Source organism: Aplidium turbinatum, chromosome 4, assembly GCF_918807975.1.
Source record: "Aplidium turbinatum chromosome 4, kaAplTurb1.1, whole genome shotgun sequence".
NCBI lineage: Eukaryota > Metazoa > Chordata > Ascidiacea > Aplousobranchia > Polyclinidae > Aplidium > Aplidium turbinatum.
In genome coordinates this window covers 5558842-5615566 of record NC_137475.1, presented here as the reverse complement: position 1 = coordinate 5615566, position 56725 = coordinate 5558842, and the positions used below count along the sequence as shown (strand labels likewise).

Sequence of the window (56725 nt, the reverse complement as noted above, 5' to 3'; positions counted from 1 at the left end):
CATTCTGAGAGCACTTTCAACCTAAATTAATAGTAAAAGTTTGTCAAATGATGCTGTAACAGGGTGTGAAAATTTCATTTAAAATATTGGAAAAGGGGGGCAATTGCCCCTCCCTAACTACGCCCCTGGGCACAGCCGTATGGACGCGCAGTCGTGTAGAGAAACAGCCGTTTTTATTTTACAACAATTTTTCTGCATAAAGAAATTCTACAGCCAGCATTTTTATAAAAATCTGGGCAATTGCGTACCTCAGGGTGGTCCAAACCCTGGCACGCGGGCCGCATGCGGCCGCAAACACTTTGTGCATGCCGGAATTATCAGTGCTAAATCCAAGATTTAAAAATACACCTACGTTTTATAAATACATTACATTCGCCACAACCCTAAATAAGTCGCGCATAATCGGGTCAATAGGTAGATAACTATGAGGGAACAATGTCGGTTTGTGACGACACAAACGTGCGTTGATATTTTGCTTTTGTTGCTAGTACTTTCTCCGTTATGAAGGCACTTTCTCCGCTATGAAGCGATTAAACAGCGACACACTGAATAGAATGGCTGATGAAACCCTGGATGCCTGCTTACGTCTGTCGACCACTGAATTTAAACCAGAGATCGACACTATATGCAAAAGCAAAAAATAATAAATTGTTTTGGTTTGCTAATTTGTTGACGTGTTATGTATCGTATCTTTATTAGAGCTTCGGTAGAGAGTTTGTCTTGTTGAACCATAGGCATACGAAGCCGAGCAACGTGATCAAGTTTAGCATCTTCAAGTTTATTACATTTACATAAACATAAAACTACGCAACAAATTAAGTATCGAACGTTTTCGACATCACAAGATGTCCTCTGCAGGAATAACATACATACAAATTAACTACATCTGAAAAAAATACAATGGTTAACTAAATCTATAAACAGAAAAAGACAAAAAACTGCACAGTACTTCTGACTAGCTCAAACTAAACGATATAGGCTCCACGAGAATCAAAGGTAACTGCATCAAAAGGTGTTAAACAGGTCACATGATATGGTAAAAAGGCAAGGTGCGAAAAAACTAATTTTAAAATACAGAGAGCAAGAAAGACGAGCCGCAAGCATACAATTGTCTGTTTAAAAGTGGATTGTGACGTTTTATGTACAGGGCTTCCAAGATCTTAGTTTGATACTCAGACCTGCCTCTAGACATGATCTCAAACTGCTTGATAGAAACGTTATTTTGGCATTCTGTACATGAAAAAATGTGATCTTTAATTGCGCTTTTCTGTATAGAATTCAAATTCAGGTGTTCCCCAGCTCTAGTCGATAAATGTCTTGTTGACATACCGATGTATGTCAACAAGACATTTATCGACTAGAGCTGGGGAACACCTGAATTTGAATTCTATACAGAAAAGCGCAATTAAAGATCACATTTTTTCATGTACAGAATGCCAAAATAACGTTTCTATCAAGCAGTTTGAGATCATGTCTAGAGGCAGGTCTGAGTATCAAACTAAGATCTTGGAAGCCCTGTACATAAAACGTCACAATCCACTTTTAAACAGACAATTGTATGCTTGCGGCTCGTCTTTCTTGCTCTCTGTATTTTAAAATTAGTTTTTTCGCACCTTGCCTTTTTACCATATCATGTGACCTGTTTAACACCTTTTGATGCAGTTACCTTTGATTCTCGTGGAGCCTATATCGTTTAGTTTGAGCTAGTCAGAAGTACTGTGCAGTTTTTTGTCTTTTTCTGTTTATAGATTTAGTTAACCATTGTATTTTTTTCAGATGTAGTTAATTTGTATGTATGTTATTCCTGAAGAGGACATCTTGTGATGTCGAAAACGTTCGATACTTAATTTGTTGCGTAGTTTTATGTTTATGTAAATGTAATAAACTTGAAGATGCTAAACTTGATCACGTTGCTCGGCTTCGTATCTTTTTTACTAGCTGAAAATCACTTTTTGAGTCGCAAGCAGAGATTAAAAAGTGAGTTGGGCGTGTAGCAAAACATTAGATCGATCAGAACAGCAAACTCAGTCCTTTCATTGCAACTGTATTTTGTCAGCGACAAGATTTGTTAATGTTCATAGCCTGCAAACAGTAAGAATGTAGTTAAAACAGATCGAAATCTATAGAAAAGAAGTTCAAAATCGCAACCTATAGTTAAGTTTTTATTTAACAACGTTTCTACTTTCAGCAACGCGTTATCATTTCTCACTATGCGGCCGGTGAAGTTTTTCTCAGACAATAATGTGGCTCTTCATGGTCGCAGTCTTGGACCACCTGGCGTAACTTATTGCGCAAAAATGTGTCTATGCCTCCAAATGAAAATTTGAGCGTCAATTTTAAAATAACACACACCAATAAGTAAGAGATTTGTAACTGATCAAACCAACGAAATTATTTTGCGACGGCATAGCAAGACATTTCAAAACTTAATTTGTAAAAAAAAATGACAAAAAAATATATAAAAACTTGGTAAACACAGACCACAGTTACCATGTTCAATTGTTCATGCTGGATAATCATGAATGTTAAAATGGTCAATGCAGGCTGGGAACATTGCTTATGGTGCGTTCGGCTTACTGTTTTTATGAAAAGATAAAACCAGACCCAATACTTCCAAGTCATCCGTGCATAGCTGGGGTCAAATTGTTAATTCGTGTTCGAGCTTAGTCACTTTTGTTTCGATAGCGCTATATGACAAACACACAGAGTAAATCATTTTGAAAAACACTACAATGTGATAGAATAGTCTAGTAGCCAAGGTTAGATTATGGCATAATCGGGATGGCAGTGAAAGCTGACCGTTAAGCGATTATCTAGTCAGCCACCATCTCATAACAATAAGTCTAATTATGCGTTCACACGCACAGATGTGCAAAAACAGGCACACTAACTTCAATAAAAGAAACAGGATTACCCTGTGAAATTGAGAATGATGTCTATATTCCTCGTCTTCGGGGATGTAGGCCTAGTCTTCTTATAAATGGTAACGATAAGTTCTATTGTTATTATTGTGATGGCCGAAGATGTCACGGCCATCACAATAATGCAACAACCCATACAGCACAATCTATCATTTTTACATTGATACAACGTCTGCAGACGTTGAACTACAATCAGTGTAAAAGTGACAAATTTTGCTGTCTGGAAATATTGTCAAACAGACGCAAACATTACAAGTCACAGGACGATTTGCTAACAGTAAAGCAGATTCATTAGACCTATAGTAGCCGAGTGATGAGATCCCTGGTTCGACGTTCCATAGATCGACCGTTCAAATGTGGTTGTATTTTTGGCAAGACAGTTGAGGACATGCCCGATTGTGGAGTGGCGCCTTTTTGACTATATAGCTTTTAACCGCCTAGCGCCCAAGAAAATAACTTAAAATTTCTGAATTTCTTTGTCAAATAGGCGTGGCACAACCAACACAGAATGCTTAGTGGTAAAATTTGTTGCAAATATGCAACATTGAGCTATAGAGGGTCAATTGAAGGTATTATTTGTTTCATTTTTTCTCACAAATATTCAATATAGGCTACTCTTCCAAAATCATAAAGTTTCTAAAACTTTTTGTTGCATTTATGCAACGTAGGGCGCTACGGGGTTTTAATTTCTCTCATAATTCTGAACAGTAGCCTACACTGCTCATGAGCGCAATGCCTCCGGCCCTTATGAGGGCTATAGCCTGCTGAACTGAACTAAACTAGGCAAAAAATATTATTATTATTCCGTTAATATTTTGGTTCTAGTTATTGTTTTTTTTTTTCATTTCATACAGCAGGCCTACTTTTGTTTTTTCCAAAAAAAATCAGTTGGTCTGTTTATAGCCTACCTTTCACCCTGATATTATTATTTTTTTTTGTGATAGTGTGGTGGTATAGATTAGTTAATTTTTGCATTAGCTCGCCATCAGCCCGCCCCGATAGCTCAGTTGGTTAAAGCGTGGACTTCTGGAACGAAGAAGCTTCAAGATCAAGCGGCGCTGGTTCGACTCTCGGGGTGTGCGCTTGAGCAACACACGTTAAGAACAGCTCTCCATTCAGCGGCATCTAATGGATGGAATAATTCCCCCGCAACATGACTTCAACAATCGGAAACTTCACTCTGTCACTCTCGATGACCGGGCCGCAACTTTCCAAATGGTACCATTAAAAAATCCCCTTCGAAGTTTGTTTGGTACTGATAGAAGACAAAAGAGCAAAAAGCAGTGGTGGGAATCAAACCCACGTCCAGGGATATCTAAAGAAGGGGATACGAAGGCTTTTATTACGTCTGACAATAGAAGAGCTTTTGTTTATCGTAAATAATCTGTGTTTATTGTAAAATAACAATTGGCACCAATAGTAGTTTAATAAATCTTGTTATGAAAACTTGCATTGCGCTATTAGCATCAGGCCTGGATATTCACAGAATGCTCATGGTTGCTTGTTAATTCAACTACTGGTACCCATATACTTGCTTTACATCTAGCCTTCTGCAAAGGCTTTGTTAAGAAAAACAGCTTTACTGGTAACTTTTCAACTGTCTTTGTAAACAAGTATTCTTTAAATATGCTCTACGTAACATTTTCCTAACTGTTTACTGTAGCTCATTGTAGTCTACCAGCTGCACTACAGAACTTTCTACGATTTAAAAAAGAACCACATGTTTAAAGCACTACAAACTACCGCCCTGGTAGTGTCACGAGAATAAGGCAATCGCTGCGAGCCTTCATATCCCCTTCTCTAGATATCCCTGCCCACGTCGATGATATGACCACCACCGTCCTAACCCTCTGCGCCAAGTCAGCCGATGGCAAACCGACGACTGAATTTAACTACTATTTTCGTTTTTCTTTTGTTGCTCAAAAGGAATTTTTAATGGTACCTTTTGGAAAGTTACAACCGGGCCTGCGTCAATGATTCAAAGCCTCTACAAGTATGCGAAACTGCCAGGATTAAGCTCTTCAAGAAGCTTCCCAGTCCGAGGATAAAGATTCAATCAAACAATCAATCAGCTGATCACTCTGCTCTTGAAACATAGATTAATAATTGACACTTGATGGTGCTGTTTCACTTTTTGTTAGGTTTCATGAAAAAAATAAAGTGATTCACGCGAAACGTCGAAATACGTGTTGGCTTGGATAAGCACGCAGCAGTGTTCTCACTTTTAGGGAATTTGTCTTTGGATTGGGAATTTCATGTCTACTTAGGGACAGACAGAGTTAGGGAAATTTCTTGCCTTGGTTCACTTACTGCACTTATTGAGTGAGTACTGTGTACTGTAGTTTGTGCCAAAATGCACTTGATTTTGTAAATCTTTTTGAACCGATCATTTACTTCAACCCAACCTCTCACCAGTGGCGTATCCTGGTTGGTTGAGCAAGGGAAGCAATAAAACTCGTGGGGGAATAGAGCGTGCCGAAGGCACGTGTTTTCTAGGGGGGTCCGGGGGCATGCTCCCCCGGAAAATTTTTGCAAAATTACACTCAAATAATGAATTATACTGCTTTCTGGAAACACTTTTAGGGTAATTTTTGTATGAAATTTATTAGCAAATAAACAGCTATTAACTTATTAAAGGTAGCTCTTACACACGAACGGGCAAAAATGCGACTATAATTAGAGAACACCAAAAACTCAGCTACAAAGTCAAGTCTAGCTTAGACCTCACATATCCTGTCTTATTCCAAAGTCTATCCAGCCAGGATAACAGTGTAAAGCCAACATTTGGCTCAAACTTTTGCTTACAAGGCCGATATTATAACCATAACAGTGCCCTAGATTTTCTCATTACATAGCTTACTGGCACAACATCCAACAGAGCAGAGTTGCCAGACTATGAAAAAGTCTTAAAGCCAAAATAATACAAAGAAAAGGCCAAAACAAAGAAAATATTAGACAAAAAAGACCAAATGGATATATTTACCTGTTTTTATCAAAAATAATAAAATTTACATATATATTTTATAACTTGTAGTGGATTTTAATAAATTGAAGCAAAAATAATTCTGAAAGTAGCCAAAAAAATAGCAAGTTAGCCTATAAAAGTAGCGGATGAGTTTTGATCCGCCACATTACGAGTATTAAACAAGTATAGAACATGTATTGAACAGTGTTGAATATGGTTTCATCTGGTAAGGTTACAATATTAGAGAAATATTGATTATTATGCATTTTGAAAAGTTATTTAAAAAAAAACTAATTCGCAAAATTTGGTTAATCTGGCAACCCCGCGACTGGAAGCAATTTTTAAATCGCTTCCAGCGATTAGTTAAAAGAAACGTAAATTGCGAAAACTTTGCGCTGCTTTTTTCCTTTCTTTCAAACTTGTTTCTTCTTATTGCAAAAACGAGAGCAACGGATGCAATACGAATCTTCGCTTCCGTTGGCTTCCAACTTTTTTAAAATTAAAACCGAGTTCAAAATCATACCGGGGGCATGAGTTAAAAACCGTTCTAAATCGCATTTAGGTAAAGAAATTACGAAATCGTTTTACTGAAAAATATCAGCTTCTCTTTTTTCAATTTTGACAGGGGAAGCAATGCTTCCCTTGCTTCCATTGAGGATACGCCCCTGCCTCTCACATCAAATTTTACCAACAATAGGGACTGTTATCAACTCTGGACTATAGTGGAGTTAAGATTAAAAGTCCAGCATTCCTAAAACTAGTTGTCCTTACCAAGTTTTATGTGTATCGTAATTAAGCATTTCTGACCTTGGTTGAGTCCGATATTGCTACAACACTACACAGTAGCGTAGCCAGGAATTTTGAAAGGGGGGGTTTTGACCAAACTTGCTGTAGCTTTCTCGTTTCTGCTCGGATTTCAACAATTTTGCCATCGTTGGAAAGTACGATTATATATCTACCGGAATCAATTAATTGCAAGCACAAAGTAAGTACTAGACTTATCTTGTGATAACTTAAACTTCACCAACTTGTACCGATTCTCAGCAATTTAATTTTTTCAAGAAAATCATTAATCTTTTACAAATTAAAAGAGCATGTCCTGCTTTATTCACCTGAAAAGCTTCAGGTTTATATCTCATTTACCAAACGAGAAATCGTCGTTCAAACTTAACCGCCCAGTTTAGTGGAAGCACTATGTACCGATCACAGCAAACAGGGGGTGGCGTATACTGAATAAGGATCGATTCGCCTTTACAACGCATTGGAAAAAAGCTTCACCGAGCGGCTACGTTGGGACGACGATTGCCCGTTTTCTAGATAAGATATAAACCTGAAACTTTCCAGGTGCATAAGGCAAAACATACTCTTTTAATTTGCAATAATTTAAAATTTTATTGTATAAAGTAAATTGCTGAAAATTGTTACAAATTGGTGAAGTTTAAGTTATCACAAGAAAAAGATGGTATTTGTTTTGGATTTGTAGCTAATTGGTTCGTGTAGATGTATGATTTTGCTTTCCAACGATGGCAAAATTGTTAAAATCCGAGCAGAAACGAGAAAACTACCACAAGTTTAGTGGAAGCACTATTTACCGATCAAAGCAAACAGGGGGTGGCGTATACTGAATAAGGATCGATTCGCCTTTACAATGCATTGAAAAAAAGCTTCGCTGGGCGGTTAAGTTTGAACAACGATTGCTCGTTTGGTAGATGAGATGTAAATCTGAAACTGTTCGGGTGCATAAAGCAAGACATACTCTTTCCATTTGCTAAAGAATAATGATTTTGTTGTAAAAATTAAAATGCTGAGAATCGGTACAAGTTGGTGAAGTTTAAGTTTTTACAAGATAAGTCTAGTACTTGTTCTGGATTTGTAGCCAATTGATTCGTGTAGATGCATGATCGTGCTTTCCAACGATGGCAAAATTGTTAAAATCCGAGCAGAAACGATAAAACTACCGCAAGTTTAGTGGAAGCACTACTTAGCGATCACAGCAAACAGGAGGTGGCTTATAGCCTACTGAATAAGGATCGATTCGCCTTTACAATGCAATGAACAAAAGCTTCGCTGGGCGGTTAAGTTTGAACGACGATTGCTCGTTTGGTAGATGAGATATAAACCTGAAACTATTCATGTGCATAAAGAAAGACATACTCTTTCAATTTGCAAAGATTTATTAATTTTATTGTATAAAGTAAATTGCTGAGAATCGGTACAAGTTGGTGAAGTTTAAGTTATCACAAGAAAACGATGGTACTTGTTTTGGATTTGTAGCCAATTGATTCGTGTAGATGTATGATCTTGCTTTCCAACGATGGCAAAATTGTTAAAATCCGAGCAGAAACGAGAAAACTACCGCAAGTTTAGTGGAAGCACTATTTAGCGATCACAGCAAACACGGGGTGGCGTAGCCTATAGGCCACTGAGTAAGGATCGATTCGCCTTTACAATGCATTGAAAAAAAGCTTCGCTGGGCGGTTAAGTTTGAACAACGATTGCTCGTTTGGTAGATAAGATATAAACCTAAAACTTTTCAGGTGAATAAAGCAAGATTTACTCTTTTAATTTGTAAAAGATTAATGATTTTTTTGTAACAATTAAACTGCTGAGAATCGTTACAAATTGGTGAAGTTGAAGTTATCACAAGATAAATCTAGTACTTACTTTGTGCTTGCATTTAATTGATTCGTGTAGATATATAATTGTACTTTCCAACGATGGCAAAATTGTTAAAAACCGAGCAGAAACGAGAAAGCTACAGCAAGTTTGGTAGAAGCACTATTTAGCGATCACAGCAAACAGGGGTGGCTTATTATATACTGAATAAGGATCGATTCGCCTTTACAATGCATTGGAAAAAAGTGTCGCCGAGCGGCTACGTTTAAACGACGATTGCCCGTTTTACAGATAAGATATAAACCTGAAACTGTTCAGGTGCATAAAGCAAGACATATTCTTTTAGTTTGCAAAATTTAATAATTTTATTGTAAAAATTAAACTGCTGAGAATCGTTACAAGTTGGTGAAGTTTAAGTTATCACAAGATGAAGATAGTACTTATTTTGTGCTACTGTTTAATTGATTCGTGTAGATGTATGATCGTGCTTTCCAACGATGGCAAAATTGTTGAAATCCGAGCAGAAACGAGAAAACTACCGCAAGTTTAGTGGAAGCACTATTTAGCGATCACAGCAAACAGGAGGTGGCTTATACCATGTTTATACTGAATAAGGTTCGATTCGCCTTTACAACGCAGTGGAAAAAAGTGTCGCCCAGCGGCTACGTTTGAACGACGATTGCCCGTTCTTCTTCTTCTTCGTTTGAACCTTCTTCGCCACTCCAAGGGTCGAGGGGCTCTGCCTTTTACCACCCTTGGGCAGTGGCGGCGACGCGGTCTAGATGTTTGGGCAGGTGTCGAGCAGCCATTCAATTGATTTGTCATCCAGTTCACGCAGACCACGCACACCATTTGGCGCATGGTAGATGGCGCAATTACAAATGGTGTGGTCTACGGTTTGTTCCTCCTTGCCACACTCACAAATCGCGGATGGAGCCATCCCCCATTTGTGCATGTTCGAGCGGAATAGTCCGACGCCAGTACGCAGGCGGTTGAGCCGCACCCAGGCCCTCCTTGGCAAATGCATTCCGGCTGGGTGGTTGCTGGTGTCGGAGATGAAACTTTGGAGTCTTGAGGAGTTCTTCTTCCACTCCGAGCTCCATTGGTGGTCCGCCCAGGTAGCCGCACTGATGGATTGGTCTTCAGCAGTTTTCATCAGGAGTTGTGCGGCACGTACAAATGGGTGTCTCGATTTCAGTCGCTGAGGTTTCTCGTTCACAGACTGATAGAGACTTGAGTAGAGCAAGTGGTTGGGGTTCGTAGCGCGACGAGAAAGAGACAGGATAGCTTCTTCGCGACGAAGCTCAGCTGGTTGGATGCCTGCAAGGACAGGGAGATTTTCCGATGGTGTAGGTCGCAGGCATCCTGTCACGATACGCAAGGCGTCATTTATGGCGGTGTCGATTTGATGGCAGTGGGCACTGCGGCTCCAGACAGGTGCACAGTATTCTGCTGGAGCGTGAACTAGCGCGATGGTGGCAATGCGCAGGGTATCGACTCCGGCTCCCCAGCCTGAGCCGGCCAGACGCCTTAGCAAAGCTGTGCGTGTTGAGATCTTTTTGCGTAGTGACTCCAAATGTTGACGGTAAGTGAGCGACCTGTCCAGGACTACCCCTAGATATTTAGGGTTTGGGCAGAAGGGCAGGGTTTTTCCATCGGTGTTGATCTTGAGCTCACGCTTCGCCCGTTTTGTAGATAATGAGCTCACGCTTTGCCCGTTTTGTAGATAAGATATAAACCTGAAACTTTCCACGTGCATAAAGCAAGACATACTCTTTGCAGTTGCGTTAGATTGGTACTATTGGTAAAAAATAAAATGCGAGCAGAAATTAGATAGCTACAACACATTTAGTTGCAAACGTTTCATATTTTTATTTTTAAAGTTTGATTGGGTAAATTTTAAGTTGAATTGTTGCAATTTGTTAAATTTTATGTCATTCTAGGTAGTTATATTCAACACTCGACGTTGGTTTAATGTTTTTATTGTAAAAACACAGTAAAATTGTCAAAAAATCTATATCCATTCCGCTTTATCACCTTCATTTCGCCGCTTTTCAACATCCTCTTTTTCACCCCTTATGTAGTAGTTGCGTCCGTTTTTGTGACGTCATGTTGACCAGGGTGGCGGATTCTATACTTGCACCCAAATATTCCTGTAAAATGGTGCTGTTCGGTAGCATAGCAAAAGGATAAGATCATGTTTTCTTCGGCATTTTTCGGAAAAAAAGCTAAGTCTCTGTGTTTTCTTGTTGCTAATTTCTGGCTGAGATGTTTTAATGTTTGGTATTGGCAAAACTCGTTCTTTTAATGCAATTTTGTTTTAAAATTAGGCAATTTTTTTTTAGACTGAAAGCATCATTCTCAATATCGTGACGTCACACGCGTGCCAAAGGGGGGTTGTAACCCCCAACCCCCCCCCCCCCCCCCCCCTTGGCTACGCCACTGACACTACACCAAGATCTTTTTGTTTGTTGCAGATTTAGGTAATTTTGAACAAAGATTTTGGGAATTTTACGTTTGCATTTGTAAGATCACTACAGGGATATCTAGAACAACGGGATTGCTGACTCTGTTTTGAAGTGGACAATAGGAGGGTTACTGCATCAGACTATGTTGCAGTGCATTTAAGGAAGAATAAATGTTCCTCAACATACATTTAGTGACTAGCTGGTTTAACGCTTGCTTTTCAAGATCATGATTGAATGGCACTGGTTCAAGTCTCACACCAGATAAAATAAAATTAATAAAGCAGTATACAACATTAAATTCAGCAATTTAAACATCAGAGAAACGAATGTTAATGCAAAAGTGCATAAATATAAAAGAATATTAATTTAAACAGCAAATGGATAAACAACGTTGAATTGAAACACAAAATGGGGTAATTTTCATTTAGTTTATTTAGCACTTTTGGAGTTCAGTTTGCGAATAGTACGAGACATTTTTGCTGGTGGTTCAATTTCCACACGATTCAACCGTGTCAGTTCATTTTTCGCAAAGCAATTAAATGAAACTCTTAAAATTAAATCGAAATTGTTATGGCCTGAAGGACGTGTTTGCGAAAATAAAACATTGTAAGACTCTGAGTCCTTCGCAAATTTGGCAGCAGCTGCAACAAATGAACCTCGCTGATTGCTGGTAGCAAGCAGCTTTTTCCGAATGAGCTCATCTGCTATTGCTGCGGCATACAGCTGGTTCGCAAAGCTACAGAGAGTAAAACAGTATTCTGTTGGTACCGATAATCCGCCACGATTTGCCATCGCAAGTAGTTCATTTGGATTACTTTTTAAGCATTCGTCGGTTATGGATGGTTCAGTGTTTTCTTGAACTAACATATCTTTGCACGGGGTGCATTTCCTTGTCCGTGATACACTTCTGGCAATGTATCCACTCACGTAGTATGTGATGGAAGAATCTGTTTCAGAAATTTCGTCTATGGTTGCAGTTTTAAAAAATTTCAAAAGCCAATTGTCTTCCGTAATTTCAACATAGTCCTCATGTAACGGTGTATTTTCACTTTGAAGAGCAAGGTTAGATTTCTTGAAAATGGACTCTTTTTCGATTAGGCTTAAGCAACGGATTTTTTTCTCAGCTTGAAAAAGTTGATTTATGGACATGAAAAATTGCCACCATTAACTTGGCAGTACCACCCAAATCTTCCCTCAATCGGATCGGAGCAAAACTTTCCAGGGAGAACGTAGAGAAAGTCGTGGTAGAATATTAAATGCTCAGCCAGAGACACCATTGCTTGAATACTTTGAATGCATGCTAAGAAAGTTTCTTTAGTTAGTCCTGCTTTGCCTGATTGCTTCCAAGATATCAAAATATTGGCAGCCGTGTTCAGAAAAGTGAACCTGCTGTCCGACTCGGTTTGCGTCAGTTGAAGAGGCTCGCAAGCGGCATCCCTTTTTCTGTAGCCTGCACAAAAAACAGCAACATAATATTGTTTACACAATATTTAAATATAAAAGTCTTGAAACTCAACTTATAATAAGTATTAACAAAAATCAACCACTCCTGATATTTTCCACGTAAACAGACAAGTCAAAAGAGGACAAAGAGACAAATGATTGAGGCTTTGAGTTTGCAATAAATTAATACTTTACAGTTAAACTTTATTATTTTGAAATTATTCTTCAAAATTAAGCTAAATTTAGTGGAAGCGGTAGTGCTTAACATTGTGCAGGTCATTACATGAAACAATAACTGCAGAGGTCAAACAAACAGACACACAACATAATGTAAAATCATAAGTTTCATAACACAGATACGTTTTCTGTCATGCCAGAGCTTTTAGTCTGAGAATTGAACTTTGGGCATTCCATACATGAGGTGGACGTTTTAACTACGGTAATCAACAATTTCTACTGCTAGCAGATTGAACTTTGCAAGCGTAAGATATAGGCTATGTACTAGCAAAAACTAAAACCGTACTGTCACTTTCAAACTCACATTTGCTCGGCGTTTTCAAGGACATTATTTTCCAAATCTTTAGTACAAATTTTAAAAATCGAGCAGTCCCCAAAAAGTCTGGATTGTCTTTCGTATAATACTCCAAGGCAGTGATTGTTGGCTCACTGAATACACCTGAAAAGTAGTAATTTTTAAATTAAAACAAGACTAAACATAAAATTTACAGTCAGTAAAAGTTGCACAAATTCTAGTTCTGCGATCAGCAGCAGGTGTCATCGTATACAAACGCATACAGGTACTTCTTACATGTTACTTGTAGTTGTAACCAATAAGAGTTAGGCTAATCAATAAAAAATTAGCATATGTTTTACTGTTTCATGAAACACATGCACCATCTTCTCTACGGAAAACAAATAGTTAAACGAAATTGAATGCTGTACGTTAGGTATTCTATTGCAAATTAAAACTGTTTTAAAAGCGACTTACACAAAGCATGTTGCGGAGATGTTCGTGACACATTGCTGGGATTTAGCGAAACTTTCTTCAAGGTGTGGGCAACTTTTAAACATTTGTGTTCTTCAATTGCGTAAAGACGTTTAATGTGGTTGAAGTTGGCATGGCACGACTCTCCAAGTACACTTTCAAAACCTGCATTTGGTATCGTCATGTAGCATTTAGACATAAAATTATTGAAAATGTTCTTGAAGTTGTGCGTAAAATCAAACAGAAGAAAAAGTTTTTCGCCAGATCTTGTAGGATAATCGATAAATGGTTTGAGTTCCCCTCCACACAAATCAACCATCATCTTTCTATAACAACAAAGAAAATACATAAGAATAAGTACTTCCAAAAGATCCTGCTTGGCTCTTTCCCACAATAACTACATTATTAGTTGTTAAAGGGGTATTAAAGGAAAAACCTGACTTGGCGATTTTCCACGTTCTTTGTGTTTAACATGCTACCATAAAACGATTTTCAATAAAATTTTGCCCCATTGCGGTCTGACCACCATTGTGCGCGTGCTTTTGTCAGAGCTTTCAAAACGACATTGGCCTGAGCAACGAAGCGTGCGACTGTAAAGAACGTCATAAAGTCTACGTCATAAAGTCTAGCAATCAACCGATCACGCAATAATTGTTACTGCGGGCGATTTGACTGTAGGCTATGTATGTATTTACATCAAAACAGCACATTTTAACATCAAAACAGCAGACAGTTTGCTCAAAACATCAGATTGGTAACGTGGTTTTTGTTATTGCTGGACTTTATGACGTATTCTTGAGCTGTGTTTGCACGTTTTGGTCATTTTGAAAAAAATGAAAATAAATGAAACACTGGACTTTGGGCCTTGCCAGCGCCATTGAAAACAAATTTTTTTGGGTAATTGTTTTTGAAATGTATTCTTGAATGTTCAGTTTACTCATTTTAATGCTTAATTCCGGTTTGAAATTTTCCTTTAGTATGCCTTTAAAACTCTCGTATTTGTGTACGGTAATGTTGTAGGCTATTTAACTTCGTGCAAACTATTAAGAATAAAAACCAAGATACCGTACTAGAAATAAACCTTGATACACTGAGTGGAACTTGCTGTTGGTGAAGTAGAACAACCTAACATAAAACAAGATTTGAGTCTTACAAGATGTAGACCGAAAGAGCAAGAACACAACTGTGATAACACATTTTCATACAGAGCGCCAGATCTGAAATTCAGATCTGATTAAAAATTGCTAACAATTTATCAACGCTACGACATTGCACTATGCGTGCAAGCAGCGGCGCTTGTAAAACCCGAGGAAAAGGACTGTAAACAAGTATTAATTTTACAAACGTTATTTTGTTTAAAACAAACCACATGCGAATGCCAAAATACAGCCTATTGCTACTAAGCAATTTTAGCTTACAATAACTCACGAATGCTGAAAATGATGAAACACAGTCTTGCAACCAGTAACTTAATAGAAAAAACATAGCCTACCTGTTGCAAACATGATTGTCTGTAGAAACTGCAACCACAAATACTAAATCAGGGCCGCCATCACTTTGTTAAACCAAAAGTGCAGTAGTTTTGTATCCAGTTTGTTTACAGGAATCAGAGATACAACATCACGAAATTTTGAGCATGAAGATTGAATCATAAATGTAAGAACCGTTTTAGCAGGAGCTCCATCTTCAGTGATTCCTACAAAAGCTCCATTGCTGTATTTGACTCTGCGTGCTGTGTAGACTTCATCAATTAAGAGAGTGACAAACTTTTCGTGCTCTGTCAAATCAGAAATCCGTTGCTTCAAGTATGGAAGGTCTAGTTGGCCAGACTCAACGGTACGTCCACTGGAATATGAGCGAAGCGTGCTCAAGGATGGCAAAAGAAAAACAGTTTTCAATTTTTTATATAGCGATGTACTGGTCAATTGCCACAAAAAGGCCATTGTTATTATTGTAGCAGAATATCGCCGACCTTCTTTTGGTTTAAACAGCAGTTGCAACTGTTCAATTATGAAATACAATAATGCAGCATTTGCTACATTTTCACTTCTTTCAGCCACGACGCTGATGTAGTCTTGTAATGCGCAAACAGTTACATCAATAAAAGCAGCACTAGTGGAAGTGCTCTTATCAGCCACAGCTTTGCAGTGCGCTAATAGATTGCTCAAACCAGAAAAGCTTTTGATGTTTTTGCCTTGCAACAAGTGTTGATAAGTACTTTGAGGCAAGCGGGAAGATGACGAAAAGGCCGAAACAGTCAGGTTGTCAAATACAAGCACTGAAGCAAGCAATTTGGGGCTTCTTTCAACTTAGCATTGTCAATCAGATGAAAAGAAATTTGGTTTTCTTCAGTTTTGAAAACATATCCAAAAGGCAGTGTTACTTTTTGAAGTTCATTCGTAAGTGCAAAAAAGTCTTTGATTTCATCGACTGCTAAAAACTCCATATTTTCTTTTCTATTTTTGCGTTTTGTTTCTCGGCTCTTCCGGCTGCAGTGGACGCAGACGATCGTTTGATAGTTTGAGTTGATGATAAATATTTAGGAAGTCCTGGAAACACTTTTGGAATTACAGTAGGTTTTAGCCGTTTTCGAACTAATTCGGTGGTTTCTTGTTTTACTTTTCGTCTTTTCTTTTTATCAAAGGAATCTGTTTGAAAGTCATTAGCATGAAAATGCTTATCGCAAACTCTATGATTTTTACTTAAAGTCCAGTTTTTGCGTGGAATAGCTGCAACCCATTTTCTTCGAATATCAGGATCTGCAGGGAATTTAAATAAAGCGGGCTTGTCTTCTTTGCTCGACTTGTAGCCACTGCTACATCCCAGTACACAGCACGTGTTCACCATCGCGACAAGATTTTAAAAATGAGCGATGAACGGAATAAATTTGCAGATAACTTAATTAACTTAAAATCAACTTACACTGTGACAGATTATAGAAACTTTTAGCATTCCTAAATTGTAAAATCCGACAATATTTACAGACTAGTGGGTACGACGTACGAGAACCTATAGCCTAATAGTCCCATGCAGTTGTTGTAGCTATTTTAGATTTAAGCGTTAAAATCTTACACCTCTTTTAACAACGCTTTTTACAGTTTAAAGTGTTGACTCCAAGCTTGCCTCTTGTTTATTCAATTTAAACTGTGACCTACCAGAACCGATGCCGTACTAAAATGTATCAACATACTGACAGTAGTCCAGCAATCGTGTAAAGTACAAAATGTACATTTAAAGTAACGCCAACTACCGATATTCTTCGAAGTCTGTAACAATACTAAACTTAACTGACCATGTTCTATATAACTAGCCAATTGAATCTTAACTGCCAGTGTACTGGTACTAAAACGCTGAAACTATCACACTATCCTACATCGTTAGATTCTCTACTTTACACAGCTGCAAAGCAACGACTGGATTCCTTTTTCTGTCATACAGTCACGAGACTTGCTTCCAGCAGGGATATTGCAGTGTTTCGTCATAGAAACCATTGTTATATTTCACTATCGTTTTGTAATACGTGCGACTGTTACGAGACTGGAACTATGAGATAGATTAGCTGAGAGAAAGTACAATAAAGTGGTCTGTGTGTAATCTATTAAAGTGTGGTGTATCTAAGTTAATCAAACAGAAATACAACATATATCTAGAAAAGGCGACTTCTCAACAGCGTAATTGACAGTCGCCTTTTTCATTTTCGGGCGTTAACAGCGCTGACCCTTCTAGTGTCCATCGCTTTATCGAAATTTGCTAAGTCAGCAATCCCGGTGTTCTAATATCCCTGGATCACTAGCATGGGTGTCTGCAGTTGGACTTGGAGGCTGACTGAAGCATAATGTCAGCTTAATAGTAGGGGGGAGGGAGGGATATAACTTGCCAATAATATATAGAAAGAAGATGCATTTGCAGTGATACTGTAGCCAACCTTTTGGCTGGTGATGATTTTTATTTCAAAAAGAGAAAATGTGAGTAAAAAAGCTGTCATGGAAATTTTCTGAATGAAATGCCCTATTCTGATACTAAGCACAAGCTCAACTAAAATGGAGGTTTATTTTCAAGGTGAACAAATTGAGTGGCAATAGATAGGCTACCCTGTGTCTTATTCCACTTTTGAATAAATGTCCTGTGGAGTGCTAATTTTGCTAAATAGATGCAGTCTTTAGATATAAATAGATGATGAATCACCATTCCGTTTTCAACTGCAAGGTGGGCATCCTCGCTAGCGCTACGATATATGCCAAAAGAGTGGCACTACTGCTGCTCGTTACCAGACAATGAAAACTACCACGCTATATTGCTACTTTGACAAAAAGTGGCATGCTACTGTTGCCTTAAACTGATCCTGAAAAGCTCCTGTATTCAACTTTCAAGGTACCGTACGGTACCTTGTGAGGTTAAAATAACCTTGAAAACGATATCACAATTTAGTACTACTTTCTCTTAAATTAGGCTAGGTACCATTTCAATGTTGTCATAGAAAGTATGTATATTCTAGGACTAGGTGATATTGTCAATAGTTAGAGCTCGACCGATATATCGGTCAGCCGATATTTATCGACCGATATCAGGAGTAGCCGGTATATTGTATCGGCTATTTTTCATCGATAAACATCAGCCAGCAAAAGCACACTCAAAACCGGTCATACATGCCTTTAGAAGAAACACAAGTTGTTCCAACGCGCATTTAAACTCTCTCGTTTTAATTACGTGCAAGCGCAAGCGGCTGCACAAAATACATTTTTGCACGCAGCACATGGGTATGCTTTTGAATGTCTTGTTTTGTGCACGTGGAAGGGCGCTCTTTTAGCTGCCTATTTAATTAGTGCTGCCTGGTTGTGCTTCTGTTTATCAGGCTATTGGCGGTGACACCGGTCTTCGTACCGGTACGAATCCTAGCAGAAACTCATGTCGTGATGGACTGATTTACGATGACAAAAGACATTCTCTTCTTGGCATGAATGCTGAGAAACTATGTTTTTGAACTACAATTTGAAACTGTTGAACTTTGATTATTGTATTGAACACAAAACAGCATTGCATTTGGTTGTTTCTTTATTGTTTGGTGTTTTTTTGTGATTACAGTAGTGTTAAGAATGACGTTTCCATTACAGCAACCAATGTATAAACTTTCTTGGACAGGTTTGTTGCTTAATAACTTTGTTGGTAACAAATTTTTCGTGGTTGATATATATCGGTATCGGCCAAAATTTTTTATAAATATCGGCATTGGCCTGAAAAAGTGATATCGTCGAGCTCTATCAATAGTGTTATCACCAGTTCACCATTTGTGTAAGTTTTATCTTTTTACACTGACTATGTGACTTGTTTTTTGGTTTTTCAATTACATTTTTAGAAGAAGTCTGATTTTTATTAAAAAAAAAATCTAAAAATGTCATCTTGACTCAAAAGTGGCATAAAAATAAATATGTCAACGAGAAGTGCTTATATCTACATGTTGTTGCTGTCATCGTATCATTAGCAGCGCATTTTTTTACAGAGTTTTTTATTAGGCGGATTGCGCAAAATTATTCCACCAGGATGATGGTGGTGTTTGGACGTCTTTTGGAATTAAAATAGCAATCGCAAAATACGCTATTGTAATTTTATTGCACACGACACCACCTAATTATTACACGCTTTTTAAGAGTATGAATATATCTTCCTAATAAAAAAAAGAGTAACTGTTTAGGTTATACACTACAGTAATAACAAATATGATTTTCAGGGGTCCTTGAACAGAAATAGTTGCAAACACACACATAGACTATATGTACAACAAAATACTTTTATCTGCATATTGCTTTGTTGCAGGAAAATAACATTAAATAATACAATACTCCAGTACTCCTGTATTTTTGTGCCAAACAAGCTTGTTAGAGGCTGCTGGCCATGGGCACTTCTGTATTATTAAATCTGGCCTGCCTGCAAAAAAGTTTGGACACCCATGTCATAATTTTTCTTCCTAAAGCAGCACAAAATATTACCACACAAACTTCAGTTCCGTGCAAAAGAAAGATTCATATATATAATACGTAGAACAGATTTTGTGATGTTAGTTGTAATTTTTTATCTACCCTATTATTTGAGGTTAACTTTAATATTCTCATAATTGCAAACTTTCTGTGTTCAGACTGGCATTTAGAAGGATAGGTACCGGTACTATTTATCCCCAGACATTTTCTAGCATATTTTGTTCGTTATGGGAAAAGTCTCTTCAAAGTTGTAATTTAGTCCGCAGTTTTTTCATAGAATGGATGCGTTAAAATTTTCTCATTGGCTGTGGATGTGGACTGTATGTTTCTTGCAATATGGAACAGATGCAGAGGTATGATACAAGTTAATTTTTTGCGATATGGTAAATTAAGTTTTGTTTCTGATGGTTACCATGTATTTCAACTTATGTAAATTCAATTCATCCATTTGTTTTCTTAAACATTGGTTAGTTTTTTTCTACTTTTTATTGAAATATGTGCTCACTCTCTCTAAACATGATTTTGAATTATAATTTCAAAATTATATTTTGCCAAAGTTAAAGTAGCTATACCACTATTTCAAACTGTCGGTAAAATTTTATCACTACGCAAAGATCCAACACCATTTCATAATAAATGTAGTGAGGTTTACTGTTCCACAATTGTGACACAGTATACATTGGCGAAATTGAATGCAGCATAAATTCCGTGTTGAAAAATATCGCAGAACTGTCAACAATATGGAATAGGAAAAGTCAACTTTACTTCTTCTTTCGTATGAGAGGTTGTTTTTGGACTACATTTCATTGGGGTCAAATGTCGGGGCATTCTTCGAGCAGCCACTTGATTGTAGAGTCCTCCAGCGTTGACAGGCCAACTGCCCTTGGAGGAGTAAACGTCGGGCAGTGGTATAGGATGTGATCTGCTGTCTGTTCCTCTGCTCCACAGTTGCATGCCGCAGATGTTGATAGGCCCCATTTGTGCATCAAGTAAGCGAAGCGCCCAACACCCGTGCGGAGGCGATTCAACCGTACCCAGGCAGGTCGGCTAAGCTCCTTTCCTGGTGGCATGGGTCCAGCGTCGGGAACAAAGGTGTGGAGTCTGGAGGTGTTGTCTGTCCACTCCTCTTGCCAGGTATTGGCGATCCAGGATGAGGCACTGGTGTTGTGCTCCAGCAAGGATTGTGCTTGAGCGACAAAGGGGTTTCTCGATTTGAGGCGTTTCTCTATTACCGATCTGGTGATGTAGCTGTGGAGCGAGTGGTGTGGCTCCAGTGACCGGCGAGCCAGGGAGAGTGTGGCAGCTTTGCGGCGAAGCTCAGCAGGGGCGATGCCTGAAAGAACTGGTAAAAATTCAGTAGGTGTAGGTTTCAGGCATCCTGATACAATACGCAAGGCGTCGTTGATGGGTTTGTCGAGCAAGTGAGTATGAGCACTACGACACCATACAGGGGCGCAGTACTCCGCGGTGGAATGGACAAGAGCCAGAGCAGTGGTGCGCAGAGTTGTTGCTGTCGCACCCCAGCTCGTACCTGCCAGTCGACGAATAAGGGCAACGCGTGATGTTACTTTCTTGCGAAGTGATTCCAAGTGGTGCCGGTACGTGAGAGTCCTGTCCAAACTAACACCAAGATAGACTGGAGTGGGGTTGAAGGGCAGAATGTTTCCATCGATGTTGATGGTCAACTCACGCTTTGCTTCCTTATTGTTTAGATGGAAAGCAGTCGACACCGTTTTAGATTTACTGAGCTTAAGTCTCCACTTGTGGAGGTAGTCGGACATCTTAGCCATATCTTGAGTTAGGGTCCTTTTCAGTGGAGACCATTCCGAAGCATTATGCACCATAGCCAGATCGTCAGCATAGGCATACAGCTTAGATGTTGTTGGTGGAAGGTCATGGATGTAAACATTAAAAAGGAGTGGAGTAAACATTAAACTTTACTTGTACATGGCAAAAGGCAAATCATTTTGCATTCGAGTTAATATTCGATATAGTGATGAAAAATAAGTGTGTTAAATTTACCAATTTGCATAAATTTTTTTTTTGTAATGGCTAATGTGCATTGTGCAGTAACTTTTAATGATTTTGAAAATTACTTGTTTTTGTTTACATTGGTTGGACATTTGGACAACAGTGGTAGTTTTGTTAAAAATAACCAAAGATATGGATATACTGTACAATACATACATATAATGTAATTTATAACTCTGGTAGTTTTAAAACTTTGATGGACATTGGTTGGTCACTGGATCCGTGCTTTGTTATGACTTGTGTATGTACAATACTCATGCTTAAAATCAACTAAAGCTGTTAAAATAAAAAGTACTATGGTAGCTGAAAAAGATTTTGGACAAGCAAATAAAAGTGAATGATGTAGGCTTAGATTTTTTACAGTATTTGTGTGCTCTTTTCAAGTATTGCAACTGTGCCTATGCTTTGTAAAACACTCCAGTTTAGATATGAGCGTAGAATTAATATTAGTATTTGAGCTTTCATTTTTGTTTATTCTTCTGTATTCGTAGTCTCAGCTCGAATGGTGTTCCACCTGATTTATAACACTCATTTGAGTTTCAAAGACTTATGTATTATTAATTTTTTTAATTAAACATTTTATCACCTAAATCTAAACTACAACCATAAATTTCCTCTTGTATTGTTTATGGAGTTGACATGTTTCAGTTCGGAAAGTATAGCCTTGCGCAAGTTAGCAGGCGAGAACCCATTGAATTTCGTCTAATTAATCGTCTAATTGACAACATTGTGACTTTCACATTATTAGACCTCTGTCAGTGTGAGTCTACGGCTTCACAAGAACACTTTGTTGCACTTCCTTGAGCTTTGCACCTTGGCTCTCTTTTTTTTTGAAAGCGCACTGCGTCGAAGAGATTGAATTTCAATACTTTTTGTTTTAGTTGCAGTTTGAATAACCCATGGCCACCTGGAGATGCGGCCTGATTTGTTACATTTTGCATATTTTGATTACAGCTACTGCTAGTGCTTGCCTGACATTTTTTGAGATGTTTTTACTTTTTGCTGTTTCCTAATGACAAAAAACTTTTTTGTTGCCTTGGGAAAGCAGTAGCAAATGAGAAAAACTAAGTTGAAAAACGCATAATCAGACTGTTATTGAAAATTAACAGTCTGACTAAAATCTACAAAATCAAATTTTCTTTGTTTTTCAACATGTGAGGATGTTAAAACCTATTGTGTCATCTGGGGAAAAGAACAAAGAAAGCGTAAAAATCTAATTTTTAGAAAAATTTATTTAAACGTTCGCCCAAGGTTAGAAAAACTTGGAAATTTTTGCAAAATGTGACAAATCAGGCCGTATCTTTAGGTGGCCATGAATAACCTTATTTAATTGAATTCCTTTTCGATTTTCGTTTTCCAATCTATGAAATCTTGTGTGACGCCATGAATATGACAGTAAATGAGACCATTCAAAAAGTTAGACAACGCAATAAAAAGCTCGAGAAAATCAAAAATGAAAAGTAATTTTGAAATGTGTTACCATTTGAAACTTATATTTGCTATTCCACCAGTCCGTTGTTCCCAGATTAACGAATCAATTAACACTTAACAGTGCCACCGTAGAAAAATAATTGTTGAATAAAATTCCGCAGAACATGAAACAGACATGTAACAAAATGGTATGGAAGCTTACTTAGACGTGTGTGAATTTAATGAAAGTAAGATAGTAATTTTGCAAAATAACTTTCAAAATTAATGCACAATCAATTGCAACGAAAAAAGTTTGCTTGAAAAACATGCTGAAAATGTTGTAGATGTTCTAAAAAGTTGGAGTTTAGTTGATAAGAACCTGCCGCGTCATTGATCATTCAACCACGTCAGTCTGAAGGGTTAAATTGTTGGCAGAGGACCATAGAGCGACCGGAGGAATCTGTCCGAAATTGGTTTTATGTATTAGTTTATTACCTCTCTTTAACGTTTTATTGGATTGCTTTTGTGCAACAAGAGAGTTAGATTCTCCGCCCACGTAAAACCACCTGTTTATTCAATTCTTTGGTTGCGCGAATAAAGAAGTTCTTGTGAACAAATGTATCAGCTTTCACCCGGGCGGAGTGCAAAATTCGCATACCTGTTCTTTTATTTACTCTTTCGTATTTCTGTTTTATCCACAGCTCTTGCTTTCCTAAAAGGGTTTTGACATACTTAATAGATGGTCAGGTTAAAAGCATTAACAAGCGAAACTGCGTTCAAATACATTATTGTAGCACTAAGTCCACAAACGATATTGTAATAGGAGGAAGATTGATTGTGTCCACAAGCTGTTCTGTTGAATTCCAAGTATTGGTGGCCTTGCTAAACATTGTTTTATTTTGCTGCAATTCCTGGCAGCCAGTTAATGCTTTTTACGTTCATTCAACGTTTGGAGACGTTGAAACAACAAGACCTTGGTTAGATTGTTTTTTCTGGTTGTTAAATTTTGTTTTCGTGCTTTGCGAATACAATTACAACCAATGAAAAACCAGTAAATCTTTCCTATTCCAGCAATCTAAAGTAAACCATGTGATAACCATCTAAGTTGGACCGTTTGTCCGATTTCGGCCAACAGTACCTTTAAATACCATCTTAATTTAACCTTCCTAACTTTACAGCTTTCGTCTACTTAAAACATATGACAAATTTCTGGATTGGCTTAACATTTTGCAACGGAGAATACTGCAAGTTAAGATTTGCATGCCTGTTGTTTTGCATAATTTTGCAATGCTATTCGAGAATCGTCATAACTGTACTTTTCGCGTCGCTTTTATGACATCAAACTTTTATTAAATGGATTGAACGAGGAAATTAAATCAATTGCTAAGCTTTTTAAAATAAATTAAAGTTATACGGTTTCAAAATTTGTTAGTAGTTTTATGGATAGTTATTGTTTTCTTGTAATGCCTATTTAAATACAGAATTTATATATATTGCTTATAGCGTTCACACATCATGTCAATAACCTCGAATCCACCGCTCTACAAATGCTATTTTCCTCTTTGTGTGACAGGCCGTACGTTTGTTTTCGCTTTGGACTTGTGGTTAATTTATGTTTTTCAGAAATTTGTATCTATTCATGGCACCACTTGAATGTCTATTTAAAGTTAATATTTCACAGTGTGATGTCAATTGTCAAAACTACCTATTTTCAGCAATTTACAACTATTTCTGTTGCTGATAGAAACTCTTTTATCCCTTTTCATCATATACGGATGTGCAATTTGTGCATGGCTAGTAAAAAAGTTAAACAACTGGCATCAGCGGTCAGACAATCTTTCAACTCATTCAAAGCGCTTCACTTGGTTACTCCGGCCACTTTTTTCAACTCCTGTTCCGGGCTGGAGGTGATAGTGGCTCCGGCCCGGAGGTATTACATATATTGGCTGTAACATTGGTCTTAAATGTACATGTGAGATTGAAAATGGATGCAAGGAAGTTATAAAAATCTTCTTTGTATGAGATTCTCAGTCCCCAATTTCAGACACTTCTTAAAAAAACGCACCATCCCCAACAAATACGAGGTGGGGTCTTCAAGCTTTCAGACCCCTTGGGATGGTTACTACAGCTCATAGAATTATCCCGGGTTCCAAAATACCCTCTGGACCACCCTACCAACGCTACTGCCAACAACCGCTTGGTTAAAACATTGATTAATTATATGAGGTAGATATTAACAAAGGTTGGATGTTCCAGTCTGAGTTGACATTCTCTGGCCTAAACATCCGGGCTCCGACCAAAATCTTCACTCAGGTGCATCACCAATATCGTCACAGTCCATGTCCGAAAGTGTACGTTCACCTACAATTAGAAGTCGTTAATGTTAAATTATTATCTCTTTTTCAAATCATGACCTCTCCTCATTTCAAATCAAGCCGATTCAAAAGATGCAAATGTGTATTTTTCAGTCCAATCATCGAGAGGAACGTAGCACCAGCGTTGAATGTCCTCAGCACCCAAACAAGTTAGTTGACATTTTGATTTGGTTTACAAAATGATGACTGAAACTATAGCTTGACAATAAGGATGAAGGGTGTGTCTTTTGATGACCTGTTGTATCACATAATAAGCGGGAATCGGACTGTACTTTGTAACAAGCATTGAATGTATTTGGATCACATTATTTTTGAGAATATTCACTGTGACTGTAAAAGCAAACGACTAATTTGCTGCATGGGATGTAACAATCCACTGGAGCATCTTTGAAAAACGTGTTGTATTGCAGAGCTTTGTTATATTACAACAACATCTCGAAGACGTGTTGTCCTTGTTCCGAGTGTGACCCGCGTGGACCGAGATATTCCAATGTTGTGCCAATCTGCAATAATCACTACGCCCCTAGGCCAGGAGACCCCCACAGCTTTACAGGATCACCAATTTGCAGAGCTCGAGAGTAAGCCACAAATGTTTCTATTTCTAAGATTCATGGTACTTGAGAGATTGACTGTATCATTTCCAAAGACAAATTTTGAATGTATCACAACGGAGTCAATTCGATCATTGATGACAACAAATCAAACCTCCCCAAATGTTTTTGTAAATCAATATCCAACAATAACCGAATGCTTGATCAACAGAGATTTTAGCTCCCATTCATATGCTAATTTATTATCATTTTTTAGACGCTAAATCAATAGCAGTCATCGATTGCTGAGAATTTTAAAAGTGTTTTCTATCTTTGCAGTTGATAGTGATATTTTTAAAACTTTTCTATCTAAAACCATCAACAAACTACGCCACTCACCCTTGTTTGACACATTGGATTTGTTTTCATCACTCGTCAATGCACAACGACTAGCATTGGCGATTGATGAAAAGAAATCCAATGCGTCAAACAAGGTCAAACTGCTTCAAACTGGTCCACTGCAATTTGTTAATGGACGATATTACAACGTTGGGTTGGTCATCAAAAACATCACAGTTACCTCAGTCGCTCGCAACATGCGCGTTAGCTCAGACATAACACTAAAGGATGACACAAAGTGATCGTTACGCTTTATTGGTTCACACAAGCTTACCAACACATTGCGTTGGCAGCCTCAATGACTGTTAAATATTAAACTATTCACATGAAATGAAATATAAAAATTTTTGTAGCTGTTGATGGAAGGGTTACCTTGTATATTACAAATACATACTTGACTGTCGTTTACTTTGCATTTCTGTTTTGAAGTTGTGACAGAAGTCTTGGTTGAAGGCTAAACCAAGCATGCTTGAAAGACAAGTTTTAATCTGAATCTTCACTTTGTAGTTCAAGCTGTTATTCTTTGGAAGAGGCCCGGTTCAGAGCTACAGATGCTCCCATTGCAACCCCAACTTCAACTTCCCTGAGTCCCACAACTTCCCTGAGTCCCACAACTTCCCTGAGTCCCACAACTTCCCTGAGCCCCACAACTTCCCTGAGCCCCACCACCACTACAAGTCCCACCACAACATCAACCTCAGCAACCTCAGCCCCAGCTATCACAACCAGTATCAATCCCATGCCGAAGATTATTGTTAGACCAATGCCATCGCTGCAAAGTACCATTTCCGAGAAATCGGTTGATGCAGGTATGAAGCGCGTAGTCAGTCACGTCAGTCATATTTACGGTGTTTCCACGTCTGTAAACGTTATAAAGGAGTGTATAAGTAACTGATTTTGGTGTCTGGGACATGGCTGTTCAAATTTCTGATGATAATGAAACGTTTTGCAATTATTATTTGTTCACCTACGTACAGTAGGCCACAGTAGGAAGTGATCCATATGCTTCCTTCATACGAAAGTTTTTTTCACCTACTGCACAATACTTTTCCATTCTGCAATCTTTTAACTTTGGATTTTCAGAGCACATCTCTGCACGTTGGACTGTCTTGCTGGTCATCTTTTGCGTTTTCGTCGCTATCGTGGTGGTCGTGTCGATTTTCTTGTGCTACAGAAAGAAAGTTCATAAAAAACTTCTGAATTATTTTCGTAAGAAGTCTACAACTTCAACGACCCCACCAACAGGAAGGACAGATTTGGTGATTGTGACGCCACCAGGAGCAGGTAAATCTAAGACATTAACTTCCCAAACAGCAAATCAATCATTGATTCAACGTAAAAATCGATTGCTCCTCAATGTAACAAACGATCTGCTGGGTTGTTTGTAATTCTTTGTCTACTTTGATCTTTTGCCATTGAAGTGTAGTTGTGACTAGTTAACGTAGCGAGTCGATTTGCTATAGCGCGGTCCGATCGGTACTTTTTGTCTCAACTTTGTATCCTGTATCCTGTCTCATCTTTTCTATTCTGTTATAAACAGATTTTACTATGCGTTTTTTTTTTTCTAAAAATAATCCAGGTAGGTTTTGCTAATTGAATCCTACCTTAGGCCGGTTTTGCTTGCTGCAAACCGATTCTTTTCACTTTGATTCAACATTTGCAGACGTTGAATCAACGTAAAAAAGATCGATTTGCTGTCTAGTATTACTACAAGAGTCGACTGACTTGTAGTTTTGACGCTGAGAAATATTTGCATACAGCTTCTACCACTGACAAACCAAAGGAACCCGTGGAGCATACTGACATTGAGAAAGGTACATTTCGCTACAATTAATTAAAAACTACTTCACTAGGCTATAAATCGTGGAAGCTTCGTTCTCATTTCGCAACGTTTACGAGCAAATTGTTAGCCGGGCAGCTTCACAAACAGCAAAGTCCGTCATTTTTACATTAATTCAACATCTGCAGACGTTAAATCAATTGGCTGACTAAGATAAAATAAAATAAGAATATTCCACACATATATATTTTTAACTGCTTGTTTTGTTGGCTAATGGCGAGGCACATAAAGCGATGAACTCGGCAAGATGTCAATCATCCGCCGATGCATTGACCCTTGAAAGCGTTAATTTTAATCTCTGCGTAGTGTTTTTATTTATTTTATTAAGTGAGCGACTAATTTTTCTCTCGTATTGTCTCTAAATATAAAAGCACCCTGTGCGATACTGATGAGCCAAGCCTCATCATCGAAACACGTGTCTATCGCTGTCACTTCTTGCTACACTCCACTGCTGAGAAACATATAAAGGCACCCATTGGTTAGCCACTCACTGATGTCGTCGTCAATACAAGCTATACCCAGCCACAAAAACAACCGTTTTTTACATTGATTCAACGTCTGCAAACGTTGAATTAACTTAAAAAACGTTGATTTGCTATCTTGTTAGCCCCTTCACATCATGGGGTGGTCTAAGTTGATAGGATTGATTGGAAATTGAAATCAACACAATTGAAAAGTCTAAATCGGATTAAATGTGCGTCTTTTTCATCTTTACTTGTTTTATTTCTTCTGTTATGGGCAATGTTAAAAATATACTTTCAACTTTTGCAGAAGAGTAAGTGGCGGAAGTGCATCAACTATTTGCCCCTTCAGTAGATGAAACCGTTTGTCCTCGCAAGCAGGGTCAAATCTTGCGTTTGTCATTATCCCAGCCAAAAAAAAAACAGTTTTTATTTGCGTTGATTTAATGTCTTCGGACCGTGCAATAATTTCATTCAAAAAAGCCTGCGAACGTGCCCAAAATGAAATTGAAGCTAGCACAGTCACAAAACCCAGACTGCAAATCAGCATTTTTACATCAATTGATTTAACGTCTGCAGACGTTAAATGGTGCTAATGTGGAGTTATGCTTAAGGGATTCAATGATAATAATTAACGTTTGCTGGAGACCGCAATTGCGATGCATCATTTGCCCTTATTTTGTTGTTTATATTTGTTATGGTTGACTTGAAAGTGATTTCCGTGACTTGTTTCGGTCATAACAGGCAAATAACATAACCAGTCTGCAAATACGTCATGTTTACATTGATTCAACGTCTGCAGACGTTGAATCAATATAATAAAGGACTGATTTGCAGACTGGAACCAACTCGCAGTTAAATAGCATAAGAATATTCCAAACACATCTATTGACGCTCTATAATAATTGTCGCTAAATATTAAGGCACCGCCGGTTAACCACTGATCGATGTCGTCATCCGTACAAACTATACCCATCCAGAAAATCAAAATTTTTTTTACATTGATACATTGAACGTAAAAAAACTTTGATTTGCTATCTTGTTAGCTCCTCCACATCATGGGGTGGTCTATGTTGATGCAATGACAAAAAATAAAATGGTTGATTGATTGAATTGAAAACGTCATAATTGAAAAATCTAAATTAGATTAAAGATGTGTCTTTTTCATCTTAACTTGTTTAAGATGCCATTACTATAGCGAAATCGATTCGTAATAAATTACACTAAGAGGATAGATTGTTGTGCAAATGCTGGCAGTACCATCTCATGTTTTTTGGGCGATGTTTAAAAGATGTATTGTTGATTTATGCAGAAAAGGGTGTGCAAAAGCCCCCGACTGGAGACGGTGAGTTCATTGAACCGTGACGATTCTGTATTTTGCTTCTTGGCATCGAATCTATGTTAAATCATCAACAATTTGTCCCTTCAGTAGATAAAACCTTTGTCCTCGCTAGCAGGGTCAAATCTTGTGTTTGTTATTATCCCACCAAAACATTAGTCTTTTTACATTAAATCAACGTCTTCGGACAGTGTGATAGCATCATGCAAAAGGGGGATGATGTGCCTGCTGGAAATGATACTTAACGTTGGCTGGAGACCGCAATTGCGATGCATCATTTTCCCTTATTTTTGTCGTTTATGTTTGTTATGATTGGCTTGAAAGTTAGTTCCGTGACTTGTTCGCTCATAACAAGCCTGATTTTCTTTGTGTAAACTGACTTTTTGTTTATAGCAGATGGAAGTACATTTGTGGGGTCGTTTCAAGATAACCCTTCACCTGATGCGAAGGCGGTGCCGTTTTGTCCTGGTAAGCAGATGGAAAGTGCAATAGATATCTTTTTCTCGAAGACGCTCAGTATATTCTGTAAGAACACAAGGAGATTGGCTTCCTTCAGTACTTCGATAAAACCGGCCTTAGTTTGATGGATATGTTTCCTGAGTGCTGTGATTGTGCAGTGCGAGAACTGTAAACAAATCTATTTTTTTCAAAAATGTTCATTTGCAAAATCGTTTTCAAAAGCCACCACCACCCACACACCACTCTCCGTCGTTTTTGCATTGATTCAGCGTCTGCAGATGTAAAAATGACGGATATTGCTGTCTGGGCAGTTGTCACTATACCCAGCCCGCAAACCAGTCTTCTTTTACGGTAATTGATAGTCAGCGGACGTTGTATCAATGAAAAAAGGACTGATTTGTAAGCAAGGACAGTGTTTCGTGTGCATACATCCCCAGCACCACTCGTCAGGTTATACTCTTAGATATTGCTTACACAACTTACAAAACTTAACGTTTTCAGACGTTGAATCAGCGTTAATTTGATATTTACAAAGATACATTACGACCTTCTTTGAGAACCTGTCTAAAGTGTCCATTGTTTGTTTTGGAAGGCTTGTTACTTCACGTAGCTCAATAACAAAGCCAACCAGAAAACCTGACTGACTGTAACTGTGCAAATTTTTGCTGCTTCCTCCTACCTACACCATTTTGTATTCCCTGCATGAGTGACACTTTATTTTGCGGAATGGCCCGTTTCGGTGAGTCCGATTCGGTGAGTTCAATCCCTATTAGGTGATTTTTTCAATTTTTTTTTTCTTAAATTATCGGGTACCGTAGCCTAATTATCATTGCCGTTTTAGGGTTAGGGGTTAGAGGTTAGGAACTCACCGAATCGGACTCACCGAATAGTAGCAGGTTTACCCTTGTTTTGCCGTTATTTGTTTTTTTAAGTCCATTATATAAAGATTGAATGTGGCCTTCAATCTCTTCTTCATTTTAGTTGAAAAAACAAACGTCTTAATCCCGATACATCAAGATAGTTGGTCGTAATGTTTTGACCATTCATTTTTTTTATTGTCTGCAGCTGTTCTTCCTCCTCGAGGATTATATAGAGAACTGGATGGTTCTTCCTCATCAGCTGCTTCGTCCCAACCTCCCCCCGATCATGGCGTTTTGTTGAGTAATGTAAACATCCGGGGAAATGTCAACATCCACGTCAACTCACCTCATTCCACTACCAATCATCCTGCATCCTTACCAGTCCCAACTCATCCTCTTCATCAAAGAGTAGACACACAACCATCCCATCCTCCTCCAGCAAGCTTTAATCCATCGGACTTTCGTCCAGATAATCCCTCTGCTCATCGGAACATCCCTCCGGAAAATCTGTTTGTTCATCGGAACATCCGTCCGGAAAATCCTTTTGCTCGTCTGAACATCCGTTCGGAAAATCCTTCTGCTCATCGGAACATCCATCGTTCACCGGAACATCCAACCGATAGTGAGTCTTCATTTATTACTAGATTTTCCAGCATTTTGTTTTGATTTGTTTGTTATATCATCTTATCATTCCCCCGCATGATTGATCCGGTGCTGCATATGTAAAAGCATCCATGTCTCACAGATCTTGTCACCGTCAGGTCCATGCTTTTAGTGCTTGATTATTTTAAAAACTCCCATTTGTTGCAGCTTGTTTATTTAAAATACAGTCGTTGGTTTTTCGTACAATATCTTAATGGGATTTTTCGTACACTAAAACCCATTTGTTTCTTCATTTTTGTTTTGAATTTATATTCCAATTATTTTAAATACAGCACATACTATTTCAACCGAGATGGTTTTGGTTAGTCTTGTCAAGATTAATATTGTTTATTTTTTGCAAGCATTCCATTATCTTTTATAGCATTGATATGACAAAAATTGCTACCTTTAATGTTTAGTATTAGATTTCTGACAAAGGTCCCTACTCTCCATTGCTAAGGCGATTTGTTTGACATCTTTGCCCCATTTTCTGAATCCTGATTTGCCATAGATTTTGCACTTCCAAGCATATTTGCCATTTCTGTTTATTTGCTTGAAATGCTGTGTTCGTTCACTTATCAACCTTTTTCTCAAAAACTTGTGTTCTCGGCAGTCGAGTGTAGCAAGAACTCAGCGATAGACACGTGTTTCGTCCATGAGGCTGGGCTCATCAGTACCGCACCACTAGTTCTTGCCACATATTTCTCAACCGCTGCTTTTGTCAGTCAATTGAATTCTTACTGAGGCATTGACTACTCTCTACTACAGCTCTAACTTTCCTGGGCTGGACAGTATAGTTAGATTGCAGCGTTCCTGAGTCACTGGTCTTACCAAAAAAACGAGCAATTTATGCTGTTGGTGCAAACTGTGCTGTTCTAGGTGGCCTAACTATATTCATTTTACAATAATTTTGCTAAACTTTGTCCTAGCTAAAGCCAACCCACTTTACTGAGACTCAGCAATTGCCTTATCTGCTGCGGGTTTAACTTTCACAGGCTATCCATAATCCCTAACTGACCACCCTCTTGAAACAGAGTTCTTTCCAGCCTAAACGAAGCAAGAGCTGAGAGCTGATTAGCTAAAACTCAAGAATTTGAGTTTCGAGCCCAAAAATACATGACGTCACGTCACAAGCGAATGCGCGTCATAATAAAACAAATAAAACATTTACAATACTTCGCGTTGTAAATTTGCTGCTCATCTTTTCAGAGTCGATTTTTAAAGTTTTAAACGTCCCACAAACTTTACTTTTCAAAAACAAAATTGATAATAAACGCATCTGGCACTGCTTGTCGGCTAACATTAACATATTTTGCCAGACCATCACAAGTTGCTTTATTTGCTTAACAAATATGACCTAAAGATGACTGCCAACACATGTCATATCATTGGATGATTTTCACTTTTTTCATTTTGCTGCTTTTTTTTTGTATGGCACTTGATGACCTGCCCCAGACAACAAAACCGTCATTTTGCAATGTGTTATTCAATGCTGCAGACGTTGAATCAATGTAAAAACGATGGATTTTGCTGTCTTGGTGCTTGAAGGTGGCCATGAAAGTGTGTGTGAACGTTAATTCAATGTAATAATAACACCATGTATATAGCGCCGCATCCACAGTGCAAACTATGCTCCTGGGCGCTGTACGTGATGATGGGGGTAAAATAATACAGTGCAACACTTTCAGTCACAATGTTCATTGAAATAACATGTTTTCAGCTTCTTTATACAAATAGGTGAACAATTCCAGCAACTGTCAGCAAAAATATAGAATAAGAACTAATGGCCGGGTAGCGTTTCATGATGATGGCTACAGTGGGTATGAGACGTTGTAGCTTCCACGCTAACCGTGCCTGGCCTAGCTAACAAATCAGTTCTTTTTTTTGGACTGTACTGATTTGCGGCTCGAATGGAGCAAGAATAAGTAAAAGCCCAGACAACAAATCAACCGTATTTTACATTGATTCAACATCTGAAGACGTTGCATCAATGTAAAAAACGGTTGGTTTGCTGTCTGGGAGCACGCCGGTTTTGTGGTTGAGCTTGTTTCGCCTTCTCGAGCATCACTTATATCAGTCGATTGCATTCTTTTGTCATTCGAAAACTAACATCCAGCTGTAGTCGAGGGCTATTAAGTATTTACTTGTTTTTAAATCGCATAAGTAGGAATTCATTCCATTGACACAAGTGGTGGCCATCAACCTCAGGTGGGAAAATCGCTCTCATGCTAATAGGCGAGCGGTACACGAACACGGAAATGCTGGTTTCCGCCGCTTTTCTTGCTATATTGAACACCAGACTGGTGAAAGACAATTTTTCAACTTTTTTTTTATAAATTTAATCTATCTATTTACAGTTACTCCGGTTCGTGAGACGTACGTGATGCCGAACAACGTGACCGAACTACATCGCCTCCAATCAACCCAACCCAGATCCGCAACATCATCGGCTTCATCACACTGCCGCGTGCGGGGAAACGAGGCTAGGTATCTCCGCCGAAGCGATGAAACGGAACCGATGCTCGGGTCGTGCAGTTATCACGAGCGCAGCAGCGCGCTTTATGACTCGTCCCGAAGCTCGAACCATTCAAACGCGAATGACATGTATAGCCAAGATGGCTTAAAACTACCGCTTGGAAGCCGTTGCCATGGCAACAGGTTGGAAAGCAGTGGCTCTTCCACCTCAACATCCTATCCGTTATCGGATTACTCCGCACTTGATTCTCCTCCCATCCAGGAGTCCACCATTGCGGAAGAAGATGAAAGCAACCCAAGCATGGTCGGCGATCTCCAACGGCCTCCACCAGATGAGTTTCAATAACAAAATGAAACAGTCGCTTGAAGGTGGTTTTGGCACATGTTAAGCTCTTGTGTGCTGTTTTGTTTCCAGTGCGTGCTATGTGGCAAGAAACATTCTGTCCTTTATGTTGGTGGGATTTTTCAAAGACTACACCATCATGCTCCCACCAACAAAAATTATTGCAAAATTGTTGTCGTTTTATTTCTGAATAAGAAGATATAACATGGTTTAAACGTCCAAGTGTTCCATGAAAAGATATATTCAGCCATTCATGCATCTGACATGTTTAAAAAGTTGCACCGTCATGCTAACACAAGTACTATTTAATACAGAACCACTCTACTGAAGTTTGTTTTTTTGGATAAGAAAATGGCTTAACGCTTTAACTGTTGCGGATTTTCATCTAAAAGATCTTGCGATAGTCCAGCTCAGTTTGCACCAGAAGAGCGTATCATGTTATTTAATCTTTTTTGTTGTTTGAATTGCTTCCCAGACAGCAAAATCCGTCAAATTTACATTGATTTAACGTCTACATACGTGACACATTACAAAAAAAGACGAATTCTGCTGTCTAGCTTGGAGACTTGGCCGCCGCAAAGTCGCGCACTATCAGTCTCAGCTGCAAACTCAAACTTGCAAAGAAAATCTAACAAAGCAACTCCTGACATCGTTGCACAGCTGAGAAAATTTCTCATTTTTACATCATTTCAACGACTCCTGATGTTGCTAGAACATTGTAAACATGGCAAGCTTTGTCGGTTGCGCTTTGGTTCAAACAAAGACCAAAGAACTCTTTGTCCCCAAGAAAAACTGATTCAATTTTCATCTATACAACGCTAAACGATGAAAATAAAACGTAGCATGGGATCACCCTCCAAGATCAATTACAATGGCCACCCTCCAATATCTTCAAATGGTCAGAACTCAAAAGACTTCGGTGACAAGGATTTTCCTTAGAGTGTTCCGTGGAATATGTTGTATCAAAGGAACACTTAATCTGCACGTTTTGTATTGGTTTTATGCTTATCGACATGGTTCACTAGTAGAGGTTTTTTCGTAAATACAAGCACCTGTTATGAGCCTGCTGCAACGTTTCCATGCAGTCATGAGCCTTCCAAATTAGATATGAGATCACGAAATTTTGGATCAGATCTTTTGTTTGTTTTTTAATCATTTTTTTTTTAAATAAACGAATGCGTATTGAGTAGCCTACTTGTCCCCCACCCTCTATACAATGTGACTTTTGCCCACGTCTTTTCCATCATAGACTGGGCCTCCAAAGCCACATACGACATCACCATCCAAAACCAAATTCAATTTGAAGACAAAACCAATGCTCGGACACGAGCTGGAGCCGACGACGACGCGCCTACTTGTGCATTAAGCCAAGATCATGTTTTCATACGAATGATGTAGACTTTCCAGACAGCAAAATCTGTCATTTTTGCATTGATTCCTACAACAACGTCTGGAGACCTTGAATCAATGCAATAATGACGGATTTTGCTTTCTGAGGTAGTTCATAATCCCTTCTTTTGACTGGCGATTGCCAGGAACATCCGAACGTGTTTCATTCCATCAAGCGCACTTGTTTTCGCAAAATAAGTGAAATTTTCACTACAGACATCAGTTGCATGTAGAATGTTCAAAATATTTTCCTACTTGTACTCGGTCTTGTGAAACCGTATTTGGCTTTGGTCTCCAATCCCCAATTCACATTAAAGCCAGAATTTGAAACAGCTCAAGCAGCAAAATCCGTTTATTTACAATGATTCAACGTCTGTATACCGGTTTTTCTGCCTGGGAAAGAGGCAATACATCAGCACAAGGCATGGAAGTACAGTATCGAAATGTAAGTGATTGAATTTCACCATTTTGTTAACTGTGATCGAATGGCGGGCCTTGCCTTGATCGAATGGCGGACAAAACACACCATAATATGCAACAGTGGGAGTAGCTGGCTCGATATTTCTCGTCTTTCACTGCTTCCGGTTGTTTGCTGTCTTGCATCTGCGGTCGGATTGTGTTGTTGTCACAATGAAAGCAAAATAAAATGCTTGTTATAGAATATTGTCATTTGTGGTAACGTTCAAAAATCGCTGTTCCCATACTCAGTTACTGAGCATCGTAATGAAAAAAGGTACAGTTCTCATTCTACTAAGCCTTTGGCACTAATGGCCAGTTCTTTTCTCTCGCCTGCCTTTCAGAGGCCCACTATAACATCTTGGTGAGATGTGAGTAGTGTTTTACAACGCTCAACGTGATTCTGTGTTGAACCAGGTTCTCATAGTTTTACAGCAAGGGTCTTATCCACTCAGCTATCACCACCTTGCATTGCGTTGCTATTGGAGATTTGTGTTGCTCTTTTACTGAATCAATTTTGTGCAGATCTCATTGTGATAATATGATGCGGTTTTCTTGCAACACTGAGCATGCATTCCTGTACATATCCAGCTTACGTTCCATGCATCTCATAGATGCTAATTTTCCATTGTTTTAGTTTTATCTGCAACGGGCTAGTGCTACCCTGTTTGTAGCGTCCGTTAGTTTCCGTCCTTTATCGCAATAATTTCAGTAATAAGCAATTCTCAAAATTTGCTGAGCAATAATCTATCGGTTGTTTTCTTTAAAGTTTTAAGCTCTTGGTACTTTTGTAAGCGCGTTTTCATTGAACTTCCATTGCTTACAAGAGGTTCTTTCGCACGCAGACGTACAATCCGTCATTTTTACATTGATTCAACGTCTGTAAACGTTGAATCAATGTAAAATGACGGATTTTGTTCTGGGTACTGTGTACACTTAAACGCGTGCGTCATGAGTAGTATCACTTCATCGCGTGAATCCTTGTAATGTAGACTAACATTCAATGTACATAACACCATTTCAATTGTTGGAGTGGTGATTGTTATTTATTAATAGCTTACGCGACCAGTTAGAAAAAGTTGATGTTTTTACGACGTTAAGATAATGTAAAAACCGAAATTTTTACAGACAGTAAACTTTTGCTTGTATATTTTCACCACAAGGTGCCTGTGCTGTAGTTGTAATTTTTTATCTCTCGAAACTACGATGTTTATTTGTATGAATGCATCTCCGCAGACAACAAAATACGTCACTTTCACATTGATTCAACGTCTGCGTCACCGCCTTACGAATTGGGTGTGTAATTAATTCAATGATGATTTCAGTTATTTTAGTAAGCTATTTGCCAGTGTGGAACAGATTGCTGAAAATCGATTTTTTACCCGCACTATTGTGCCTTCTTTTTCTTGCTGTATTTGACATTGTCACTTTCATTATGTGCTTAGACACTTAGACAATGTGTCTCGCTTCGTTGTTTGTCGTATCCAGGCGCCCGGTGATTGAAGGTTTAGATTAAGTGGACGGGAAGGCACGGAACCCAATCTTCGTGACCACCTTTAGACATGCCTTTAAGTGTCTTGCCAAAGACACAGCCGCATGCTCATGAGCGGTGTCGAACCGGCGCCCTTTTGAATGTCGTTCCAGGGCTCTCTCCACTCGGCAATGCAGCCGACTCGCTTCGTTGCAACAATATATTATGTATTTTGGCTGCAAAAATATTAGTGGGACGCCCTGTCAGTAAGACCACAGGATCGACTAAAATTTGTTACACTTGTGATGCTGCAGCCTGATAAAGTTGCTTTTTTACTTGTTTCAGCCTGGAAGGCTGGGCGTTGAAATGATCTAAAACATGTAACTTTGCTGTTATGTTGTGCCTAATTCCCAGGCATGAATAGCTTTTCTACCGCTATGTGTATTATGCTTAGGTTTTTGATTCCATTATAAATGAAATCCAACGCTTATGAATGTGAAATGTGGCGTTTTTGTCGTGTCGAGACTTCAGTCTGATGGCCGAAGTGTCAGAATCGTAGATTAAACTTTTTCAATATTACTGAATTTGCACAGGTCTCATTTCTGTCTTCATTATCTTCACAGCGTCTTCAAGTTTTCTAGCAGCCGTTTTATTACTATCTAAATTTTAAAGTATATATGAGTAACCCAGTTATTCAGTTACGTTTTGCTTGATCGCTTGTTGCAATAGATGATACAGTAGGCTATGCACTGCAGTATGCACGCGCTTTGACAATGGAGTCAGGATTATGAAAAAGGAGCGTTGGAGTTCCCCCGTAGATTTTGAAAAACAAATCAAAACTCTATTTTTAGGTGTAACAGAATGTTCATTTGGATGTGTGCTACTTGCTCCAGACATTGTCAAAAAAGGGTTAAACGACGTAACTGCGTGCAATGCAGACATAATTCCTACGATTTGTGACACGGTCCAAGATGTTAGCCCTCGCCATACTGGGAATAGGACCCGTTCAATCGAAGAGATAGATTGAGAGACAATCAGAAAAAGATACAGTAAATGAGTTATTTTTTACCCCCCTAAACACTTACTACTAAGCCTCATGAAAAATCTTGTAAAAACTGCGCGAAGTATGTTTCTCGGAAGTCAATCGTAGCAATTAAGTGACAGCGATAACCACCGTGTTTCGCCCATGAGCTTGTCAGTATCGCACCACTAATTCTTGCCACAAGGGTATTCGACCGCCGCTTTTACCAGTCAGTTTAACTCCTTTCTAGTGCCCAGCCTTGTGCTGATAGCCGGGAAGAACGCTTCTTCACAACTGCGCGAAATTTGATTTCGCATGAGACGATTTATTAAAGATGGTTACGTTTGCTTAACTCTTAAAAGGGTTCGACGTTGCGAACAAACACCTTTACAACTGTTGTCGATTTGTGACTTAGTTTGATTTTTTTCTCTGTTCTACCTCTTACTTTATTTACGTAATTACGTCACATACAACGCAGCTTCTGATTGGTTCATGCTTCATAGGCTCTTACAAAAGTTGTTATGTTAAGTGGCTACCCTGGCAAAACCTGATATTTTCGAGCTCTTTACTGCCACCACTTGATGTTTTGTATATTAGCTCACATTTCTTAAAGGACAACAAACCGTAGGCTATTTGCCTGTCTTAAAAAGTTGTCGATGAAAGGTGAATGTTGAACCCACACTATTTATTGCCTAATTATTTGTGAAGGTGCAGCAATTTTTTGATGAAATTCTGACAATCTTTTACGTTATTATAGTCTGCTAGGATCATTCATCTCCGACACGTGAGGGTCGTTAAGAGAATAGTTATAGGGGTGCTCAGTAACCAGAGTCTTGAGCTCCAAAATACACCTCTGATAACAATGCATTTCCCATGGAAGAATAAATTCATCAAGGAAAAAGATAGCCTAAAAAGCAACTGTTCTCAATAGGGGACCGCGAGAGACTAAAATTCCAGATAAATTTTGTTGCAAATCCGCGACCGCTTTGAGGGTACTAAAAGGGGTCTACTAAGACAAAAAGATTGAGAACCACTGACACTGATTGCCTGGTTTTGGCAAGGAGGAAGTTTTTCTTTGCTCGAAGCTTCGGTACTTTTCATTTGACTCTTATGGTGAAAGGAATCAGAAAGAAGACAATTTTGATTAATTCTGAAATATTTCCACTTTGATTAGCTATACAATTGTCTTTTGTCCTTCTTTCTGTTTCCTTCTTCCTGTAAGAGAAACAGCCTACCTTACTTATCCTCATTGAAATTGACTTCATTTTGACAATCTTTCGAATAAAGTCAGGCAAAAGTACGCCACTGCATCTGTGAGAAATGGAAATATTTAACTTGACCATATTCAAATTAATTTTGCTACAGTAGGCTACTAACGGACCGCACTCAACTTGGCGACACTGGGCGAGTTGGCTCAAAATCGCCACTCTTGGAAGCAAATAACCCATGTTGATGCGCAAATCTGCCGCAGGCGGAGATGACGACTGATGATGAGGCTACTAAATGTACTGTCAACAATGCGAGGTGTTGTAGGCCAGGGGTCCGCAAATAGTGGGTCGCAACCCAAATTTGGGTCGCGAGACCATCCGCAGTGGGTCGCAAAACGGTTACTTACCATAAATATAACTTGTATGACAAAAATAAATACAATCATATAGTCTTTGATGTACTGAGTTTCGTACAATTTGGTAGGCTACAAGAAAATTTATACTTTCGATTGGAGTACAGTAGGCTAGTTAAACCCACGGTTATATAGCCTGGAAGACACCTTGAGGCAGGGCATGAAAACTCTCTCAGCTTATCTCCAGAACTGGCGACTGAAACTCAGCGAAACCAAAACATTGGCGGCAGCTTTTCACCTACACAATCGGGAAGTTGATCGTGAGCTACAATGGAAAACTTCTGTCCTTCTGCCCCGAACCAAAATATCTTGTGGTGGCACTAGACAGATAGTACGCATACCGCCACCATTTGGTGTCTCTGCGCAAGAAAATGACATCACGCACTGCACTACTCAAGCGCCTGGCAGGCTCCAGCTGAGGGGCGAGTGCTGACACTTTGCGTATAGCAGCCTTAGCCCTTAATTTTTGTCTACTCTTCAGCAGAGTACTGTGCACCTGTTTGGTGCCGCAGTGCTCACTGCAATATAAACATCGACACTGCCATAAACAGCGCCCTACGCACAGTTACCGGATGCCTGCGTCCCACACCATTGGACAATTTTGTCATTCACGCGGGCATCCAACCTGCTGAGCTTCGTCGCGAAGAAGCCACTCTGTTTTTTGGCCGACGGGCACTAGAGCCTAACCATCTTCTCCACCACAAGATCTCTGCTTTCCCAAACCAGCATCCCCGTCGACTGAAATCAAGACACCCATTCGTACCAGTCGCTCAACTTCTGATCAACAAAGCAGATGAACTTCATCTCTGCGGCTACTTGGACGGACTATAAATGGAATTCTGAAGGGAAGTCAAGTACCACCAGACTCCATTCGTTCATCCCCGACGCTGACACATGCCCCATCGGCCTGACACTACCTAGACAGACATGAGTGCGTCTCAACTGTCTTCGTACGAGCGTCGGGCTTTTCTGCTCAACCATATGCACCAATGGGAAATCGGCCTCTTCCTCCTCCTGTGAATGTGGTGCCGAGGAACAGACCGCAGATCACATCATCAATGATTGTACCATCTTCAAACCACCTAACGGAGTGGAAGGTCTGCGTGTCATGGATGATGAAACCAAAGACTGGCTGCTCTCTAGTAGCCTTCCAATGTAGTCCGGGAACATCTTGAGTCTAGGGTGGTAAAAGGATAGACCCTCGGCCCAAAAGGCTTGCACGACGACGACGACGAAGCACACGGTTAGTAGGTCCACCCGCTTATTAAGCCCAATTTGGTCCATTCCGGAATTACTGAAGGTATAGGAGTGGTAGAAAATTGTCCCCCGCTTAATAAGCCAAAATCGTTCGGTCCTGATGTGGCCTTAATAAGCGGGGACGACAGTATTGGAATTGATATTAATTGCAAAGTGTTTTGCGCATTCCGAAATGTTTGGGTCGCGAAGATTTCGAACGATTGCTTTTTGGGTCGCACCAAAAAGTATTTGCGGACCCCTGTACAGGGATCCGCAAGTAGTGGGTCGCGACCCAAATTTGGGTCGCGAGACCATCCACAGTGGTTCATTAAACGGTTTAAACTTACTATAAAGGGGTATACCCTTCCCTAATAAGGCCCGCCTTTTTGATTTTGTCGCAAATTGATCATGAAATGAAAAAAGAGGGTACCAATGTGGGTTTTATTGTGTTTTAGCATCTTTAAAGCACTTCTTTAGAATGATTTTAATAACATATTGACCACAGTTTTAAAATTATAGTTGATTTGCTAATTACTTCTGAGTGGGCCTTAAAAGGGCACCATTGCCTTAATAAGGCCAGCCTTCTAAACTCAATTTTTGAACCATAAATTGCGGAAAAATAAACAATACACAACATCAAAACTGTGAAAAATCCCAAAAACAATTTAGTTACCATAGTTTATTACAAAAAGAAATGTTAGACTTCACGTAGTGAGTTCAACATAAGTTCTTTTCCAATCAATCGTAAGTTCGTGCAAACAAGGTTTTTTTCAATCACAAGTTCAAATAAACTTCTTCAAAGAAATTTTTTTTCAACAATAAAACATTTATATGTCACAATCAGGGCATACAAATTCATCATCATTTTTTAAAGTTTTTAAACCAACACAGTCTTCATGGTTGCCTACAATATTTTGCAACTTTCACGTTGCCTCATGTCGGAGACTGTATTTTCTAAACATACTGGACAACACCAATCTCCTACACTTAGACGTCTTTGCATATTTACTGTTTTCCCCCTTTCGTTTTGCCTTTTCTCTCCCTTTTCCATGTGTCAAAGAGACACTTCGATAGCTCAATTGGTTAGCGCGTCACTTCTGGAACAAAGAAGCTTCAAGATCAAGCGGCGCTGGTTCGACTCGCGGGGTGTGCGCTTGAGCAACGCACGTTAAGGACTGCTCTCCATTCAGCGGCATCTAATGGATGGAATAGTTCCCCGGCAACAAGACTTCAACAATCGGAAACTTCACTCTGTCAATCTCGGTGACCAGGCCTGCGTCAGTGATTCAAAGCCTCTACAAGTATGCGAAACTGCCAGGATTAAGCTCTGCAAGAAGCTTTCCCAGTCCGAGGATAAAGATTCAATCAATCAATCATTTGTTGCTCGATAATTAATGCTCCTTTTTCTTTGCTCCCGCTTCTTGCTTAGGGTATTTGCTGACGGTATAGCCATAATGCTATGATATGGTGTTGGTATGGGGGGCTGTGTTGAGATCCCATGACTTGTTGATGGTTGAGGACAGATCCCATGACTTGTTTACATTTGTGGAGACTCTCATGACTTGTTAGCTATTGTTGAGACATCTTATAACTTGTTGATATTTGTGGAGACAGCTCATGACTTGTTGACGGTTGTGGAGACATCCCACAACTTGTTGGTGGCTGTGAAAACATGTCATGACTCGGTGATGGCAACTGAGATTGGTCACAGACTGTATGGTCAATCTGGTGATATCACTTGGAGCAGAGACATGGTCAGCAGTAGTCTTGTTATCAAACGAAAAAAATCCAAATCTTAATAAAAGCGAAACCCAATTTTTGCAAAACCGGAAACAGGTAAGTTATTTTGTGCCCTAACCACATGGTGGTGGTGTTTTCATCTGAGGTTGTGCTTGTTAGCTGCCTGTAAGGAAGTATCAACTGCACTGTCTTTATCATAACAGCCCTTACAAGCCCACAATTGAATGCCAAGGGTAGGCTAGCCTACCTACCCTATAATAAGGCCCATGGCTAATTTTGATGGGCCTTGTTAGGGCAACTCTTCACAATCAGTTTAACGTAAACTAAATAAATACAGTATCCAAGAAAGGTCAATATGTCAATACATGTTGAAACTTTAGACTTTTTAGCATATCCTCAAACTCTAACAAAGGTAGAAAACAAACACCACTTACGAAAACATGCAGATAGATTAAGCACTGAACAAAATTTTACTCCTGCAAGATAGCTTTCAGAAACTTACAACTAACTCTGCTGGCATGTGGTTTCTTCTGGGAAACCAAATTACTTTTCTGTTCATTCACATGATTATCGCAGTCAATTAAATTACAACAGATGTTCCTTGCTTGCTTTGGTTTTCCAGATATGAAAGGGTGGGCCTTATTTAGGCACGGCCTTATTTGGGAAGAGTACCTTATAACTTGTATGGCAAAAATAAAATAGGCTACAATCATATAGTCTTTGATGTGCTCAGTTTCGTACAAGAAAATGTATGCCTTCGATTGTAGCACGGTAGTCCGTGCATATTAAGCCCACGGTTATAAAGCCTAAAAAACACCTTGAGCCAGCACATGAAAACTCTCTCAGCTTATCTCCAGAACTGGCGGCTGAAACTCATCGAAATCAAAATTGTGGCAGCAGCTTTTCACCTACAGTCTACACAATGGGGAAGCTGATCCTGAGCTACATGTTCAGAACAATGGAAAACCTCTGTCCTGAGCCAAAATATCTTGTGGTGACACCAGACAGATCGCTTACATTACATACCAGTACCACCACCACCATACCAGTACCACCACCACCTGCGCAAGAAACTCACATCCCGCGCTGCGCTACTCAAGCGACTGGCAGGCGAGAGCTGGGGGGCGAGAGCTGACACTGCGCAGCCTTAGCCCTCGTCTACTCTTCAGCAGAGTACTGTGCACCTGTTTGGTGCTGCAGTGCTTACTGCCACAACATCGACACTGCCATATACAGCGCCCTGCGCACAGTGACCGGATGCCTGCGTCCCACACCATTGGACAATTTATCCATTCTCGCTGGCATCCAACCTGATGAGCTTTGTCGCGAAGAAGCCACTGTGTCTCTCGGTCGACGGGCACTGGAGCCTAACCATCTTCTCCACCACAAGATCTCTGCTCCCACAAACGAACACTCCCATCGACTAAAATCAAGACACCCATTCGTACCAGCCGCTCAACTTCTGATCAACGAAGCTGATGAACAACTAGCCTTCCAGTGTAGTCCGGGAACATCGTTAGTCTGGGGTGGTAAAAATAGACCCTCAGCCCCAGAGGCTTTACACGACGACGAAGTGCACGGTTAATATGTCTACCCACTTATTAAGCCCAATTTGGTCCAGTCAAGAATTACTGAAGGTAGCCTATAGGAGTGGTAGAAAATTGTCCCTTGCTTAATAAGCCCAAAATTGTCCGGTCCCAATGTGGGCTTAATAAGCGGTTACGACCGTATTGGAATTGATATTAAATAGCAAAGGATTTTGCCCATAGGCTATGCTTCTGAAACTTTTGGGTTGCGAAGATTTCGAACGATTGTTTTTTGGGTCGCGCCAACAAGTATTTGCGGACCCCTGGCCTACAAACACCTCGTAGCTATTCTTTTACTTCAGTGGGTTTTCATCCAAATTACCTTTTGTCATGTTTATTTAGATGTGTTTTGTTATGGAAGCAAAAATTTCATTGGTATCCGGCCCAAAATATTCTCTCAGCGGGATGCGGCTCTCGATCACATTGTTGACCGACTTCGCAGAACACCATTGTTGAGGCTTCTGTTGTTGGAGCTGTTGTGATTTCTGTAAGGATTTCGTGAACGAAATTGGCAAGAACAGCAAGAAGGTTAATAAAAACATTTGTAAGGTGCAATGGATGCAATTTGTAGGCACAGGATCTGGACAAAGGTTTGGTTTTGAATCTTTATCCTCGGACTGACAAAGCCTTGATAATTGATATATTCTAGTAGTTTCGCAAAGCAGAGGTCAAAACCCTTGATTTTATAGGAATGTCAATGACAGAGAGTTTGGAAGACAATGATCGCCAATGTCTGCAGGGGCGCCGGAACGATTTTCGACTGGGGGGGCAGGATTATGAATAAAGGGCACTTTTGTTGCTGAAAGGCCAATTTTTTTAATTTTTTTAAGATAAGATATAACGATAATGCTCATCTATCATCTCACTAATGATACAAGTGTCCGGTATACAAATAAGGGCATCATGCAATGTTATCAGGGGCGCCGGAACGATTTTTGACTGGGGGGGCAAGATTACGAAAAAAGGGCACTTTTTTTCACTAAAAGGCAATTTTTTTTCAAGTTTTAAGATAAGATTTAGCGATAATGCTACTGTAATCTATCAGCTCACTATGTATTGAGTAATAATAGCCTACAAGTGTCCGGTATACAAAGAAGGGCATCATGCTATATGTTATAATGATGTAACCTACTGTCAAGCCTTAAAGCAGCCTGCGGCCATGGCCGCTAAGTAGTGCTTAAATGACCACCGGTGCTACCTCCACAATCGGCCAAGTTTGGCCGCCGGTCTCTTCTAGCCAAATATTTCATTTCGCAATAGAATGATCGTGGATTAACTGTCGAAAATATGTAGCATCAAAGAGTGACGCAAAATTAGGTCAGCGCGTCATAATCGCCACTGTTGCATTGTGCGGGGATATTTGTTATTGATGGAATATATTCATCTGCGATCACCAGCGCTGTAAGTCTTGTTTGTAATTCTCGACGTTTATTTTAACAAAGTCTTAATCCGAAGTGCTAATTTACATCGGCTGGCAATATTGTCGTTTTTATGTCGATTCGATGTTGTCGGACATTGAATCGTTGTTAAAAAGGAGAACTAGATTAGTTGACATCCAAGGGGAAAACATTTTTTGATCATATTTTGCAAAAATTATGCTTCTTTTAGTAATGTCCTTCACATCATTGAAATACTTATTTTATTACCTTGTCGTCATCGTCAACACAATCGTGTCGAGCGTTGTTTTTCGTTGCTAAAAAGAATTCTAGGGGAGTGGCGAACTTCTTTAAAATCAGTCACATTGGAGACACTCGTGCAAGTGTCGTTAGATGGTCCCGCAGTAGGCCTACTGGATTACAATCCCGATAAAGCAGTTATTGCGTGGTGCAACGATTCTATTGTATAGGCAGAGGTGGGCAGTAACTAGTTACAAAAGTAACTAGTTACTGTAACTAGTTACTTTTTGAGTAACTGTAACGGTAACTTCGTTACTATTTTCCAAAAGTAACGAAACGCGGTAACTAGTTCCTATTTTAGCACTTTTTCAACAGTTACAGTTACAAGTTACTTTTGTATTGAAATTTAAGTTTTTAATTGCCATTTATTTCTCTGCACGTGTTTGTGTCTTGCTTAGTGCGTGTTTGCTGCGTTTTGCGAAATAATGCATTTTTCTCGCAGATATATCGGCGCAGCACTGCGCATGCGCGGTTCTACTTTTGTTTTGTGGTCTGGTGAAGAGTTGCCATATTGGAGAATTTATCGCCAAAGTCCAGAAATCTGGCGATTTTTTAAGACGTTTAGCTTAGCTTCATATTTATGATTTAGCTCTTTTTTGGCGATTTTTGATAACTGATTTAGCTAAATTAATTGTTTTTGGCGATTAATCAATATGTACCAAAGACAGGCAAGACACAACAATACAACAGGGTTGAGCATTATAATAATATATTTTACATATTTACAAATGAGTTTAACAGTCAAACGTTTTCGGTTTAACTTAAGCCCTCATCAGGAACCTGAAAATATTTATAAAAATGCAGTAAATTTCAACTTATTGAAGGTAACTAACTAACTGACTGACTAGTGACTATAAGCATCAAGAAACACGCAGCGATTAAAAGCAACTGTTGATGCTTATAGTCAGTTAGTTAGTTACCTTCAAGAAGTTGAAAATTATTGCATTTAGTGTAACGCTTGCAATGTCTCTAAAAAGATTGTCTGACATTAAAACCAGCAACAGCATTGCTGTTTGCTTGCCATTATAGACGTTCTTGTGGAAGCAATACAAACCAGATTTGGTCATTGATTCGAGGACAGCGACATTCAGCTTGCGTCTGCATTCCACTCACAATTTAGACTTATCTGTGTTTAATGCTTGATCATTAAGCGACACTGCTGAATTGATAATCAAAATAAAACAGAACATGCTTCATGCAATGGAAGAAGCAAACTGCTCTGCTGAAGAGGGGAGTAGCAGCGACACTGAAGTGGATGGTGGTAGGTAGAGCCACGGAAGACTTTTTGCACCACTTTACGCAAAAACCAAGAAAAGAAAGCAATGCGCGTTGAATCTGTTACAGGAGTATTTGGAAGCGGACCCTGAGGACAAGTTAAGCGGATCCAGATTCACAATTGGACCGATGAAAAAACTGTTTTAAAAACATAACACTCCCATTCCGTCAAGTGCTGCAGTAGAAATATTGTTTTCACTGCAGCACTTGTTCATCACCAGACTTTATTCGTTCATCCCCGACGCCTACACACGCTCCATCGACCTGACACTACCAAGACAGGCATGGGTGCGCCTCAACCGTCTCTGTACGGGCGTCGGGCTTTTCCGCTCAACCATGCACCAATGGGAAATGGCCTCTTCCTCCTCCTGTGAATGTGGTGTCGAGGAACAGACCGCAAACCACATCATTGTTTGATTGATTAAATCTTTATCCTCGCCCCTCGGACTGAGAAAGCTTCTTGCAGAACTTGATCCTGGCAGTTTCGCATACTTGTAGACTAAAGGCTTTAAATCACTGACGCAGGCCCGGTCACCGAGATTGACAGAGTGAAGTTTCCGATTGTTGAAGTCTTGTTGTCGGGAAATTGTTCCATCTATTAGATGCCGCTAAATGGAGAGCAGTCCTTAACGTGCGTTGCTCAAGCGCATGCCCTGAGAGTCGAACCAGTGCCGCTTGATCTTAAAGTTTCTTCGTTCCAGAAGTGACGCGTTAACCAATTGAACTATCGGGGCGAACATCATCAATGACTGTAACATCTTCAAGCCACCTAACGGAGTGGAAGGTCTGCGTGTCATGGATGATGAAATCAAAGACTGACTGCTCTCTAGTAGCCTTCCAGTGTAGTCCGGAAACATCGTGAATCTGGGGTGGTAAAAGGATAGACCCTCGGCCCCAGAGGCTCACACGATAACGACGATTGGGCAAGGACATTTTAAAGCCCACAAGGGCAGGCCTGAGTGACGAGCACTTTGAAATGCTCGTATTTCTCAAAGGAAATAAACATATAAGCCACTGAGTATTTTTTTTAAATAAAACCTTGTTGGTTTTGTACTTGTGCTGTTATGTTAGCATGGATGGCTCTAACACTATATATCAAACATTGCGGTTAAATTGGTCTTGCATGCAGAGCTGGCCAGGTGCAGAATTTTATGGTCAGATTTGTGAGTAACTGAAAGTAACTAGTAACTGTAACTAGTAACGGTAACTAGTTACTTTTTAAAATCGGTAACTGTAACGGTAACTCAGTTACTATTTTGGCCAAGTAACTGTAACTGTAACTCAGTTACTTTTGAAAGTAACTTTGCCCACCTATGTGTATAGGACGTCGCCCAGGCGCAGATTTTAACAATGCTAAGTGATCATTTTAGCATTGTTGCAAGTTTAATTTTATTTACTTGTGCTATCGTTATTTTTATTTTGTATTTTGGCCTCCAAGCACGCAGATTTGGCCGCCGAGAAGGAGCTCTAGAAAAAAAAACGAGTTTTAAGGTCTGATAGGCTACTGTGTTGCAAAATTTTCTGCCGTAAGTATTATCATTAGGCTGAAAGCGAATAGCAGAAATTGTTAATCAAAGGTGGGCAAAGTTACTTTCAAAAGTAACTGAGTTACAGTTACAGTTACTTGGCCAAAATAGTAACTGAGTTACCGTTACAGTTACCGATTTCAAAAAGTAACTAGTTACCGTTACTAGTTACAGTTACTAGTTACTTTCAGTTACTCACAAATCTAAACTTAAAATTCTGCACCTGGCCAACTCTGCATGCAAGTCCAGTTTAACCGCAATGTTTGATATAGCCTATAGTGTTAGAGCCATCCATGCTATAACATAACAGCACAAGTAGGCCTACAAAACCAACAAGGTTTTATTTAAAAAAAATACTCAGTGGCTTATATGTTTATTTCCTTTGAGAAATACGAGCATTTCAAAGTACTCGTCACTCAGGCCTGCCCTTTTGGGCTTTAAAATGTCCTTGCCCAATCGTCGTCGTCGTGTGAGCCTCTGGGGCCGAGAGTCTATTCTTTTACCACCCCAGATTCACGATGTTCCCGGACTACACAAGAAGGCTACTAGAGAGCAGCCAGTCTTTGATTTCATCATTCATGACACGCAGACCTTCCACTCCGTTAGGTGGCTTGAAGATGTTACAGTCATTGATGATGTCCGTCCCGATAGTTCAATTGGTTCGCGCGTCACTTCTGGAACGAAGAAGCTTCAAGATCAAGCTGCACTGGTTCGACTCTCAGGGCATGCTCTTGAGCAACGCACGTTAAGGACTGCTCTCCATTTAGCGGCATCTAATGGATGGAATAATTTCCCGGCAACAAGGCTTCAACAATCGGAAACTTCACTCTGTCAATCTCGGTGACCGGGCCTGCGTCAGTGATTTAAAGCCTTTAGTCTACAAGTATGCAAAACTACCAGGATTAAGTTCTGAAGAAGCTTTCCCAGTCCAAGGATAAAGATTTAATTAATCAATCAATGATGTGGTCTGCGGGCTGTTCCTCGGCACCACATTCACAGGAGGAAGACACCATTTCCCATTGGTGCATGGTTGAGCGGAAAAGCCCGACGCCCGCACGGAGACAGTTGAGGTGCACCCATGCCTGTCTTGGTAGTGTCAAGTCGATGGAGCGTGTGTCGGCGTCGGGGATGAACGAATAAAGTCTGATGATGAACAAATGCTGCAATGAAAGCAATATTTCTGCTACAGCACTTGGCGGAATGGGGGTGTTATGTTTTTAAAACAGTTTTTTCATCGGTCCAATTGTGAATCTGGATCCGCTTAACTTGTCCTCAGGGTCCGCTTCCAAATACTCCTGTAACAGATTCAACGCGCATTGTTTTCTTTTCTTGGTTTTTGCGTAAAGTGGTGCAAAAAGTTCTCCGTGGCTCTACCTACCACCATCCACTTCAGTGTCGCTGCTACTCCCCTCTTCAGCAGAGCAGTTTGCTTCTTCAATTGCTTGAAGCATGTTCTGTTTTATTTTGGTCTTCAATTCAGCAGTGTCGCTTAATTGTCATGCATTAAACACAGATAAGTCTAAATTGTGGGTGGAATGCAGTCGCAAGCTGAAAGTCGCTGTCCTCGAACCAATGACCAAATCTGGTTTGTATTGCTTCCACAAGAACGTCCACCATCGGCAAGCAAACAGCAATGCTGTTGCTGGTTTTAATGTCAGACAATCTTTTTAAAGGCATTGCAAGCGTTACACTAAATGCAATAAATTTCAACTTCTTGAAGGTAGCCTAACTATCTAACTGACTATGAGCATCAAGAAATTGCTTTTAATTGCTGCGTGTTTCTTGATGCTTATAGTCAGTTAGTTAATTAATTACCTTCAAGAAGTTGAAATTTAATGCATTTTTATAAATATTTTCAGGTTCCTGATGAGGGCTTAAGTTAAACCGAAAACGTTTGACTGTTAAACTCATTTGTAAATATGTAAAATATATTATTATAATGCTCAACCCTGTTGTATTGTTGTGTCTTGCGGACTCTTGCCTGTCTTTGGTACATATTGATTAATCGCCAAAAACAATTAATTTAGCTAAATCAGTTATCAAAAATCGTCAAAAAAGAGCCAAATCATAAATATGAAGCTAAACGTATTAAAAAATCGCCAGATTTCTGGACTTTGGCGATAAATTCGCCAATATGGCAACCCTTCTCAACCAAACCACAAAACAAAAGTAGAACCGCGCATGCGCAGTCCAGGACTTTGGCGATAAATTTGCCAATATGGCAACCCTTCTCAACCAAACCACAAAACAAAAGTAGAACCGCGCATGCGCAGTGCTGCGCCGATACATCTGCGAGAAAAATGCATTATTGCCCAAAACGCAGCAAACACGCACTAAGCAAGACACAAACATGTGCAGAGAAAAGGACAGCACTTAAAAACTGAAATTTCAATACAAAAGTAACTTGTAACTTTTGAAAAGGTCCTAAAATAGTAACTAGTTACCGCGTTTCGTTACTTTTGGAAAATAGTAACGAAGTTACCGTTACAGTTACTCAAAAAGGAACTAGTTACAGTAACTAGTTACTTTTGTAACTAGTTACTGCCCACCTCTGATTGTTATATTGCAAAATGTGCAGTTGCTTACATGACTTTAAAAGGGCACCATTGCCCCCCCTGCCCCTCCATCTGCAGAAAATTTGAGGGCAGGGGGGGCATCCGCCTGCCCCCCCGCTTCCGGCGCCCCTGAATGTCTGCATCAGACCAGGAACGTGATCATCATACTTTACAAAGAAAAGACAAAACAACAATGAAATAATGTGGTGAGATGATTTACCACAATGTTGGGAGAAAAGATTTAAGAAACGCTGTAGTGAGAGTGATTACATTAGTTCTTTCTTTCTCTTTTTTCCTTCATGAATTCTCTTTGCAGATAATAAAAGAAACAAACACCTCTCGTATTTTGTTCCGCTCCTAAAGTCATCCGAGAGGGCTTTGTGTGAAAAGCAAAAGATGACGTCGATAATATTGTCTCGCCGCTCTCGCCAGTCGCCACTTGTCAGCCATTTTCGTATCTGGTTTGTTAGAACTAAGAAATGGTTAACAGTTAACGCCCAGGCACAGTGAAAATGGTATGGCGAATCAATTATTGATTCTTTTGATGGGTTGTCACTACAGTTGTAGAGGTAGGCAATCGTAGTCTGGTTTTTATTGGAAATATTAACTTCTGTCTGAAAATTAGAAAACTGGCCACTAGTGATTTTTCAGTAAACCATGTTATCTTCACTCAACATGTTAAGTTGAAAATCGACATATTTCTGTCCGTTCATTGTTTGAAATAAGTGATAATAAAGGTAGAAAATAGTCTGCTAAGTGCTAGCCCACATGTGCAGGCTGGAGAGGTAGCACCAGTAGTCCTGTTTTACCTTTTCCTGGAAGTAGTGGCCTCCATGATACCTGAACTGAACAAGTGGGCATCCTTGGATATACCTTCAGTTTCAGTCACTCTAGTGTCTTTATTCACAGAGTTTAAGCCTTAATAGCCTACATAGAGGGCTTGTCATTTTTCATGGCATATGAATTTTTACAAAACTCAATTGCTGTGTTGAGTGCAGGGCTTTGGAGCAGGCGTAAATGTTAAGTTGCTTCAGCTCCGGAGCTCTCTTATTATAAATTAACTCCTGCTCCAGAGCTTATTGATCCCACTGCTCTGTCTCCAGGCTCCAAAAAGTGCTTTCATTAAAATAATGATGACATATCAATTTAATTTCTAAAGCTTGAAGTTGCCTGCAGTCAACTGTTGCTAAAAAATGGCACAATTTTATGAAATTTAAGGTACCTTCATGAAAATGTCATGCGGAACTGCGTTTCAAAACATATTTGTTAATTTGACATTTGATTACGCAAATAATTTCTTAATTTTGTGAAGGGTTGCTGGTAAATTATGTGAATTCAGCCAATAGTAGTAGCATCTTATTAAATACCGGTGCATCAGAGCCAGAGCTATTTTTCAAACAACTGGCTCCAGCTCCACTTGAATTTCATGTAGAGCTCCAGCTCCTTTGAAAATGCACGGCTCCAACTCCAAAGCCCTGGTTGAGTGGCTTGTACTAAATAACATTTATGAAAAGTTTATTTTATTGTCTGTAAATTTCTTAACAGTCAAATTGCATGCACACGCACAGTCATCAATATCTTTATATTTTAGATTGTATTGGTTCAAAATTTGTGTCTAGAAAACATAAAGCTGTGTTGGTAAAAACAAAACAGTAGGTATGGAACAGGCTCGGTTGAATCAGGATCTTCCGGCTGGAGACCCAAAGCAGCAAGTGCACATGTGGAACTGGGATTCTGGCATTCAGTCTGGAGCTACCACAGCTACCCCATCAATCAGTGGAAAGAGTCATCATGAACAAGGGAACTTTCCTGACACAAATCAAGTCCTGGGAGATTGGCAAAGAGAGTTTACGATGGATGAGGCTAACCGTTAGTTTTTTTTCATTCAAATTGCTTTTATTGTTTAAACATATAAGCTGCTAGATTTGTTTTGGAAGCCCTAGTTTGACTTATTGTACATATAAACTCATGCAAAAGCTGTATGTATAGTATATACGATATTGTATGATGCATTCTATATGTAAACAAAGCTGTAGTTGCTGGAACTAGTCACTTTGTAAAATATGTTGGTTCAAGGAATGTGATCTAAATTTATAAAATGTGTTTTTGTAGAAGTACATGATCAGTTCATGAACACACGAGCTGATAGAGTGAGGAATGTCCTTTTCCCTGAAACAATGTCAGAAGATGCTATGCAAGGCATCCCGAATACGCAGTATGATCAAGGGGTTCCAACATCTGTGCAGAAGCTGGCAGAACCATCACAGATGCTTAAAAAAGCAGTTGTGAACTTAATTCACTACCAGGTAACAACTGTAGTTTTCCAAGATTGTACAGTGGCAGCTTATTTTTTACCGGTAGTAGAATCGTTTTGTGTGTAATCTCATATTTTCATATGCAGTGTTTTGGTGCTTAAACCGTTGTTTAAAGATGTCACCACATGCGTGTGTTGCTCCATATTCGCCACTGATTTTGGTGCCTGGGAAATCATTGACGAAGTGATCTACATCCTGAATGCTGGATTCGCACAGTGGCCATTCAGGGCTGCGGAAGCCTAAAGTGCACCACCACATATGTAGTGTTTGGGCAGGAATAGAAGGTTTTTTAAGAGTAAAAAAAAAACAATTTGCAAGATTTAAAAATACTTTAAAAAAGTTGTATATATAATTTATTTTTAAATTATGTTGAAGTTATGGTGTAATATTGTACTACAATTTGTATTATATATTGCTTAAAGAAATGATTTTTTATTTAAGACTTCTTACATCCATGTGATTTTCCACTTTGCTTGTAGGATGATGCAGATCTGGCAACAAAGGCCATTCCGGAATTGATCGCTCTGCTCAATGATGATGATGCTGTCGTGGTCCAACAGGCTGCTCAAATGGTCCACATGCTTTCCAAGAAGGTGGCGAGCAGGCAGGCCTTGATGAATAGCCCACAAATGATATCTGCACTTGTTAAAGCCATGCAGGTATGTGAAAGAATGCAAAAGTGATGTGTAGTGTATTCAATATTCATTGTGCAATAAAAGAAGTAAGCCCAAGAAAATAAACATCTTGAATTCTCAAATATTTATTTTAAGACATGTGTATGCACAATGCACATGCATTATGAACAGCTTGAGCTTTCATTCTAAAAATTGTGAAAAATAGGTTTATTTTCTTTCTAGAAAAGTGTTACAGGTTTTAGAGTTGCTGTGAGACTAAATTTTGTATCTTTTTTTTTGTGGTTAGAATGCTTCTGATTTGGAAACTCAGCGGGCCTGCACGGGTGCCTTGCACAACCTTTCTCATGATAGGCAAGGTTTGCTTTCTATATTCAAGTCGGGTGGGATACCAGCATTGGTGAAAATGTTAAGGTAAGTTTTCTTCTATGTGATTGATTCCAGTGAAGCATTGTTTTGCAATCAAATGTTGCGGAATTCAATTGAATCATGACATAGCTGATGTTGAATTAAATCTAGAAAGTACAATAAGATTTTTATCATCTTAGAAAAATTATGAAGAAAGATGTATAATACAGTAATAGATTACGGTATGTACAGTATACTGTAATTGTTTGTTATTATTTATTTGCTAAAGCGGAGTTAAATGTCAAATTTTTTCAATTGTTAGTTTTGTGGTTGTTATCAATTTCTGGTTTGTCTAATGAAATCATTTTGGTTTGTTTGGGTACAAAGCAGTGTAAATGCATACTGTGTTGTTACTTGTTAGTATATATATATATATAATTATATATATATATATATATATATAATATAACTTTCTCTTGAAGTAGTATGCATTAAGTGACTTGCTCTTGCAAATAGGCAACTTTTCAAAAGAGATCTTAGTTTTTATGATCGTTTTTTGCTAACTCACACTTAAAGATATTCCTGTTTATTGTCTACTCAATGTTATTTTTTACACTTACCGGTATTGTTAAAAATTGCACAGTTCTCCTGTGGAGTCCGTTGTCTTTTATGCGATCACCACTCTTCACAACCTGCTTCTGCATCAAGAGGGAGCAAAAGAAGCCGTGAGGATGGCCGGGGGATTGCAGAAGATGGTTAATTTGCTTCAAACAGATAATGTCAAGTTTTTGGCTATTGATACTGACTGTCTGCAGATCTTGGGCTATGGGAATCAGGAGAGCAAGGTTTGAACAATAAGTATTTTATATTTGTCAGAGACTATCTCATATATTATATATAAACCAATGAACTTTACATTTTATGATTATGTTCATATGGCACAGTGAGGAGTTCTGTGCTTGACTATCATTTTTGTGAAATTACAATAAAAACAATGCAAGCTTGAGTTTTCTTTCAGTATATACATTTATTTATTGTTGGTAACTAAATTGATTTGCAATGCAATGCACCTATCAAATTTTCAAATGAAATCACAATAACCTGAACCAAGTAAAGAACATTGCGTTGCAATCCTCAAACACAGTACATGATGTAACTGTCAGTAACCTCTAACTTCTAATTCTAATTTTTTAGCTGATCATTCTGTCATGCAATGGACCTCAAGAGCTGGTTCGTATATTGCGGACTTACAATTATGAAAAGCTGCTTTGGACGACAAGCCGCGTTCTCAAAGTCTTGTCAGTATGCTCAAGCAACAAGCCAGCCATAGTGGAAGCAGGTATT

General features: G+C 39.2%; 2 protein-coding genes across 3 annotated transcripts in view; both read left to right on the top strand.

Moving 5' to 3' along the window:
* The first annotated feature begins 19535 nt into the window (after positions 1-19535).
* LOC145768776 (uncharacterized) lies at positions 19536-38428 on the top strand. 2 transcript variants are annotated; one of them, XM_082580367.1, is made up of 10 exons: positions 19536-19723; positions 25280-25335; positions 25597-25764; positions 26623-26924; positions 27199-27399; positions 27876-27929; positions 29729-29761; positions 30152-30223; positions 31280-31696; positions 34074-38428. In XM_082580367.1, exons 1-10 carry the CDS (start codon positions 19649-19651, stop codon positions 34535-34537), a joined length of 1842 nt encoding a protein of 613 aa, XP_082436493.1. In that variant the 5' UTR covers positions 19536-19648; the 3' UTR covers positions 34538-38428. The 2 variants fall into 2 exon arrangements, with proteins under 2 accessions (XP_082436493.1, XP_082436492.1); XM_082580366.1 differs by having other exon boundaries at positions 30149-30223.
* Positions 38429-53681: 15253 nt separating this feature from the next.
* LOC145768536 (catenin beta-1-like) overlaps positions 53682-56725 on the top strand; it is a 12945-nt gene continuing 9901 nt past the window's right edge. The window contains exons 1-6 of the mRNA XM_082580046.1: positions 53682-53955; positions 54199-54392; positions 54881-55060; positions 55323-55447; positions 56025-56226; positions 56576-56720. Of these exons, the coding sequence (XP_082436172.1) occupies positions 53745-53955; positions 54199-54392; positions 54881-55060; positions 55323-55447; positions 56025-56226; positions 56576-56720 (1057 nt within the window). The 5' untranslated portion in view covers positions 53682-53744. The remainder of the gene's footprint in view (positions 53956-54198; positions 54393-54880; positions 55061-55322; positions 55448-56024; positions 56227-56575; positions 56721-56725) is intronic.

Excerpts from the sequence above, each read along its gene's own strand:
- LOC145768776 (XM_082580366.1), top strand. The coding sequence starts at position 19,649 with ATGGATGCGTTAAAATTTTCTCATTGGCTGTGGATGTGGACTGTATGT. Across the intron at positions 27,400-27,875 it reads TGTGACGCCACCAGGAGCAG|CTTCTACCACTGACAAACCA; the intron begins GTAAATCTAAGA and ends ATTTGCATACAG. Across the intron at positions 30,224-31,279 it reads GGCGGTGCCGTTTTGTCCTG|CTGTTCTTCCTCCTCGAGGA; the intron begins GTAAGCAGATGG and ends TATTGTCTGCAG.